Source organism: Glossina fuscipes, unplaced genomic scaffold (assembly GCF_014805625.2).
Source record: "Glossina fuscipes isolate IAEA_lab_2018 unplaced genomic scaffold, Yale_Gfus_2 27, whole genome shotgun sequence".
In the NCBI taxonomy this organism is placed as follows: domain Eukaryota; kingdom Metazoa; phylum Arthropoda; class Insecta; order Diptera; family Glossinidae; genus Glossina; species Glossina fuscipes.
This window is the reverse complement of record NW_023998422.1, coordinates 5,746,864-5,818,952: the sequence shown is the minus strand read 5'-3', so window position 1 is coordinate 5,818,952 and position 72,089 is coordinate 5,746,864. Positions and strand designations below refer to the sequence as shown.

At 34.5% G+C, this 72,089-nt stretch overlaps 4 protein-coding genes, 1 non-coding gene and 1 pseudogene across 7 annotated transcripts; 3 read left to right on the top strand and 3 right to left on the bottom strand.

Moving 5' to 3' along the window:
- Positions 1 to 37,644: 37,644 nt before the first annotated feature.
- Positions 37,645 to 38,629, bottom strand: LOC119635822 (annotated as a pseudogene).
- An 875-nt stretch (positions 38,630 to 39,504) lies between these two features.
- On the top strand, positions 39,505 to 44,836 carry LOC119636016 (integral membrane protein GPR180). Its single transcript, XM_038031088.1, has 6 exons — positions 39,505 to 40,387; positions 41,770 to 42,202; positions 42,271 to 42,414; positions 42,474 to 42,544; positions 43,346 to 43,635; positions 43,705 to 44,836. The coding sequence occupies exons 1-6, from the start codon at positions 39,882 to 39,884 to the stop codon at positions 43,980 to 43,982; spliced, it is 1,722 nt and encodes a 573-aa protein (XP_037887016.1). The 5' UTR covers positions 39,505 to 39,881; the 3' UTR covers positions 43,983 to 44,836.
- On the bottom strand, positions 40,981 to 41,054 carry Trnad-guc. Its single transcript has one exon. It is a non-coding gene; the product is annotated as a tRNA-Asp (tRNA).
- Positions 44,837 to 47,755: 2,919 nt separating the features above from the next.
- LOC119635740 (suppressor of cytokine signaling 4) lies at positions 47,756 to 50,152 on the top strand. Of its 2 annotated transcripts, XM_038030733.1 has the most exons (3): positions 47,756 to 47,869; positions 47,931 to 48,603; positions 48,671 to 50,152. In XM_038030733.1, exons 2-3 carry the CDS (start codon positions 48,002 to 48,004, stop codon positions 49,134 to 49,136), a joined length of 1,068 nt encoding a protein of 355 aa, XP_037886661.1. In that variant the 5' UTR covers positions 47,756 to 47,869; positions 47,931 to 48,001; the 3' UTR covers positions 49,137 to 50,152. The 2 variants fall into 2 exon arrangements, with proteins under 2 accessions (XP_037886661.1, XP_037886660.1); XM_038030732.1 differs by having other exon boundaries at positions 47,756 to 48,603.
- An 865-nt stretch (positions 50,153 to 51,017) lies between these two features.
- Positions 51,018 to 53,264, bottom strand: LOC119635812 (coilin). The gene is made up of 5 exons (XM_038030817.1): positions 52,854 to 53,264; positions 51,592 to 52,769; positions 51,385 to 51,512; positions 51,222 to 51,327; positions 51,018 to 51,166 (listed from the first exon to the last, which is right to left on the bottom strand). Exons 1-5 carry the CDS (start codon positions 53,072 to 53,074, stop codon positions 51,036 to 51,038), a joined length of 1,764 nt encoding a protein of 587 aa, XP_037886745.1. The 5' UTR covers positions 53,075 to 53,264; the 3' UTR covers positions 51,018 to 51,035.
- Positions 53,265 to 54,357: 1,093 nt separating this feature from the next.
- On the top strand, positions 54,358 to 63,260 carry LOC119636001 (tetratricopeptide repeat protein 37). 2 transcript variants are annotated; one of them, XM_038031068.1, is made up of 16 exons: positions 54,358 to 54,515; positions 54,583 to 54,794; positions 55,113 to 55,308; positions 55,370 to 55,965; positions 56,022 to 56,099; positions 56,158 to 56,467; positions 56,526 to 56,642; positions 58,615 to 58,797; positions 58,861 to 59,045; positions 59,924 to 60,106; positions 60,177 to 60,382; positions 60,439 to 60,838; positions 60,903 to 61,334; positions 62,219 to 62,393; positions 62,735 to 62,922; positions 63,105 to 63,260. In XM_038031068.1, exons 1-16 carry the CDS (start codon positions 54,426 to 54,428, stop codon positions 63,256 to 63,258), a joined length of 3,705 nt encoding a protein of 1,234 aa, XP_037886996.1. In that variant the 5' UTR covers positions 54,358 to 54,425; the 3' UTR covers positions 63,259 to 63,260. The 2 variants fall into 2 exon arrangements, with proteins under 2 accessions (XP_037886996.1, XP_037886997.1); XM_038031069.1 differs by lacking the exons at positions 62,219 to 62,393; positions 62,735 to 62,922; positions 63,105 to 63,260 and adding an exon at positions 61,439 to 61,725.
- The last annotated feature ends 8,829 nt before the right edge of the window (positions 63,261 to 72,089 follow it).

Genomic DNA, 72,089 nt, shown 5'->3' with positions numbered 1-72,089 from the left:
ACACTGCATACCATACCATGCCACAAAACTGCATCTGGAGGGCAAATGCAGAAAACCAAGTTTTTCAAGTGCAGATATCGATTGGATGAATTTTTATCAGAATCACTTTAAATGTAAAAAGTTTCTAAATATTGAATAACGAGATATTCATTTAATATCGAGTATACGTACTCTCAGCTGCCAGCGTTGGGACTAAATCGATTTACATGGCATTTGTAAATGGTTTTAATCCTTAGGTAAGCTATGCAAAGCATTTACATCCTTCATAATCATAACACATAATATATATTAAATTTATCACATATGTAATTAAATGACTTTTACTTGAAATTACAAACATTTTTTTTTCTCCTCATCAGGAATATTTTTCGCTTTGTTGAAAATTCATTTACATCACAATGGCTTTTCGTAAACATAATCATCAATTCGTATGTAAATTATGCGTTTTTTTTTCATGCTTAATAATATAAGAAGAAATTTTTCAAAGTGAAAGCATTATTTCGTAACGTAATGTAAAAAACCATAATTTTTTGTATTTCAATAACACAAGAGTGCGAGCTGAACTGAGTATACATATATATATATATATATATATGATTATATCTAAATGTAAATGTGTGTGTTTGATTGATGAATTTCTTTTCATTTTTAATTTGAAAAAAAGAAAATCATCATAAAAGAAGTACGCACTCAAAGAAAAGAGAGAAATATGTGATATGACAACAAAAAAAAAAAAAAACAACAAAATCCACATATTAAGTAGAATTCAAAAGCCTTAGGGGTGACTTTTATGTATTGTGTATAAATAATATAAAATGAAGAGAAAAAAAATGCTATTTTTTTGGGTAAATATATGTATGTATATATGCATATTATAAAGTATGAATATTATATATATGTATATATACATGCGTAAATGCATAAATATATGTGTGTGATGTGAGAAAAAAAATTCAAAAAGATTTTTTTTAATTTATGATTTTTTTTTTTTTCGTTTTTTCACGAGGTGAAAAGTTTTCATTATAATTCTCACAAAAGAGTGAAAATCATTGTAAAAGTGAGTGAAAGCTTTAAAAGCCTTAGGCCGAATTCATGATACCCATTCATATACATTTATCTGGTAATATTAGGCTACCAAATTATTATTAAATTTTCAATGCTTCTCTTAAGCTACTGCAGAGTGAAAGTAAAAAAATACATTATCTCACAGTTCTTTCGCTATCTGGGCAAGAGTGAATGGATTGGGAAATACCGAGGCGTGCGAATCGCGACTTCCAGATCATTGCTCACGTATTCAAATCTCATCGCTATATTATAGCAGACTATACTTGAACGCAGTTAAAGTGCAACAGAAAAGCTTCGCGTATCTAAAAGTTCCTTTTAAGCGGAATAGCCATAGTAGTCCCCTTTTTTTACGCTAAAATTTGAGGGAAAATCGTTCTCGGCAATTATTAACATACATATGTCCCTTCTACGTAAATTAATTCAAAGCTTGTTGAACGAACTTGTCAGTATTGTGGCCTTCAAAACAATACCGAAGCCTATAATTCTTCCAAAGAACGAGAGCTTTCTTATGCTTAATAATTGTAACTAGCATTTGACTGAAATTCTCGAAAGCGTTGTTGAATGCGGTTCACATTTACTGCAGAAAATGGTTTGATAAAAATTTTAAAAAAATCGTTCTAACGATATTTCAATCAATTTGACTGGCGAACACAATGACTAGCAATGAAACTAGCACCAAATCAATATTCGCGGACTCAATCCTCAGTCCGATAGAGTACACTTGGCCGAAGCTGCAGAGAGCGCACAGCCAGAAAACACTTTCCTATTGGACATGCAACCACCAGTCGCCGGCCTCTCCCTATCTCTTTCTCTTTTGTCAGTTCTTTCTGATCGTTATCGTATTACATGTATATTCGACATCCTCTGAGTATTGGATAATATTAAAAAATAATGAGTAAATGAAAAAAAGTAAAAAGTCGCATTTAAAAGTCAAACGCAGCAAGAATGATCAAGAAGTCAAGTGAGTGATTGACCAAGAACGCAAAGGATCGCCGAGGCACGTAGACATTATAAACGTTATCTTCGACGTATTTAGATATTAGATCTTAAATATTAGATATTAGTTGTTAGATATTAGATGTCAGATATTAGATGTAAAATATTACATATTAGATCTTAAATATTTTATAATAGATAATATATAGTAGATATTAGACATTAAGTTATAGATGTTAGATATTAGATACTCCATACTAGATATTAGATATTAAATGTCAAAAATTAGATCTTAAATATTAGATACTAGACTCCAGATATTAGATGTTAGATATTAGACTCTAGAGACTAAATATTAGACATTAGATATAGATTATTAGACTCTAGATATTAGATATTAGGCATTGTAATATATCAGATGTTAAATATTAGATATTAGACTCTAGATATTAGATATAAGATGTTAGATATTAGATTTTATATATTAGACGTAAGATATTAGATACTACAAATGCATTAGAGAAACTTTACTGCCTTTTTCTCTTTGGTAGTTCATAATAGATGTAAATATATGCTTATTATATAATTAATTTAAGAAAAATGTGGGTTAAGGTATAAAAAGATTTGTGTTTTTTTTTTTTTTAACTTTGCAAGAACTTCTTATATAATTCCTTTTTGTTCATTGTTAGAATTTCTAAACGTATTGTTCTTTTCTTAAGCAAAAGCAAATAATCTCTTTGATTACTGGCGCAAAGATGGCCTTAATATGAATAATAAATAATAAATAATGCCTGCTACCCATGCACTTATGTTCATTTATACCCGCACACATAATACTTATAGAACGAAATCCACAATTTCTGACTTGCACACACACACACACACATACACACAATACACTTTGTTTTATACTAACTGTAGTTTTTATAGAAACAGAACTGTTTCGTATTAAAGTTGATATATATATGTTGATGACGGGTGAAGGTAATGATGATTTTACAATTGATTTTAGAACGATTTACAATTTGAATTAATGTTCATCTTAATGTAAAATTCTGTTCAAATCCTAAAATCGAAAGCATACAAATGCCTTAAGTATGTTAAACAAATAATTCCCTTTGAGAATTGCCTTCAACCTCAAAACCACTTAAATGTCTCTCATGTCTCTCGTTCCTTTCGTGTTTTTCTTAGGTAAATGCTCTTTCTCTTGCATGCATCCTTGCATGCACCTACCTATATGTATATATCCAACTACATACTGTATCATATTTTGTTATTGTAACGAATATGTAGATATAGATAGGTATGTAGATATATGTAGGTGTATTTACGTACGATCAAGTACAATTGCAAACCAAATTCTAGACTGTTTGCGTAAGTGTATGCGTTCAGGTATATTATTAAATTATATTTACTTGATTCGATCTAGTATTTGTACAAATGCAAATTTATTTTATCAATGCCTAAGACAGAATGTATGTCATATGTATGTGGTGGTGCTCTACATATATCCTCACAAATATTATTATGATTGATTATATATATATATATATATATATACATAGATATATATATTGGTCCACATTAAAGAAATATAGGAAATAGAAAATTGTAAGTATTTACTTAGTCCAATAGTTGGTATGCCTGGAACAAGCAATAAATTCGTTTGCGTATCCTTTTATTCTTGCAAACTAAAGCATCATCCTGAACTCTATGAAAATGAATAACTAAAGAATAAAATCGTTTATATTTACTTATGTAACAAAACCAAATATCTTTCACTCATTAGAGGCCGTGTATTTGCATGTACTTTGCAAGTCATCATCAAATGCTTTTCCTATATTAAATCCACTATCCTTATAATATATAGAGATATACTTCATAGCGTCACAGTGTAATCCTTTTGGAGACTTCTATCGGTCTGTCGGTCTGCTGATATCAGAATTATGTTTTCGCAATTTTCTATTTGTACGGATTTTTTTAAAAATCTGTAAAATCGTTTTGTAACAACAACCAAGAAGATAATTTTCTTGTATATCCATCAGCGTTCTCTTAAAAAGACGGGTGCAGTGTACATGAAGGCATTGCAGATTACTTTTGCAGGATGGCGCATATCCCCTTTATATTGCAAGTCTCATCCAGGAAAAGCTTGCTTTAAAAGAATATTTTTACATGAATATTTTTCACAAAACTCCTGAAAAAAGCTTTTCTCCCTAAAAAACAAAACCGATCAGAACATATTTTTATACCCATCACCGAAGGATGGGAAGTGTCTTCACTTTGTCAAAACGTTTGCAAGGCCCAAAAGAGAGCTTCAGCGACCCCGCAAAATATACATACTCTTGATCAGCATCACAGTCTGTCCGTCCGTGCGTCTATGGGCACTGCTGTACTAACTGAACAGATGCTCTCTCTCTCTCATATTTTCTATATATGAGATGCTGACTATTAGCGTAAGTTTCCCAAAGACTTACGATCTCTATGATTGGTTGAGAATTTAAATCTAAGAGGTGAGGTAAGTTGGAGCTGATTTTGCTAATCAAAGCCGCCATTTATGACGATAGGATAAAAGCTTCTTCTATACGTGTTATACACAAGAAAGATATACATATCTGCATAGCTGGAACAACACCCATAAGTTATATACAAATTTGACATAACAGTACATTACATTGTTTTTCCCTTTCTATATTTATTTGCACTTCTAGTATCTCGATATTAAAAATGAATTCCATTCAACTTTGAAGTAAACAAACAAAAAATGTATATAAACGTTTCGACGAATGGTGGATGCCCAACAATGAAAAAATCTTAGTTCGATTTTTAGTAAAGCTTTTATTTAGGCTATTGATTGCAACATTTTTGCTTTTCTTTATTTGTTCAGTTTGCTGTTTTTAAATTCATTTCAGACTTAATCTCTTGGGGTCAATCTCTCTATACATCAGGTTTTAGCTTTTTATCATTTGGCTATCATTTGGATAAATGGCTAGATGAACAGGAACAGTTTAGTGGGTTACCTAAGGTAAGGTAAGGTAAGGTAATACTTCTTTGCTGCTTCGGATAGGATGTTTCTAAAAGCGTTGCGCGACATTGCGCTCGGGGAAACATTTGCTTACAATGATGTTGGAATTCAACTCAACATAAAACCCATGAGACATTCGTTTTGGCCATGACCAATATTTATTCACGTCTTATGGCTTTCGCAGTGTTCAGATTCTTAATTAAACTAAACTTAAGGCTTAAAATCCTTATCAGTTCTGCTTTCATCTTAAACCAAGGTTTATTTGTTTAAAAATAGAATATTTCCGAAGCAAGAGTTTAAGTGGAGTAGTTTATAGTAAATTTTGAAAAATTTTCTACTTTAGTAACAAAAAGTGAGGACACTGTGTGATGGGTTACGGCCCGCTATTAAATACCCTACGTCGCCCTACAGTTATTCATTTTTCAAAATAAAGACTTATATGGAAAGTGGACGAAAAGATGGTCCGATCCGAACTATTTTCAATAGCTTTCGTGCATGCGTCGAAGCTCGAAAGTGTACCAAATTGCATCAAAATACTTCAGTAGTTGCGACCTGCAGGTTGATTACAAAAAACAAGACAAACGGACAGACAAACTTAAATCGATGCAGAAAGTGATTTTGAATCGACCCAGATACTAAAGAACGGATTTATCTCAAATTCTTCCGCATATATCTTCACAAACCTGATAGGCCCTTGTACCACAAGGTTTTATAAAAACAGCGTACAAAATATGTTAATAGTATTCTGTGTTCCATTTCGAAGACTATCTACATTAAAAGGACATCAAACGTGAATCATGCAGTCAGTCATGACCTCCTTCAGATTTTTGATACCATTTCATTTTCTATAAGCAATTGCTAAAGTTGTCAATGCCACGACGAACCAATCATATCTGTTCATTATTTTTACTTCACTCCTTTCTGCCATATATTTCATTAACGAATGGAAAATGTTTCGCTATAGTCAATCTATTGTAGGTAGGAGGGAAAAATTTATTACGATTTTATGGTGCAAAATGAACATAATTTATATAAAAAATCTTTCCCTATGTGCGTGATATTCGTGCTAAAGGGGTGATACCGATTATGCTAAAAAATTGAAAATTGTTATACTTTTTAAAATGAAAAAATACTACGTTAAGCACATAAAACATAAATTTCTTTGTTGTGAAAAACGAGAATAGGGCGAAGCAAAATGGTTTTCTATTAAAACAAGAGCGAAATAATGGTAAAGAGGGCGGACAAAGCTTTGTAAGATGAGAAAAAGTAAATAAATGGTAACAAGAGAAATAAATTCTTCACAAAGTTTAGGGAGCTACTTCAACTAACTACACGCCCTAGAATTTGCGCAACGTAATCTCGACTATAAAAGGGTACGGTACGCCTAAACTTTTAACTGGCGACAACATTTTTCATTGCGTATGTAGATTATTAAAACGCGAATTCGTTCATGTCAACAAGAAATTCTTTTTTTCTATTCACAATGTTTTTACTAAGCAATATAAAGTCCATTAAATTTGATCGTTATAGATCAGGAAATAGGTGCTGATCCAGTTCAGCTAAATGTGCAAGCCCACTTTGTTCGTAACCATTACCTGAGCAGTTAGCTAATTGGATCGCAATCCGCTTAGATGGTTTTATAACACTGTATAAAAAGATCGAAGTAATATTAAAGGGAAGGAATATTTGGGAAAGAACAGATTCGCGGGATGGCAAGTGAAATAACAACTTTAAGGCAAAATTCGATATTATTCATTAACCTAATCCTGTTCAAGAGTAATACATGCATTCCAATGCCTCTCTAAAATTTTTATACCGCTCTTCAACCCTTCAAAATACGCTTCGGTTTTGGTGATCATTTCTTCGCTGGACCCGTAGCTTTTTACCTCGAGTATTTTTTTCAGATTCTGGTGCAGATGTGGTTGTTGGATTCCATGTGCAATTAATGCAGTTTTGATACTATAGTGGTCGATTTGTGCCACGGTGCGTCGCGTTACTGAAAGAGTACTTTTCCTATAATGTGACTTTGATCCTTTGTGTCTTTTTAAGATAGTCGTTGGATATTATACCATATGTAGCCTAAAAGACGGATGCCATAATCTTCACAACCGACTTTTGCGATTTTAATCGCTTTAGACAGTTTGCTCGACTGATCTGACGCTAGAATGTAGAGATGAACACATGTTTCACCCGTTGTCACGTATAGCATGAAAGAATATTTCACTTTTCGCCTAAGCAGCTCCAAGCAGTTGTTGCTTTTGATCAAAAACGAGTAAACATGGATGGAACCAAAATCAAACAGAAGCTTTCCATGAATAAATGTTTATGCCTGCTGGTGTCATGTCAGTTACGTCGTGCAGCTTCGCTTTTCTAAAACAATTTTGTACACCTTTTTTTTGATAGTTGCAGGAATCGAATTCGGACGACCAGAGTTTTCACAATCATCGTTATTTTTCAGCCGCGTTTAAAATCAGAAAACTACTTCCCTAATATTTTTGTTTTGGTGAAACAAAGTTCGAATAATACTTTTAGTGCTATTTCTTTTTTTTTGCTCAAACCGTGTTTTTCCCTACTAAGAAGCAATGCAAGGGAATTCAAGGTCAATATTTGAGGACTCTTATCTCAAGTGCAGCGTTCACTTTGGTAAACCGCCATCTCCTTTGTTCGTTCTACATTTCTTTGTGACCCTCACCGTGTTACACAAATAGGAACCACCTACTGGAAAAAAGCAGCATATTCTGTTTTGTTTCATTATTATATAAGAACAAAGGTAGCGTGTCTAAAATTATTATTATTATTATTATTCTAATTTTAGACTAATGAATTGAATTCTTAGACTAAAAAAAGAGACATTGAGCACTAGCAACACAGGCTATTGTCCAATACTTGGGTTTTCTCAGCTATTAGATTCCTGAAGACGTAATTTGGAGTATCTTCTTTCTTGTGCATAGACAGTGAGATGTCAAAAGAGCAGTCTTTCAAAATCCAGGGAGGTTTAACACCAACGTGTCTAAAATAATAGCGACAACTTTATGTAATCCCATAATCTTATTAAATGGTCTGTTTTTCTTGATCAGTGTCAAATCCCGAGTTAAGAATATCCGACTGTTCTTCTGTGTAGAGTCTATGATAAATATTCCCCGGAGCGTAAAAATCAAAATGTCTGCTCCAACCTCATTGAAAGTTCTTGCACAAATATTGGTAATGAAAATTGGCCACATCAGTGAAAGAGCTCGTTCCCAGTGCAACTTAATCTGAAAGCACTTCTAAATTTGGACATCTATTCTGTAGATAATGTTTCAATACTTTATGAAGACCAAAATTTCAAGTTCGCTTTGCTCTCACGCTTAAATTAAGTTATTTCTTCGTATTGTTAAACTGTCTTCATATACGAGTAACTAAGTACCACAAGCCCAGTGTTGTCTGTCATATATTTCTACGCAACAGAATGCAAAATAAGATGGTTATCACATTCGAAATACTTCCCTGAGTAGATGGACAACTTCAATCGCGTTCGAAGAGAAAGACAAAGGAGAAGAAGATTGGATTTCTTTTTTCTTTCTTTCTAATATGGTGCATAAGTAAAATTGTAACCCCAGCTAGATTAAATGACCGAGACATCAAATCAGTCAGCTTGGCATCTCACTATTAATTACTACAAAATGGGAAATGGACGGTCACTCTAATTGTATAGTCTTGGGATAGATTTATGTCTTCAATAGTAAGGATAGTACTAAAATAGGCGGATTTTACTGTGACGAGGTTGGAAAAAAATGTCGAAATGTTTGAGAGACATCAACGAAAAGGCATAGAACAAGTCTCCGCTATAGGACCAGAACGTCTGGAACAGACCGGCCACCGTGTTTATAAAATTTCTTCCTTAAAGAAAGATATATTCATCCTGAAAGTCTATAAAGATTATATAATATCGAGAGTTTATATCTTTCGATTTTTTATTTCTTTTTAAGATAGAAAAGGTGGATATAAAAGATACTGCCAAAGTCGTTTTATTTAATTAAAATAATTCCTTTGATAGATAATACGATGGAAGTCCATCTCGCAAAGGTAGTCGATTGCGGCAGGAAATTGTTTGCGTCAATAAGAGATTTCGTTTTGACACTATCTACACAGTTAAGTGCTTACAGAATGGATAGATTAGTGTACCGGACAAAGAAACATTACTTAGATAAAAAGCAGCACACCAGATGAGGTTGTTACGTGGAAAAGCAATTAAGGATAACATCTGCTTCGAGAAGAAGCCAAAAGCTTACGAGATAATACGTTCATTTCATCTCCATTCGACTCGTCGCAACAACACTTCCTTTTAACTAATGTTGAGCTTTACACATCAACTGAAGTCAATTAAGAAGGCACGTTTTATATCTATGAGTTGCTGAACCATAGCCAATACACTGAGTATTGCAGAAAGTGTTCGTTGAATTAAAACCACATCAAGTTATCTCTTACCCCTATGAAGCTTTGCTTTACATTTAGAGAGTACAATAGTAGCGAGCTTTATTCCTTAAAACCTAGAAATATATTTTGCCCTTGCCTTTGCGAATCTCCTGTTTTTACTTTATACTTATGTTTTGTTTTGTTTTATTGTTTTTTCTGCTTTAATTGCAGACACACAAATCAAAGTATAGAGAGAGACCAAACAAATATCACCGGCATAACAATTCATTTTATCATTGAATATCCGTAACAGAGAAACAGAATATCTGAATATGTGTACATATGTATATATATATATATATGTGATAGAGATACACATGTATCTTTATGCCTACACCTGATACGTTGATTAATTTAAAATTCTCTTTAAATGAATTTTTACACCATAAACCGTATGTGAAAGTAAGTCAACCAAAGGCACAAATATACAGGACGCCAGACAAAATATAACACTCTACTGAATGTCGGTCTATGCAAATATCCACAATCATATAAATACATACAAATACGAATATATATACATATGGGTGTAAACAAATAACTGTTTTCTATGTGAAATATATATATAAAGAAAAAATTAAGCAAAAGAAATTTTGTTCCTCTTTGAACGACTTTTTGATACTTGTAAGCTCAACTAAATTTCAAACATTTTTTTGGTTAATTGTGGGCGTGATATTTGACTAATTTTCAATCATCGATTCCTGCGATGGTTTTTGGCTAACATTTTTAGCAACTTACTCTACAACATAGATCGCATAAGCTATGAAGAAAATTATACCCCAATTATGTTTTTTTCCCGGTTTTTCTATTGCAAACGAGCTTCGATGGAAATCAGTTTTATTTTCAAATTTTCTAAGAAAAGTAGTAGAAGTTAAGCATAAATTTTCCCGTCTTAATCGAGTGTTGCAGCGGTTGCAATGAGATTAGTCGACGCTCCAACGGACAGACAAGCACGCAAGCAAGATGAAAAACATTGAGTGCTACGCAGATTAAGTGTCTCGACTATTTTGGGAATCGGGATGATATATGTGATATACCAGCTAACTAAATATGAAACCGGAATTCTCCCATAAATAGCCCTAACAGAACATAAATGTCTTACATTTCTTATTCTTTTGTTTTATAGCTCGAACATCTGGCAACAGTAAGCAGTCAAATGAAAAGCATTCAAAGACAGGAATTTTTCTTTGCCTGAACGATACAAAAAAAAGTTTGATTTGCATCACATTACAACTGGCTGTCTGTTTTGTGAGGTTTCCCAGATGTAAAAATTCATGGGTGCGTCCGAGCGTACCATCAATGCCGGTTACGAGACTGCAGATATTCTATGTTCGGTGGGACCAAAAGAGTATAGTTTGTTATTAGCTGGGAACGCCTAGTGAAACGGTTAACACCGAATGCTTGCAATACGAAGCATTCTACTGAAGCCGTTGGTTGGTCAATAAAAACGAGCGAAATACCAAAAAGCAACACAAAGCTATAAAGACTGCCATACAGCTAAACCGGTTCGCGCAGAGTTGGAAACACTCAAGCCCGTGAAGTAGCCACGAAACTCGTGTCCATCCGACTATCACTTCTTTGCATCGATAGAACACGCATTTGTTAACCAGGGTCTCACTTCTCCTATAAATATGTATGAAATTAGATCAAGGACTGTTCTGACTCATAAGAAGAGCAACCTTTTTGGGCGCGCAATTCACATAACATGAGACAAGTGGGAAAAGCAAACAGATAGCGACAGACAATATTTCCAATAAAATATTTTTTCCGCTTTCATAACGACATGATTGGTACACTCACGTTTCGGTGATGGCCATGACAAGTAAGGGAACTTGAATGGATAGCTTCCTTGAGGTTGCTATATTGCGCCTCATTATTGAGAGAAGTAAAAATTTGAAAATTCCAAACTTTGGATTAATTGGAAGAGGGCCGATAATTGTGTGTATAAATACCTGATCGATACACGTTGCAACGACTGCTTGTTTGGTCCTTGTGGAAAACATTGCAAAATTTTCGATTCCTTTTTTTACTCTGCTGCAACGTTTCAAATATTGTGATGGCCAATATTGATTTAAGCTATGAAAATCAACTGGAATGCCCCAAAGCATATATGAAGTTTGAATTTTCGCCATCCCCCTGCTCGATGATAGCATTAATGCACGGATATTTCGGTATACTTGCCATATGCTGTTGCCACGGTATGCTAATTAATTACCAAAGGCATGACAAACTTAACATATCATCGTCCTCGGGCATTGGGTATAAAAATCAACCGAAATGTTATACATGCGAGGTGCGACGAAGACAGCGGGACAGAAAGAGAGAGAGAGAGAAAGAGATAGAGATAGAGAGATATGGAGACAGAAGAGCACTCATATACGCTTGGAATTTGTGAATAAGGTTTTCATGCCACATCGACATAGACGTACAAAGAGTAACAAGTCCATTTGTACTGTTGTTGCAATAACAAATGTACATATGTAATTGTTGTTGTCTATTGTAACTACCGTATTGCTACTGTTCGTTTGTATCCCCAGAGTATTTGCTGCTCTACTGTTCTACGGTGTGCGTTCGTATTAAAGGTTTGTCTCTGAATTACTGTTTCTACCTTATGACTTAATTTGCCAAACGTGTGGAAAGTATATCGAATGTGTATTTGTATATGGGCGCATATATAAGCTGGCAGATCCATTAACACATTTGCATAAATATTCATATATGCATGCATGTCAGGCAACACACGATTGTGTGCGCTACCTTTGTCTGTTGTAACCAGTCGAAGATTTACATATTTTTTTTTATTTTTGTCTGTCTTTTTTGTTTTTTGGGTGAGGACCAGTCAGGGGACAATAGGGGCATAATAACACTTAAAAGCATATAAAAGAGGAATTTTTGCATAAAACTCAAAGACAAAAATTTTGTTTGCATAATTATCTTTCGAATAAGATATACATTTGTCGATGTGTAGATGTCTGTGCGCGTGCTTCTGTCCAATTGCAATAGAAGAGAGTTGTTTTGCTAATAACTTTTTTCTACTCATTTTTTTTTATTTTTATTTTCATTTATTAATTAATGGAAGTACGAGTGAATTTATAGAATATTTCCGCAAATTTACTTATTACTCATACGTCTCGATGAACAATTTAATTTTACTAAAATCTTTCACTGAGTGATTTTCTAAAACACTTCTTAACGGGTAATGTTTGTTGTTGTTATTGTTGTTTTTTTTTCTTAAGCATTTAACTTTTATTCTAAGAAGTCGTTGCATTTCCTTAGCTTTTTTCTACTTTTCGAAGTCACTTTGTTTTTTTCTAAATTACAAAAAAAAAAAAAAAGGTTAGAAGTTTTTGATAAAAAATATGGAACAAATTTTACTCTTAGATGGCATGCAACGATATGTTCAATCACCTTAAACACCAATGTTTTCGCAGATTTACAAAGAGATACTTTTACTTTCGCTTAAACATAACTGTTTAGCTGTGGCCTGGCGAAAGAGAGCCAACAAGAAGCGAAAGCCGCTTCCAAGAATTACATCTCAAAATCCTCAAATCAACTTTTTAAATAATCATTTGATATCCGCCTATCATTAGAGCATATGTCGGTAAACCTTTAGGCTATCAAATCGTAAAGTCATGACATCATTTAAGACCATAGATGCAGAGATCTCTAAATCTTGAAACTTTGAAACATACGCAGCCGCGCACACTTTCGATCAATTATATACGAAATATATATTTTTTAACAGCTTCTACAAATACCACTGCACCACACGTTGTTCCTGTTGAAGAAAAAATAAAAATAATGAAGTGCCAAACCAAAAATATTCGTCATATGTTAGTTGTTCACCATCCGCCCTTTGTTCGCCGTTCGGCATTTGTTAGCCATTGGGCATTTTCCAGCCATTGGGAATTTTCATATTATTTATCATTTCGGAGCAGCTTATCATCTCGAAGTTCTACGTATTTTTGCTGTTTCTTTGAAGGCTTGTAACCGATAGCCATAGACGAATTAAAATTGTTCGTTGTGTAACAATCTAAACGTGCGGTGAACGTAATGTTCAATTTTTCGAGACAACGATTTATTTAGAGCGTAAACTACTGGACGCAGTTAGAAGACCTATACCTGTCTATGCCTGTTTCGATTTGTTAAACTATTCTTAAAGCATCGATTTTGGGATTTTAATGTCAGATGACGCTGCCGCGTTACTGATTCAATTTCGATTTCGATATTTTCTCCCTGCCTGCACTGTCTTCTTTGTTTTGTTCTGCGCATAGTGGTAGCGCGCTGTCAACTAGTGGCTCCACGACATTTAACGTAAAACCATTCCGGAACCCCTTTCACGTTACTACGAGATGGACCCTTACGGATTGTTTGTTGTCACCACATCGTCCTACCTCTTCCGCCCTTGCACGACGTTAGGGGTTCGGACATTGCCTACGTTATGTAGTGTGGTTTCTACTTCCAAAGATCTGGAGCGCCTAGGACTCAAATATGTCCAAGCCAAGAACAGACGAAAACGGCGGACCACGCATTGTCGTCCGTGGTCTGGCACACATAGCATGTGTTATCCCCTCGTAGATTGAAACCACAGAAATAATTCGAGATATTTCCAAGGCCAATAAAAACTTGGGTGCAACTATCTGTCTATCCATCCGTCCATTTATCTATATTTTCGCCCACCTGTGTGTGTTCATCCGCCTATCTGTTTTCTGACTGCGCACTCTGCCCGGCGTCACATATGCAAAAAACTGAGACAAAAGGCTGAAACTTGACTTGTGCGATCTTTCTGCTACAACGCTCGCAATAAGCACAACTAAGTCTGACTAATATTTGTTTTCCGTTGTAAACGATCGCTCCCACGACTACACATTCCTCGCCCTTCAGATCGAAAGGCGGTGCATCTCTGCTTAACTTGCAGACCACGAAGCGAAATGGATTCGCAGCTATTAGCGATAACATGGTTCCACCCATCCCCAACCAGGACGAATAGAGCATTATATTACAAAGCCTTCGAGGTTATGGCAAAAGCACTCACGCTTAAGTCAATCAAGTTATAGTTCTCGTTATATTGGTATTGGTTACGATGGTAGTTGCCATAGTTTGTTCTATAGCGGTTTGTCGGTCTAAAACCTTGCAATAATTTCAAAGGTGAGTGTAATTGTGTAAGAGATTGTGGCTACCAATGATTCGCTCTGTTATCTAATTCTTGGCACAATTAAGCAATAATTTCATGTTGTAGTTAAAACTGAAGGCTTCATCATTACTATAGACGTGAATTATGCAATACTTTCGCGTGGAGCTTCATTAAAAAGCATACGATCAAGGTTTTTCTTGCGTTACCTACTTTTTTTAGGCCGAGATGTAAATACCATGTTCCGAATAGGAAGTAGAAAAAGCATCGCATCATCCATAATGCGAAAGCATCGATGTTCGCGTTCATTAAAAGAGAAAATTTTGTACAACATCCTTATCGGTTTGCAAAATGCAAAATTTTGTTTTGAATATCATAACACACAATACTACAAATTTTGCTACATATTGTTAGAGATCGTAAACATTTTCGTATATAAAAATAATTTCGTAGAGAGATTTTTAACGAAAGCATTTTTCCTACAACGTTGCATACCACTGCTGCGTGTTAAATTGCGGATGATATCAGTATAGGGCGGCTCTGCATCTCTATATATATATATACCCTTCTGTGCGATTGTGTGCTAAAGTAAAACATAGAAAATGTAATTTAAATTATGTTTATAGCTTTGTATCCTGACTTTTTTCCGTCTGTGTTTACTTTATATGCATGTGTTTGTGTATTTAAAAGTTTAGACTGATGTCGTGTCATGACATTTTATTAAGTTGAAATAGACGACTTTAAATAAATCCCTGTCTTGTATAAACGTGTAAGAGTAAGTCTACATATGTATACATACAGCAACTGGCAGCAGTCTTTTTTGATATGCTTTACCGTTTTTCCTCTTTTTTTTTTTTTTTTGTTTCTTCTACGCCTTAGATAAAAACTTCCTTTTGCTTTACTGCTGCTGCTGCTGCTGCTGGTGCTGGTGCTACTACTACTACTACTGCTCCAGCACAACTAAGTCACTAGTGTACTTGCTTAAGCGTTTACATTTGTGCTCATATACGTGTTCATATATAAGGCAAAGGAGTTTTTCCGGTTTGTCGGCCCGCATGAGGGTTCCTTCGTTCTTAAAGAGCACAATAACAGGGAGCAAAAGAAGAGTGTACTGCTTTCTTTCTCTTCTTTCTTAAGAAAATATTGTGTACAACATTTTATGTTGATTAATTGTTTCGTTTTAATTTAAAGTGCTTAAGCTTTCTTCTTTTTCTTTTTTCTTCCTTCAAACACTAAAGGCAAACACACATATATATACAAATTTACATCTACCATCCATCTGCTCCGCGTACTCCTTAAACATGCATATTAATGGAATTTATAATAGTTTGTGTGTAGTAGTGTGGCTGCGTGTCTTCGAATATCTTAACCTTTTTCTTTTCTGTTCATATTTAGCGAGAAACTTTAGAAATTACAAACACAGTATTGTAGAAGCCTTATATGGAAGAGTCTGCATTATTCACACATATACATGAATTATTGCTTTATTCATTTATGCTATCAATGAAGAACTCATTTATTATTCATAGTCAAATAGAAAACAAAATAAAGCGAATATAAGACCTTTTTAATGGAATTTTAAAATGGTCAAGCGTCGAAGAGCTATTGGAAAACAACTGACTTAGTAAAAGCCTATAATCGTTTAAAGTAAATGTATTTGAAGGAAATTAGAAGTCAACTTGTTTTTCAGGTGAGGAAATATAAGGTTTGAGCACATCAGCAAGAATGAATCCGGAAGTTTGGAAGGCTAAAGTTCTCTAAGCTCACCAATTTGTACTAATTACACCCTACATTACTTATGATGCAAGGATATATTAGGTTTGTAAGGATGTATGCAACACCCAGAATGACTTGAGGTTAACTCGTCTTTTATTATCCTGATCGATTGGGAAGCTGATTCTAGCCTTATCTGACGGTCTGTCTGTCCTTGTGTGAAACCCATAAGTCGCAATTTTGCGTATTACACATGTCCTCACCAACTTAATATACCCTGTGCCACAATTGCTGTGGGGTAAAAATATTGTGTACTGCTTCGTTTGACTTGCCAAGTGTCACAGGATAAACCTTGTCTTTAGTTCGCTTGTTAATACTTTTACGGCTAAAAATATCGTAAAAACAAACTTTGAGTTTCTTTGACGACAGTTCCTGTAATGCCGTAATTTACGTCTTCGCCCTAACAGTGTTGCTTCATTCGGCTGAGTGAATATCGTACCCAAGGATCAATATTTTTATAATTTTACTTTTCCATTTACGAGGAGACAGTATAATGTGCTGAGCTGAGCTGACGGCTTCATTCGAAAAAATTGGCTTTAACCTAAACGCATCTGCACAAATTATCATCCTCCAGCTTGTACAAGACAGTTTCTTAAAACCTTCTATGCTGAAAAAGCGCCATTTCCGGGAAAAATTTTACTGTCCATTTTCCATTTACTTATGCTTCTTAGTTCGAAGGATCGAGCTGCTAAATCCTTACAAACGACGCATAGTTTGATGCAGAGTAAACACATCATTAACGTGGACTATACAGCAGAATATTCATGGCAGTTCTAGTTTGGGGGACGGGAAGAGGGATTCAACTGGGCCTAATGTGTTACAGTTTGTTCCAATCAAATGAAATCATCACTAAACAGTGTTATCAACACTAACTGATATAATTGCGACCAAAAATAGCAAAGAGAAAAACTCGCTCAGGAAATGTTTGCAGCTCTAACCTGCAGTATCCTGTCGTCCCTGCTTTTGTCTCCAAACATTGTTACTTCCAATTTGTGTTTCAATGGACGATTTTTTGTTTGTCCACCCAGCGCTTCCATTCCATTGACTATACTCAAGTATGGATTATTTTAGCGATAGCTTCTAAAAAGACTAGTTGTTCTCTCAGTATGGAATTCACGACAAAAGTTGTGCCTAGCGACGGATAATATTTTCAGTAGTCGATAATAACGCCTCGGATGTCAAAAAAAAAAAAACTCCGGTTGTAACGGTAAACACTTGCTTCATATGACTTGTAGCATTTATAAGAAGTTGGAGTTCTTTCTCCACAGCATATCTTTTCTTACAACCTACGTCAAGTTTTAATAAAAATATATATCAATTTTCGGTTTTGTTTTCAGAGTTATGCCAATTTTTAAACAGTAAACATTGTTTCGAACGATTTGCGAGTTGTGTTAGCCCACTTCTATCAAAACTATGCGGAACCATTCTTTTCTCTTAATTCTTCATCGCTTGCAAACTTCTAATAGTAGATGGAGCGCAAAACGCTACTGTTGTCGGTTATTGGTCGACAATTATTCATTCAGTGTATTCATATTAAAATGTCGTATCGAACGACCCAACTGTGTTGTTAGTGTTGTTTAAATCAATTGTTCCCCTTTGCATTCGCAGACAGAGTGAACGAAAAATTCATTTCAAGACCACCAATCACCTAAAAAACGTCAATGTCTGTGCTGAACTGATTCACATCCAACAAAATCATACAAAACCTGAGTTTAATGGATATTGTTCTTGCATAATATGATAAGCAAAGATACTTATATTAAGGACTCTCTCTATTAAGGGTGAAAAGCAAAAGTCAAACAACAAACGACAGCATGTTGCAGGTATATTTCTTTTCTCCGATTGTTTCTTATATCTTAAGTAATAAGCACGACGACTGGATGCGAAAAGCTAAGACTTTTGCCCTACACTATGCAAAATTCCGCGCAAGTCCAAGCAAGTCCAGGTAAGTCATGTAATGACTTTCCAAAATAACGAGTGAATAGAAAAAATGGTCCAATCCAAAGGAATCAGTTTCAATAGCGTTCGTCAATGGGTCAAACCCTTTTAGTGCACCGAAGTTCATTAGAATATCTCGAAAATTGCGGCTTGTTGGAAATGTTGGAAGCTAGAAAATTAGACAGGTACACTTAAATCGAATCAGAAAGTGATTTCAAAGCGATCGGGCCAATAAAAGACTCACCTATCTGAAATCCTTCGGAGTGTTTCACACACCCGCACGGACTTAATACACTCTTGTCCCACGAGTGGTGGGACAAGGATATACATTTATCTACACGTACCTTATAACTCGAAAAAAGAAGGGAAATGTCTGAGACAGGGAAAGGAAAAAAGAGGGAAAGAATTCTCACTAAAGGCCACGGCTAATATCAGTGGAAATTCTTTTTAATTTCGATATCGTTATGTAGTATTATGGAGACGTAGAAAATGCTCTATGGGTACGAAGCTAATCACACTGGCAAAGAAATCGGCCTACCATCTAAGAGTAATTCAATTATCTCGTTCAACTTATATTTTATCAAACTTTTTCTTTTTTTTCCCTTTCTTTTCTATACTGTTTTTACACTTTGCACCCCTTACGGTAAGAGTACAGGCACTTACCGTGCATACGCTCAGAAGAACTTAAGAGAGGCTCACTTTTTATTCGATTCAATCGATTCAGAAGCATGTCTGTCTGGCTGTCCGTGCGATGTTTGTCCCTCTATTCTTGTGCGGAGGCCGTAGCCGTCTTGTTTTCTTGTTTTCACCCTGTAGGCCAGAATTTTTGTGATATTTCGATCCGATAAATCCGACACTTTGGCATATTTTGGTCTAGGCATGAATCGCTGAAACTTTGAAAATGGATTGCTTAAGAGGAGAGTCTCAAGATAATCTGCCACATGTTTTACTTGGAAAATGTTTTTTATTTTTAAATTTCGCGATAAAAGTCAGGGAAAAATAATATTTCGTCATAGCACATGAGTATGGGAAACTTGTAAGCAACGATCTATTTGTAAGCCTTCAAACAGTTTTCATGAAAAGTAGGTTTTCATAGGGCTACCAAGTCTGCTCACGTTTTAGACCCGCCTTTAGATCGCAGAAGGCGAATGCTGAGCATTTAAAGAGCCTTCTTGCCCTAGTAGAACATTTCAAGGCAAGGACGGTCGTTAGATGATAAATCGATTCACATCCGCAAGAGTCTCGTGTCCTGAATGTGTGGTTATTAGCAGAGAAAAAAATTGAAGTAAATCCGGGTTAGTTCGATCAACTGCCTACATAAGACTTTAAATGTTTTTGAACATACATATATGCACACGCCTTCCCATAACACTTTTGACACTACGTTCCACGAACCTGAAAAGCAACTAATCTTTGCATGCAAGCACACTACTTGACTTACAAGTACAAGTACTTTATTAACTATGTCTCTCTCTTCCATATATACGCATAAATGTTGCACAGACACTTCTTAAATAAACAGTGTGTTTTTGTCTAACGCAACATATTCAAAAGAGGTAAACTAAAGTCGTACAACAAAAAATTTAATCCTATCTTTTCAAAAATAAACAAACGAAAAACTGCAAGTGCATGCGAGGAATCTGGCAGAAATTCGATAATAAATTCTTTTATGAATTGTTTTTAAGCCGATTTTTCAAAATGACTTTCGCATACAGAATCTAAATCATGTGCACATTAGTGAATAGTCTGCTGCTCGAAGTTGAAGAACAATGATGCACTATCAACAGCGGCATATTCACTCACATCCATGCAAAGTAAATTTTTGTATTTTTCTTTTTTTTTTATTTAAGTTTTCCCTATTTGACATTTTCACGTATGCACATAAGCATAGAGAATTGTTTTTAATGTACATAAATATATATATGTATATATGCTGTTGGCATTTGTATTTAATGCGCTAGTGAACAGTAAACGGATACCGATGGTTTGTTATCGTTGCGAGACAACAATAATTGTCGCATTTTAATTTGTGTTTTTATTTTTAATACTCTTTTAATTTTTTAAAAGCATTTTCCATCGAATCAATAATTAACACTTCATTTGATATCCTATTAATACTTAAATGGAAGAAAACAAATTCATGGCTTTTAAATCGCAAAAACTATTAAGCAAAAGTCATTTTCAATACAATTTCTATATAAAGGTTTAACTTATATTTTGTAAGCATATACGAGGAGAATGAAAACTCGCTTGAGTTTCAATAGTTGATAAATTGATTGATTTGTATAAGTAAGCAAATCTTGTTAAATCAATCAATTATTTATTTATTAATAAATAAATTCGATATAAATAAATTGTAGATTGTTAATAAGAAGTAAAACTCTAAGAAATTGGCTGCAGTTCCTTTTCCGTAGAGCATAACGTACACATTGTATATGTGAATAGATAAAAATTCGGACGAATCTCTTGCGATCTTTGCGTAAAATCGCTTAAACACGCGTAAGCTTTATTACTCTTGCTTCAGCGACGGCCTAAACCACTTGTGGAGCAAGGGTAAATTAAGTTGGTGTGTATGTCTGCAACGCCCTTCAAGATTTGCGAATCATTTCTGAATCAATCTAACCTTATACGTTCTTCTGTCCCTTGCGTTTTCTCTTGTTCAACGGCCAATCCACAAGTTTTGATATGTTTTGATGAGCTTTGCTACGCAGATGTGCTTTAGCTCAAGAATGAACCTCATTGAGAACGGTTCGGATCAGACCTTCTCTACTACTTGCCGTAAAATGCCTTTGTATGAATACCTGTAGGGCCAGCTCTGGTTAACTATAGTGTTTTGACTTGCATTTTAACCACGAAATGTTGCTTAGCAGATTTCGAAGGAAAGTCCTCATCAAGATTGCCGTAGACGGAAAAATATCGAGGGCGTCATTTCAAAGCTGCAAAGTTTGAAAGTTTTTTCAAAGTGACTGAGTCGCGTAAGGTACCGTAATGGTAAAGTGCTATGAGATTACGGCAACGTCAAGCACTAGTTCCATCGGTATATAGAAAATATTTCATTCCAATTTACGCGTGAAAATGGTTTATTCTCGTTGAATCTCACGTCATTTGACAGAATCTTAAAAAGGTGCCTCTGAGAATAAGCCCTTGGCGGAGCGGTTTAATCATAATCGCCTTTTGTCTTTCTACCCATGCAACCATCAATCAGGTCCTTCGACAGGACAACAAAACTGCATAAGTTGATGTACTGCAGCTGTACCCTTAAGTCGTTTCATTTCATTTCGCAGAGGAATTTTATCGTGATTGGCGTTTTGTCTGTCCGGCAGTCTGCCCATCCGCCTGTCAGCCGAAGCCTTTCTTCCATCTCTTCTTAGCCATATACTGTACAGTCTACGCTTGAAGAAAGATGCCCAAGTCTATGTGATTGATTAAACTGCGCTTAAGAATAATAGCTTTTTTCGTCAATTTCACCGTTTGTATGTATTTTTAAAAGATCCAATTAAATTTTATTGATTACTGCGAGACAAAAAACAGGAGAAAGCTCTTTAAATATTATCTTCTCTTGTTCATAAACACACACACACACACACTGCTGATAAGTATGAAGGAAATTAACATTTATGGTCAATTGTCCGTAGTACTGCACTACTAAGTAAGTAAATTTATATGTACTTTATGGTTAAAAGATTTCTACCAAAGCCGCTTCATTACCATTATTTAATTAACTTGCTATGAGTTAAAAAACGAAAAAAAAAAAAGAACAGAAAAAAACAAGGCAAATATTGTAAAGATGAAGCAAATTTACATAAAAGAATTTAACTACAATATTTACTTGAAATAAATACGAAAAAATTTTTATAAAGCCTTTGTCGGTTGCATCTGCGTATACGTATACGTATATGCATGTATATGTGCACATTTAAACACCAATACGTGTAATGAAACGTTGTTACATTGTTATTAACATTTTAATCCACGGCACTTACAGGATATTAATACTGCCGTTTAATAAAGACACTTTGAGCGCACATATGCAAACTGCAGACAAATGCATACTTAAATGAACGCAGACACATATGCATACACGTACACACATACCTCATATGTGAATGTTCACTTTGTAAATATTACAAAAAAAATAAAAAAAAATAAAAAAATAATATTTCAAAATAAAAAATGAAGAGCACAAAGTAAAGTGAAAAGTTTGTGAAAAGATGAAAAAACCATCATGAAAAAGTTTATTTGTGAAAGTATTTGTATAAAATAAATTTTAACATAAAAGCAAATTGAGATACTGAAGGTATGCACGCATTTAAGTATGAGTGTTTGTGTGTGCATGTGTACGCAAATTGATAAACCACCAATTGTGGCGGTGAAATTGCTTCATAAAAAGAGCGCATATTGCCATATGTTCTGCATGGGTTTCGCGAACTTTCTTTTCACATTCACGTATCCACTAAGGGAATACAAGTTCATTATATAACTTGTAAGGTTCAAAGATAAGTTCGAATAAGTGGCCATTCTATCGTCATCTATTCGCTGAAAACTTTCACGAATTGAAATGGAGTAAAAAATCTTATCAATTGCTTTGCCAGCAAGTCGTGCAAGATGTACAAAGTGTCCCGAAAATTCGAATGATATATAACGCGGAGTACTCGGCAAATCTCAGCAACTATGAAGAGCTTAACTTAAAAACATATAAAAATCATCCTGCTATTATTTATATGACCGCTTTTTCAAATAAGTCTTTATTTGGGAAGTAGTCCGACCCGAACCATTTTTTTGCTCTCTGGCCAAAATACAGCGGGGTACCAAACTTTATTAGAATATTTTAAAAATTGCGGGCTGAGGTTGAACTCAAGAAAACAAGACGGACAGATAGGTGGACAGACGGACAGACGAACAGAAAAATAGAATCACTTTCTTAATCGATCGGTAAAATAAAAATCATCCACACAAACTTAATATAGCCTTGCACTAAAAATGGCATAGGGTATAATTAAGGTACACTGGATCAGTTAATGATCTTAATCGCTTCCTGGCCACCGTTCAACATAAAATGTCACAGCCGTTCGTGAGAGTTATGCTGAGTGTCTAGGCATCAATTTCTCACCGTGATTAAGAATTAGATAGTTCAACGTTCCGGTCGTATTCTCCCGAAAAATTTGCATCTTCAAGGCTTGCTTTATCCAAAGTTCAATTGACTCCAGAGCCGCGGCTTAGTGACCACGCACAGCGATTAGAATTTACTGAGGGTATTATGTAGCAAGAACAATAATTCGTTTTTCGAACTGAACTACAGGACTTATTTCCTAGCAAAGTCTTACAGGTTACTTATCCGATATGCCTTTCCTTGCATAAACTCGTACTCTCAACTTTACGTCCCAAAAAAATTCTTACAAGCTACGCCACTTAATAGATTGAAGCTCATTGATTTGCTTATCCTTGAAAAAAGGCTTAAAATGTTGGGTGTAATCTTTGACTTTAGACTAATAAAAGGAGAGGTTTTTTCGCCGGCTTTATTAGAACTTATTAATAATCACATCTCCCGCACGGTCTCAAGGCACTTTGTCCTCTTGCAGCTACCGCAATACTAAACCAGGCATGAGTTGTTCAATCCGTTTCGTGTAATGTGTAAAAGTTCAAGGACCATTACCGTTTACTTGACCTGTCCGTTTAATCTGCTAATGAGATCAAAAGTCTTATATTGCATAACGAAGTGCTAAACATTTTCGGCTCTTATATAATACTGAATCAAAATATTCCTATCTATTTGATTTCATTTCTCATTTGTCACTATTAATAGTGTACAAATAAGCACATATTCAACCATCGATATATTATCTTGTATCTTAATTTATGGCTTCGTTGAACCCCGATGTATAATAAAAATACTCTCTGTACTACATTTTAAGGTATTTTGTGGCTTACATTCGGCTAATGACTGGTTTGGTAGCGGAATTTAATTAATTAAGTAAATAAATCAATAATCATTGCATTGAAGTCCACAAATCCAATAAGTTTTCAAAATGGACCGCTCCCCACAATAGAAGGACGTAAGAACGGTATTAACGTTGAATGAAACCCAGAATTTTTTAATACTTTGCTATGCAAAACGTTTTCTTGCGATGCTAGTTTGTTATCGGAATATTTTCAGAATAATGCCACCAGTATTAACTTTCATGCTGACATTTTTGTATTAATCACTTCACTGTACCTTATAACGGTGAAAGGTGAAACATCATGGATACGGGTTTGCCCTTAACATTTTGAAAATGTACATTCCTACAAAGTCATGTCACGTAGGATATATTATAATCTGTAGCAAATACATGACCTGAAATATGACTCCTTAATCCAATGAGTGCTCAAGATTCGGCCAATAGGAGAATAAAAATTTCTTTTAAATATTTGCTTCCCACGGTTTCTATCATTGTGTATGTGAAAGTATTCAACCAATTTAAATAAATTTAACTTCCTTTAGCGATGGTATGAAATAAGCGCATCAACGCTGTTCTTTCATTGCCGCGCAACTAACCTTAAAACTATCACGATCTACACTCCGTAAACTATGCGAACAGAAATGATTGGAAATCTACTAATGCCGTCTTAGTAAAGTTAAAGTGCATTTAGTTTTAAACGTCGTTTTATTCACGAGGACATAGCGGGTACAGATAGAAAACAAATCGATGTAGCATGAATGCATTTTCGAAGTACTACGTCTTCTCTTTGTAAAATTACTCGAGCAACTATGTTACCAAAGTAATATGGCGACATGTCATCAGTGTTGGAAATCAAGGAATTTATTTACCGTAAATTTGGCAGTCACAGCAACACCCTCCCTGAAAGCCAAAATTAGGGACAATAAAGTCGACGGCTAGGTGAACAATTGACTGCGGAGCGAGTTCCAGTCGATTATTAGGTTTCGAGAAATTTTTTTAGAAACGATTAGCGCTATTTTTAAGCTTTATGATATAGTATTGATAATCATGTCTAGATACAAAAACCCTGGTTTTTTTCACAAAATTTAAACGTGTCGGAAAGCTAGAACCAGACATTTGCAGGAACCCATATTTTCTCCGTTCAATTAGAACGAAACTGTTAGTGAAGCCATTAGTCGATGTTGAAAATAAATCTTGATTGCACTGCAGTGAAACACGAGTGTAATTGAAAGCTCATTGAACGCATGTTGAACGCGTGGAGGAAATTACGCAAGAAACATTGCGGAAAAGAATCGTCTTATCTTTAAGAATCAGATACGTGGCAACGCCTCTCTCTCTCTCTCTCTCTCTCTCTCTCTCTCTCTCTCTCTCTCTCCCTTTCCCTCTCCCTCTCCCTCTCCCTCTCTCTCTCTCTCTCCCTCTCTCTCTGCCTCTCTCTCTCTATCAAGAAAAGAGATGGAATCAAGGGTTTCGCTTGTGAATAACAGCACCGAAGACAAAGAATAAAGGCATTTGCGTGCCTTCATATGGCTGGTGAGGAAACACGAGATCATTATGATAACTCAAATGTAAGAAGGAAGCAGAAGAAGATAGTTTCTCTCAAGGGAAGAACGGAAAAAACCACATCCACGTAGGACCAATGACTGAAAAAACAGAAGCGATTGTTTAAAGGCAAAAACAATTTTGCTCCTTATTATGCCATATCTTTCAAGGATAAGTTTCAAGCTATGACCTGCAATACGCTCCTCCCACCTGCAACCAATCAAAGATTCGAGACCGGTCTGAATAGCGCTTTCTCTCTTACAGTGATACCAAATAAATTGGTTCTCAACAGAGTTTCTTTGCCACAGAACTGATAAATTTACGGACACGATAACAAATGGAGATTAGGGTTAGACCAAAGGGCAGACAATACTATGAATAAAAAGTGTTTGATAGCATTTTGTTTTAATCAAAAATTTTAATTTTAGCAAAAAAAATTGCTTAAGACTTAATTATTGACCCATTAAATGTTGCATATCAAGGATACGCCCCAAGAGGAATATAAGTTGCCAAATTATCTTCCATTGCGTACTCTCTCTCCTATACTTTTTTTGCCTTAATCTCTCGCTGTGTCTCTATGTTAAATATCCGCTATTATCGACAGTCTAGAGCTTTTTCTTTGTACATGCTTGGCAACGTGCATGTTTACTATCGGACTCATTTAAATGTAAATTAAAATAAAATTGTAATTCAGCTTGAGTTGCTCTCGAGTCCAGTGGCTATTTTCGTATAACGTGGAAGCATACATATAAATATTGAACATATGTGTGCTTATGTGCATTTCAATGTACAGGCTACCGCACTGAAAATCCTTTGATATTTCATTATAAGAGCTCCAGTTTTTTCGGCTTTTAATATATGCGCATGTAGACGTGGTCAACATTTATAGACTTAAATTTACACTCGCATACGCGCATATATATAAACGTAGAAGTTTTGTATGAAGTAGCTTCATTCATGACGTTTGACTTTCAATGCAATTAAGTTCACTTTTACGATTAAGTTACTGATAACTGTGTTGCACATGCACCAAACATCCAGAGAGCAAACAACGAAAGTAAAGAAAACATGAATATCAACATGAATACATTTATACGAACAATATCAATACGAAAGCTTTTGTTGCGGGGAACCATATGTGTAATAATGTTCATGCATATATGTATATAGGCGGATAACCATAATTTTAAAAAAAAATTTTCATATGGAAAATTGTTGGCTTTCAATAGCAAATAGTTTAAAGAAAAGCCTGAGCAAACTTTAATAGAACGTTTCGGGAAAGTTTAAAAAAAACAAAAAAAAAAAACAAGTAAAAGTATTGCACTAAATACCCTACACTACCCTATAGTTATACATGTGACGGCTTTTCCAAATTTAGCTAAGTACGAAGAGTGGTCGGAAAAGTAGTCGGATTCGAACCAGTCCCAATAGCATTCGTTGTTGGGTCAAACACGTCACTCCATCATTCAGAATAATAAAATGCGGGTCCACAACAGGTCTTTCTGTGCATTGCACATATATTCGCCCTTTCTCGATATCCGCTTTTCATTCCCCCAAATGGTGTAAAGCCGTTTGCGTTAGAAAATGTATATAGGCTGGAGAACTTTATGTGCATGCAGTTCATATTTGGTCATTAAGTCATTCAGAATAAAGACGTGAAACAATTCTTGATCAATGAATGTGTTAAGCTGGAAAACTGATTTAATTATTGCTTAGTTTACTTCATGATCGAAAGCATTTTTTTATTATTTAGGATAAGTTGACTGGAACTTTCCTCACGCTGGAGATCAATTAAAAATATTGCTCTCGTTATAGACGATGTTAGAAATAAGCTATTAGTTTTAAATCCACCCCTTCGTCAATATCGTTCAATTATCCACGACCCTAGCAGAGGCCCGAACCAAGTGTGAAGATAGCTCACATTTTACTAAAGACAAAAGTGTGAGCTAACTTCACGTCAGTATTATGTGAGCTTCAGATATTTTAACGCACTCACTGTTCCTCACTCGCAAGGATTTGGCCACTCTATCCTTTGAATTAATCGGGAAAAGAAAAGGTTCCCGCAAGTCTTCCACACGCAAAACCACATCTTTTCAAAGCTCCTTGTGTGTGATAATTTGTACAAGTGCACATAGCATTCCTTAACGCGAAATTCGGAGTTTTACTCCACACTCTACATTACTCTACATTACAATCTCTCTTACCGAACCCAATATATACATACATACACATATGTGTACACATACATGCTTAACATTGTAATATGCTATTTATTGATATATATATATATATATATATATGGAGGTTAGGCATATCATTATGGTTAGACGTCCCTTAAACGTTAAGCATTATACTTAAGCTTGCAATTTGCTTTTTACTGATGTAGATTTTCTTTGTAACATCGTATGATTTTCTTTTACACCTTCCGATCTATTAATCAAAAGCAAATTGAATGAATTTGAAAACGACGCATTCATGTTTTTTATATTTATCATTATATAATAATGTTTTTCAATTGCACGCATGCTTCTTAAAAACATCCATTTTTTATACCCATCAGCAAAGAATAACGCATATGTATATTCATTGCGTCAAAACGTTTGTAACGAGCAGAACTGAGCTGCATACGCTACGCAAAGTATATATATTCTCTAACTATATCACACTCTGAATCGATTTAAGAAGGTCCGTCTGTCTGTCTGTGTGATTTCTGTTGTAAAGATTATCCTGGGGGCACATAAATTGAAAATCCTTGCACGCAGGTTGCTATTAAATATGGATCGAATCGGTCGGACGATACGCCGTCAGTATCATGTAATCTGTTTCCCTAGTTTTTTACTCATTGATCATAAACTATAACAGATAAATCTATTGTAATAAAGTTGATAGGGTATGATGTGGTATGAAGTGTTTAGTTTATCTGTTTAGGCCCTAAGCTGCTCGGCTGCAGTACGCCAAGTCTATACATCTTTATAATGCCAAAGTGTCTCGGCATAAGACGGTCACTAATCTTAATGGTTCAGGCAGATTGAATGCCTAGTGCTATTAGCGAGTAAAACGCTTGGTTGAGTTGCTTTATGAGAACTGGTTTTCTTTATTTTCTTAGGCACTATTTTTGTACTTAATTTTTACACTAAATTATTCTTATCTTATTCTAAACAGGATTGTAATTATTTACTAAATTATCCTTATCACTCACTAGATTATTCTTATCTAAACAGAATTATCACTGTTTACATGCGAAGTGAAGTGTGACATTTTATTTTTATTTTATCAAAAGGATTATGCTGAAGTCGCATAATTTTGTCACACTTCAAGTGAATGCATACGATAGTATGCGATCACACTACACTATAATAATTTGGTCATATATTCTATGAACGACGATATAGCACTTGCACGAAAATGAAAAAAATCGTCCACGCCTACCCAATTAAAATTTCATTTTTTTCAAAACCTTTACAATGCGCAGACGCAAGGAGCCCATAAAGTATATAAATTCCTGGCCATTTTCAAATTTGGAATGCACCGAACGTTCATCTGTTCACTCGTCCGTCTACGAATTTGCGTAGTGTCTGTGGTAAAAGTTCTTCCATTCGCAAAAAGGTAGCGTCGACAAGCTTGCAAAAGAGTTTGAAAACGACCGAAACTTTTCAAAGAACACGCCTACATCACCCATACCTCTATATAACAAAAACTGTAAACACCTTTGCTCTCCCCGTTTTTTGCTTGTTGCTCATAAACTGCAACACATGCATGAGATAAATTTCGGCTCTTAGTCTAACATTCGAAAAAATCAAACGCGCCCACTCAGGGCATGCGAATTTGGTTCTCCTACTTTTCTGTAGGATCAGGATCATAGGTACAAAGGATATGGTCACGACCGAAAATAATGTTCTTACTTATTACACCTTAACGCTACCATATATAAATCAAATTATTTTTTCGAGCTGAAAATGCTTTAATAGGAGAATTTTCACATATCAAGTTGCTTTTCACTTTCAGTTTTAATTTTTAGAAGCATAAGTGCTTTTTCAACTTTTTCTTTTTTTTTGGATTTTTATTTTATACTAAAATCTACATAAGTACATTTAACCGTAAATGCTTATATAATCGCGTAGATATATGTGCGAGTATGTAATAGCGTATATATATATATATATATATATATGTTTATAATGGTTTTGTTTGCCGGAATATTGTGGTTGGCAGTTTTATCTCTTTGGCTCTATACAGTATTATATCACTTAGTCATCGCACCTGGTAACGATTTACAAAAAAATGAAACCGCTCGCACAACACCAGGGATCGCAATAAATTGCTTTGAAATACTGCACAAACAATACCACCAATATTGATTGCATCTCTATGCGTGCATGTGGTCGCCATAAACGCATCAATGGAGTTTTAAAATATTATATATATATATATATATATATATATATATATATATATTCTTTTTTAATATACACAGTATTACATACATACATTACATTGCCATGCTTTATTAAAAATTTGAACAGTAATCACGTCCTATGAGTGGATTAAGACCAGACAACCATTGGTTGTCTCCTAAAGTTAAATAAAAAAAAAAAAAACCTTATAATCTCTCAATAATAAGTTTTTGATTTATTTTCCTTTTTAAATCATCGCGCATTGTACTCGAAAAATAAAAAATAAACATTACATAATTAGGGAGATTATTTTTTCATCTTTTTTTTTTTTCAGTCAGCACACAGTGTGACGTGATAAGCCTTGTCTATAGCAGCAAGCGTTAAACATATTTTGCTGATAATTGATAATTTTTTATTTTTTTCATTTCTCTCTCGCTCTCTCTTTCTCTCTCTCTATCTCTCTCTCTCTCTCTCTCTCTCTTTTTGTTTTATTATTAACGAAATTAATTAATAATGTAATTGGCATATATTGGACACGCTTATGCACAGAGTTTTTATGCTCCGATACGCCTTAAATACGTAACGATGTAAATAATACGAAAAACATAAAAAAATTAAAAATTCAGTTTTTAAATTAAAATAAAATTGCAAAAAGGAAAACGAAAAACGAACAAACTATTGCAACTTCTTATTTCTTACGTCCGGAAATATGATATGCATCTCTTCCATTTAAATTTTAATTACGTAATAAATCGAATAATAAATAATATTTGATACAGGCAGTTAAGTAGCTAACTCGGTAGATGGGTCTCCACTCACCATAAGTCCCCGGAACGAAGGTGTTTTTACTCTCTCTAACGAGAGACAACTGTGGCTTGCGTGGCGCACATTTTATTGAACTGTCATCCGTGAACTCTAAAATGGAGTGAAAAGATGCATACTCGTCCTGTGATGCTTTGAGAATTTAAATAAGACAATCGTGCCAAGACGTCCGTGCTAAGCTGCAGTGTGTTGGCTGAAGCTCTAATTAGGAATTTATTTGCGAAATTCCCTTCAGGAGATGCGCCTTCCGGCCTTGACGACAACTTACTAAGGGCAATATTGATGCAAAGAAACAAAAGTTACAGCAGGAAGTTTCAATACATCATAATTAAATATTTGTCACCAGCTAGAGGGATGAGGAAAAGCCGTCAACTTGAAGAAAATAAAAGTTGTTTTCGACTCGACCGAGAAGAATGAAAATACATGCAAAGAAAATGTTTAGTTTCTTCAAACTGCAATCGATATCAAAAAACGCAGCAATCCCCGTGCTATGTTACGTCAGCTTTACCGCTAATTTCTAAATGCTTCGATTTGGAATTTCTTTCTTAAAATGAGGTACAATTTTCACCAAACATTTTACTATAAACACAGGTTTTTCGCCAAATAGTTTTTAGCGCACTTTAGGCAGAGCATGCATTTTTTATAAATAGCAAGTAATGGTAAATTATTAGGTTGGCGTGGAATTTTAGTCGGATTAGATTGGCATGCCACTCAGGGCACGATGATGATCAGAAAGTTTTATAGGAGAGGGCAGCGAAGAAAGGGAGTTATGTTTGTAAACGTTCGACTTAAAAATGAAGACATCAGATACGACGGGAAAGATCACCAGTAGTAGATTGTTCCAAAGGCGAGTTGTATGGTTAGAGAAAGACAAGTCTCGGTAGTGTTGCGTACGGTATGCAGGTACCTCCAGGACGATTGGGTGGAAACGCTGAGAAAGTTGTGTAGATCTTTCAAAGCAATTAGTTAATGGAGAAGTCTTTTCTAGCTCTGTAGAATCCTGGCCTTGGATATATCCGTACGTAAGCGCAACACAGCTAAAATTCCGCCGGTCCTCAAGGGTATCGAGAACATTGGACACACTTTCTCTGCCCACGAACAGTTGAGCACGGTCGAAAGCATGCAAGCAAACTTTGAGGTCTTCCATCCACAGATGGCACTCATTAGTATTAGTGGAGGTGAAAGACTTAGAAAAGGTGAGGCACAACAATACTTTCAAGTGAAGTGAATTAATTCAATAACAAATCCATTGAACTTGGATGAATTTTTTCTAAAACATTTTCAAGTGCTTTCAGATGCTCAGAGAAATAATCTCACATATCCAAATGCTTAACTAAACGAGGCCTTGATTTATGCTTCACATCTAATTCACTTCGTTTATTTTATATGTATTGGAAAAATTTGTTAAATCGTCGTCATAACATAACAACAAATTATGCGAATAGTATCGGAAACCATAACGAATTGTAATTGGAGTACTTGTCAATATAAATACAAAAAGCATTACTTAACCTAAAAGTTGTGATGTTAGATTTCTCTCCCCACCGCCATCAATTACCACATCAATACAAAAGCAAACAAGTAAGCAGAAACTAGCCGCACACATGCAGATGGCATTATATGCGCAATACATGTGAGAACGTATTTGAAACGTATTCCCTCTGAACACTAAAGAAAATGTTATTAAATATTTATGATTAAATGAAATGTCAACATCAGCATTTTCTCCATGCATACACGCGTACGTACATATATAATTTTTGTGTGTGTGTTTACGTGTGTATCTAGTTTAACCAATCAATACTAACAATATTGACAATAAATATTTGTAAACTAAAAGGACTCCATTGTGGTGGTATTGTATAACAGAAAAGAGACGGAGACCATACGAGGTTAACAATTTATTGTATTTCAATTTTCTAAAGGCATACTAAACTTATCCGCGTCTTTGTGAACTGTACTCATCAAAAGAACACCATCAAGAGACATGCCTGCATTCTAGATTAATATCAAATCCAACGCATAGCTTAAAAAGTAAGAAGCGCGATTATCCAGTAGAAAAACTCGGATTCTAATTCTATCATGATAGGCCTTACTTCAATTACGATTGGCATGTGACTGAATTTACAATCAAGCTTCGGTAAGCACACCGATTGGGCATATTCCACACCTCTTCGGGTTTATGGACAGGCCCTATGCTTCCTCTCCGTCTCGCAACTCTCTCTGACCTTCACCGTGTCTAATATAGGCATAGGAAGTGTAGCCATGCTCAATAGCAATAGGGCTGTCGGTGACTCATTCCTCATGTCTGTCAGAACTTCACCATGTTTAATATAGGCATAGGGAGTATAGCCGTGCCCTCCCTTCGAGCTCTCATCCCTACTTGACCTTTCCCCTCTTTCACATACGTACACGTTCACATACGTTAACATATGGTCACACCCTACCATCCCTCTGTCACGTTCACCCTATTTGACATACGTATAGGGGATATACCCCTAGTGATGGGTAATACTAAAAAGGAGAAAATACATGTCAAAATATCTACCGCTGCGTGTATTCGTTTAGCGCGCTTCTTTTCATATCGGGATAACCCATATAACAATTTTGGCTACACATCTGCGCACTCTTATGTCCAACGATTCTTTCGCTAAGCTTTTCAAGCGCTTGAAGAAACTCAGTAAACTTTCTTTTATTTATTTCACGTGAAGGGTATCGCGCGCTTCTGTACGAACATAATTTTTCACTTGATTTCTCTCTACAAATTGTTATAATTTGGCGTAATATGGCTGGAAGAATGTATTTATTGCATAAATTCATTAAAATATAAAACAAAGTTAACCCTTAGGCTTTAAGGACTGACGGCATATAATATGAAGTACTTTACACGCACATACACACACGGACTTATATCAATTCACCAAAAAAGTCAAGGAAAATTTTAAGAATTCATATAGATTTTAAGCTGTACCCTACCCTTTCTCCCGTCCAGCTTACTTCTGCAGTACACACAGTATCCTTCTTAATTAATTACAAAAGAAGAACATAAACCGACAAGTATTTACATACATTTAAATAAATAAATAGATGCAAAATTCTTCTTCCAGTTCGCAGGATTTTTGGCAGAGCGACGCACACATATATATGTGTACATATGAGTGTCTTATTGTTAAGTACACATCATTATGATAATATACTGGAAAACGTACCCACTTACTCATACGTATAATATGCGTCTATATCCACTCATTTAATGTTCTTCCACTTCTTTCCTCTCCTCTCCTTTTTTTTTTTTTTTTTGTAATGCAGTCTGTCTTTCTATTTTCCATATGAAAAAGAATGCAACAACGTTTAATATTCATTTGTATACACATATATATACGAGTGTTTAACAACATATCCTCGCATGCATTCCCGTTGTTGCTTGGCGTTTGTCATTATCGTGCACACGAACACAGGGACACACGCGCTCGAACAACATTTAACATATTTTATATGTCATAGCGATCCCTTAAAACCTCATTTAAAGGCTTTAGATTTTGCCAGCTCTATATTGGGGGCGGATATCTCCTCCCCGGCTAAACGTTGTTTGTTGTATTCTCTAAATAATTTATGGAAAAGCATCGTTGCCTTTTCAAGTGGATATTCGTTGTTGTTGCTGTTGCTTTTTTCAAATATATATGCACATACATGTACAAAATGTGCACGTGGCACAGCGGCAATACAAGTGATAATTTACTTTATGAAGGAGTCACAGTCACAGTTAAATGCAAGAAAAAATAAAATTTGATGCATGCGTATAATTTTGCAAGTGACATTACGAGCTTTTTTCTTCCGTTTTTTTTTTTTTTTGGTATTAATTAAAAAAAACACTTCCTGATGATCCAAAACGAAATAAGACTGGTTCGAGGTAAAAGTCAAGAGTTTAAATAAATGATTTAAATCAAGGATTCGTTCCGAGATGAATCCTTGGTCTCTCTTTGCAATTACGATTGATTCAATATCCTGAAAAAGAGGGGATATATCCCTATCCACCCGGTAAAAATCAGTTACAACTACATATTTCATTTCTTTTCTGCTTATAATATTTCCCTGTTTAAAAAGTCAAGCGAAACCACAACGCGATGCCCATCGAAATCACTAGAAATTTCTTACCCCCTAAATACACATTGATTATAAAACCAACTTTGTAGTGTATTCAAGTTCTTATTATTTCATGCCTAATTAATAATTATCAAGTCCAATAGGCAACTAAATCTGAACAAAGATTGACCACCAATTACCCCCAATCGTGTGAAGATTGGTATTTTTCCTCTTTGGGAAAAATATTCGTTTATGTTGACAGGATACTACTCAACGGCTTCTCCAGGCATTCTTACCTTCGATATTTATATTTTCTTGTTTCCTATTTATTTCGCACAGAACGGATGATCTTCTATCGAAATATCCCTAATTCGTCATCTATAGTCCATAGTCCAAGCACATGGGCACCGATTTTCTTACAGTCAGTGGCGTGTTACCTTGCCGACGGTTCAATTCAGAAGGGAGAGGTTATGTTCTCTTCCCCTGGTTGATATCTCGGTCCGAATATGATTGGCGTTACTATTCATTTAACTGATCACATTCGTAGTAGGTTAGGTGATATAATTCCCATGCTAAGAAGACAATTCTCCGCCGTTTTCCTACAGTAGCTAAGCAAACTTTCGCTTTGTCAACTTCAGAGTACGAAAATTTCATCCTTTTAAATATTAATTAATTTACATAAAGACATGTTTTGTTAAAAAAATTCTCGAAAAAATGTAGTTTAAATATATTTTAACTTATTATTATTATTATAATTTTAGACTAATGAAACAAATTCTTAGACTTAAAAAAAGACACCGAGTACTAGCAAGAAAGGCTATCGGCTCTAAATATTTTCACTTAAATCCCTCAGAGACTTCGTTTAAGAGGATTCTGCTAAAGACATAGTAGAGCTCTATAAAAATTATTTGGTGTGTGTCCTTGCTAGTTATATTTGAATATAATTTCGCATCATTATGATTATAATGAATGGAAGGACAACATTCTAACATATGGGGAAAGCGGTATAAATCAAGCCATAAGCAAAGTTTAACGGGATCAAATATTCTATAGCCATCTGGTCGTTAGCAATAATCCGTCACTAATTAATATGCGTCTACCAAGGCGTAAGCGCGTTTGGTTATTCTTTTGGCGGTGGATGGAAATTACTTCCTTATATGCAAGTTTTCAATCTTATCGCTATACCTTAGAAATGCTTGTTTGTGTGTCTTTGCAAAATTTGCTTATTCTGGAATAATTATATTTCGTTTATAATTGTGCTGAGCCGTTACTTCGATAACCTTCATACAATAATACATTTTCATATAGCGTTACAAGCGGAGAGCAAAATTGCAGTGCATTGTTGAACGGGTCATAAAAGTAAGGAAACAGTAGGTGGTAATTGTGCTGAGTTTATTTTACTTCACATTACAGTACTTTCTCCATATAAACAGCTTCAATCGATATGATTCTAAACTTTATATATTAGAGTACCTTACCCCCACAATATATCCACAATGCCATTGGAAACGGTGTAATTTCATTATGTAAAGATGATCTGATATTTTTCACTAGAGTACGCTCGATAATTTAAGGCATTCTTGATGACTATTTCCTCAGTGGGTAATTAATCTGTTACACCAAACTGAATAATGCAACCATACTAAATGTGAAGCGGTTATTTTATGAAGGGAAAGGTGAAAACCATCGCATCGATACTTCGCATTGTTTTATTATTTTCATCAATAATAATCACTGATCAAGATAGCTGCAAGCACCTATTATTTTTTTCAGCACAAAACTGACTGTAACCCATTAGATGTGATAGAAGAAAAGAAAATCATCTATCCCAGCTCATCGTAAAACAACTTCGAACCCAATCAATGCAGTTCTTCACAAGCGAAAATATATAATTTACCATGTTCAGCTAGTGCCTCGTATAATTCGAGGTATTTGCATTTATATAACTTTTTGATCTCTAAATATCGCCGACCGTAAATACCGCAGATCATAAACATCCCAGACCATATATATCCCCGACCATGAATATCCTGTTTGCAAAACAAAAGCTAGACATAACGGGTCTAATTTGTGTCGCTCTTCATTACCCATCAGCACTGCCCTTCGAATTAATTCAGAGAAATTGCACCTTGGATTTACCCAAACCTTAGTAGGAGTTGTAACTGTTTAGAACCTGCCTTCGTATACAAAAAATTGAATTTATTGTTACTTCTTTCTCTTCTTCTTCTTCTCCTTATGCAATTCAGCAAATTAACAACACATAATTCTCTGTGCTCGGTTACAAATAAGCTAAGCCAAGTTGACAACAATGTAACGGAAATGAAACGGATCCCTAAAGGACCTGACACAATCTGGCGTTATTTCTCTTTTCGGGTTGGGACGTTAACTTTAGCGACTTTACAAACTTAATGGTAATTGACAAATCATATGGGTTGGCATGTATACACACAAATAAAACGAAAACAAAAGAAGGCACAAGAAAAGAGAGAAAGACGATTTATTATAAATTTAGAAACTATTTATTTAATTTATGTTTACTTTACACTAATGTTCTGGTTCTTTTTTTGTATCATTTAATACACAAAATATAATCATTTAATCATTTAATACACAAAAATATATCTAACCTATGATCAAGAAACGAGATTTTTCTCTTTCAAGTTACTTTTATATTAACCTCTTTATTATTATTTTTTATAAATTTCTTGTTTATGTTTACATCGATCGCTTTATTTTTGTTGTAAAAACATATGTTTTTGTTTACTGTACAACAATATGGTAGCAATACCGGCATCCCGTTCCAATATGAAGAAGTACAAACCAATGCCAAGAGCGATTATACTCATCAAGAATGACGATATTAATAGGGGAATTCGGCGACCAACAAGATCCATAAGATAAATTGCAATAAAAGTAGCAATGGACTGCACAATCCCGACCAATAGCATTGAATTTTGCGTAGACATTCCTCCCTTAGATTTGTCAAATATGTCCATAGTGTAAAACATAATTGCGCTGATGCCGCCAAACTGCTGAAATAGCATTAACAAAATTGTATAAAATAAAGCTAGACTTGTAGGAGGCTGTCGAATTGATTTAGACAAAACATGGATTTTCCTTCGATTGTTGAATAAATATTACAATTTCTACAAAATCATGTTTAAGGTCATAGTCTTTACCGCGCAGGCAAAGACATGTGCGCTTTTTCTATCTTATCTTTCATCATTAAGTAAACGGGCGATTCGGGCAAAGCGATAAAAAGTAATGATGAAACGCAAGGAACAATTGCACATGCGACAATTGTATTAAATATCGATAGATAAAATTCCGAGTACAACTGCCATTTGAAAGAAAGCTCCCAAGTAACCACGCAGAACAGTCTCCGCTAGTTCCGTAGTATAGATGGGTGTGATTACGGAAAATGCTTAGATTGTGGAAACATTTTCTGCAATGGCTAGACATATCCATCCAATTATGACGAACGGTAAGCATAGCAACTATAGTGAAAAACCACATTGCAGTAAAACATTACAGTACAGTACAAACAACAGGGATTTTTTCAATTCCCTGTCATTTATAGTGTTAAGGAGTTTTATGATGAAAATAGATTTAAGATAATGATTTTATAAATAAACGCTCTTTTTATTCAAAATATTTTTACTTGTTCTCAATTTTTCACTCGATTAATATTTTTGATTTTCTTTTCTTTCATTTTTTTCGCAATTATTCAATTCCTACAACTGCTTTGTGCATTAAATTAATTTTATAACGGAGAAAAAGACATTAAGCATATAAGCACGGTTTTCCACCCTTGAGGCATCGTGGTAGGCGCCATCAATAAATGGTTAAAGTTCCTATTGAAAGGCAAAGCACAGAGTCGCTTATAATAAATAAATGGTTAAATGCCCAACGTAACAACTTAAATGTTAACGCCACTCAGCTATGTTAAATGCCCAACTTTACCGACAAAAGGGATTCAATTCTGTTAAATAACAGACCAAAGGGATTGTTAATGCAAAGCACAAAGCCGTCGGCAAAACAAAGGAAAACTTTTTCGATGTGTTAGGAGTGGTGTATATGAAAATTTAACTAAAATTTTCTTTATATTTCAAAAACACCACTGTGGCAATTGCGTTATTCTGCTCAACTATACATATATAGAGTTGGATTTCATTATTTCCATTCTTTTTTTTTGTAAATTCAAGTCAATAAAAGTTCATCTAAAAACTTTGCTATGCAAAGGTTTACTTGTGTGTGCCTCTTTTTATTATGGCGTTTTATGAAATGTCCCCGTAAATGATTGATGGGAATATATTGAAAATATCTGGCAATTCTGTTTCTAGACGGTACATCGTAATTTACGTTTGTTTAACGAGAAAATCTGTGATATCGTAAACGTAAATATTAACACTAACACTAAATTCAAGTATGCGGAAGGAAAATATTTAATTGTTTATATTTATTTAAAAAGAGATAGTATTAAGAAGACTGTAAACAGCACTTAAGAAGGGGAAATTCTATATCAAAGAAAGATAGAGAAGAAAAAGTGCACAAATGTTCGCCAAAAAGAAAAGAAACAAAAAATTCGGCTGAGATTCTCTGGGTAAAAGGACAAGAAAAACCACAAAAAAAAAAAATACACTCTGTGAGTGGAGTTGAATTTGTGGAGTGAGAGAGACAGAGTGTAAAGAAAAAAAAAGTGAAAGCAAAAGTATTGTTCGAGGAACGCCAAAAACGCTAAAGGTTGGAGAAAAAATTCTTTAAAATATTTCAAAACCAATATGCAAGTGAAAGGGAGTGGCCTTTTGAGGCTGCTCCTGGACTGTATATCTTTACTATTATGTTCCGGTTTATCGACTTCGTCTGCCACTCATCTGCGTGGCTCCTTTGATACGCAAGATTTCTTCAAATTTCTCATTAAATTTGGTTTTCAAAAAGCTGAATCGCACCGTCCGCGGGATTCATTCGGTTACATTTATGGCAATATCACTGCCTATCAAGCATTTCCTCAGCCAATCACTTTGGCAGTGTTGGACAAATCTACATTTGTGGATTTCTATAGTAATCGCAGTGCCAGCATTTTCGATCGTGAGATGGCATGCAGGCGTATGTTCCAACGTATCCAGGTATTGGCTTATGACGTTGATTGCAATAGTCACGGTAAGAGAGATTTCCTTCGGCGCATACCCTGTCCTCATGGGCATTTGTGTGAGGATGAAGATGCTCCCGGTAACGTGGTGCCAGGCAATCAGTTTACCTATGTCATCAGTGAGGTATCGCAGCCCAGGTAAACTAAACACGTTTGTTGACGTACTTTCTTTTATATTCCTTCCTATTTTTTATACGCGTTTTTCTTTTCAATGGCATTATAAAAAGAAATTGGCAGCTTTTCTCGGATGAGGTCTTTAGGTCGCAGCTTGTCTTGTTATGTTTATGGCGGCTATTTTTATGTTTGCATACTCTCTCATCAAAGACTATGCTTGTCGTTATCGAGATAAAGAAAGCAATCAACAAATCTTATTCGATTAGATAAGCAATTTATTGCTTTTTTCATGGTGAGAGCCGTAGGGTTTTTTTACTTATATACGCGTTTCACTTATAATAATTTATGACACTACCGTTTGTAACACTTAATTGACCTTATCAATAACAATTGCTTTTTCGTTTTCAGAAGAAAAACAAGAAATTTAGAAGCTTTTCTCAGAGATCAAAAAAAAAAAGATTTGATAACTATTCTGCTCTTAGTAAATCTACGTTCTTTACCGTTCTATTACTTCTGAAAGTTTCTTTGTGGCAAGGACTTTTTTTTTTTGTATAAGCCTAGCAATATTACACTCCATACAAATATACAAAAGAAAATTTTTTTTAAAAATGTTCCTTTTCCCCGACGGGGAATCGAACCCCCGGTCTCCCGCGTGACAGACGGGGATACTAAACCACTATACTATCGAGGACTCCACAAGGATGTCTTTTTCTTTGTAATATATTTCGTATTCATTTTCTGTGAGGAGAAAAACCTTTAGAAAAATTTAAAAATTCTTCTCTCGAAAGGATTCTAAAGTTGAAACTGTCTTCTTCAGCGTGAATTTTACAGCGTTATTATTCTACATAGAGTCTATTTTACATGGCCAGGCGTGGATCAATCGTTTAAGAGACTATTGTACGTGTTACTCCATAGCGGAGTATTTCTACGGTTAGTGCAGTATGTAATACATCACTCAATAAGTTCATAGGGGAATATATTGATGTCGCCACTCTCACTTTAGGGACGTTACTTTTTCATTTCTTTCAAAACAATGGAACAATCTGATCTTAGTCGGCGGCGTCACCAGACCATATGCAATTTGCAAACTAGTGATCGAAATGTCGCGGAAATTCGATACAATAGTCATGCTCTGCTATCCTACCAATCTATTGACTGATGTATTTTATGCTTTCAATAAGTGTTTTTAATAATAATTTACCCGATTTACGACAAGCATGAACAATCTGTAGATAAGGTATTCTAGTTAGAGTCGAACTGAGTCATCTGTTACGTTCAGTTCTTAGCTTACTAATCGTATTCTCCCCGTATTTCTCCCATCTACTCAGTCTGTAATCTTACTTCTAATTTCTTTTTTATCTCAAGTATTTCTAACTTTCATTTCCCCTTCACTCGTTATCTTACAGATTCTGGTATGTAGCCATGGTGGCTTGCTATCGCAATCGTTCCACGTGCCAATGGCATGCTTATGATACTTTAACTGCTCCGGCCGCCTTCCTTAATAACACCATTCACGAACTACATTACGATATTCATGTGGTTAACGGTCATCCCAATAATTCGGCTGCTCATCCTTTAACCTACGAGTTCTCTTTTGATCAACAAAATCTTTTGGAAATGTATTTAATATTTTTGCTAGTCTATATGGTACTACTGCCAATGCAAATTTATGCGGTGCGTTTGCAAAAGCATCCTGTTACCAGGCTCTTCACCCTCAGCTTACTAAGCGAATTTGTAAGTTTGGCTCTTATAACGGCTCATTTAATCAAATTTGCCGTTAACGGTGTAGGTTTGCCGAATATGCAAACGTCTGGTGATATATTGGACATATTTAGTAGGGTAAGTGAAAGTCAGAAGTTGAAATGTCTTTCCTAAGAAATTAAGGAAAATTTCTTTTTTACCTTCAGACCACTTTTATGTTGATTTTATTGCTTTTGGCAAAAGGCTGGGCTGTAACCCGTCAGCAAATTAGTCGCACCGGTTGGATTATATTAATGAGCATTTGGGTGCCATATTGTGCTTTCCACGTGTTCCTGTACTATTGGAATAGAGTGAGTTTGAAAGACTTTTTCAGAAAATTAAATGTTTCTAAATTCGTAAATTATTTTAGACTGAAGTGGATATTGTGTCTGATGTTGATGAATATCAAACTTGGCCAGGCTGGATCGTTTTGATATTACGGTAAATGTAATTTTTGGAAAAATGCCCGAATGTCGAAGATATTTATTTGTTTAAATGTGCCGCTCAAAGGACATTGTTTTTAATAACTGCATTTTTTTTTGGAAGTCTGGTGGCTTTTTGTACCGCTGCGTTTATGAAAAGAAAAGACCCAAAACTATCCGCGTAATCAGTGAACTCGTGTCAACATCTCCCGAATTGTCAAGTAATCTTATGAGCGCAAAAATATCATGTGATTCGGAATCGACCCAAACTTGTCTGTCCATCTGTCCGTCTTGTTTTCTTAGGTTCAATTTACAAAACGCAATTTTTCAAATATTTTAGTATAATTTGGCACATTGCCATTTCTTTGTTCAAGGACGAACGCTATTGTTCCACATAGCCTGATTTTGAAAAATTGTTGTATGAATAAATTGCGTCACTAAAATTGTGGAGAATAATAAATAAATAAATTCCTACGCTAAAGAATTTCTTTAACTACGTATGTACTAAGTCCGTTTAACATTAATGACGGTTTCATACCTCGTGCTTTATAGGTATGGTTTTAAGTTTCAATTTATCGGAAAATCTTTAAATTTCCTCTAACGCACCCTAAACATTAAAAAAAAAAACGGTGCGAAATTTTTAAAAAGTAATCCTTCTGTAAATCACTTTTCGTCTCCCAAAAATTGGGAATTCGGTCAACAAAACACCTCTCCCTTCAAAAAATTGTAATAACCCTCCTTTCAATTTAAAGTAGTCTTAATAATAATCTGAATTCACTTTTTGAAATTTTTCGACATCTCTGTTTTTTCCCCTTTTTAGCACCACATTCATGTTGTGGTTTCTATATGAGCTACGCAATACTATGAAGTACGAACATTCTTCGAAGAAATTAGATTTTCTTTTGCACTTAGGTGCTTCGAGTCTGGTATGGTTCATCTACTTACCAATTGTAGCAATAGTGGCTTTACAAGTTAGCCCCATGTGGAGGTATAAACTATTATTAGGAATAACCAATTCAGCCGATTGTTTAGCTTATTGTGTAATGACTGGTTTACTATGGCCGAATCGATCGGGCCAATATTTACTCCTAACAGGCACTAAATATGCGGGTAAGCCCGAAACAAATATTTCAAAATTTCATAGATTAAATTAATCTCTTCTGTTTTGTTTTTCTCAAGGAATGGACGAACTGGATGAATTTAATGAAGCACCTCATATAGTGCGTGAACGAGAACGTAGGCAAAATTCTTTAGATAATGGAATAGTAGAAGTAATAACATCTCATCATTCTAATAATAATCATTCGATAGCTATTAGAACTAATGCTACTGGTAATGCCCTAAGTGATGAAATTGTTAATCCAGCTAATGAAGGTTCTACCAATTTACTACACAATGAAGAATTAGAAGCCGATTTATTAACAGATCTTAATAAAAATAGTCATATTGTGGCATGAATGCAAAGTTTGAGATATATATATATATATATACATACATATATTTATATATATATATGTAAAGATTTTTAAACGTCACTGTAACGATACTTTTCTCCAAACACAGGCGCAATTAATCAACTAGTGCTTATGAAAATGGTTTTTATTGTATTAATTAAAAAAAAAAAAAACAAAAACAAAAAAAAATATAAAGTTATATTTTAAAAAAATTTAGCTTTAGTTTGACCAGAATCTCTGGCTAATAAAGCTGGAGATTAAGTAAGGAAACGTGATAATTATTATTATTATTATTGTAAATTTTAAGAGTTTTGAGTAATTTTCTCAAGTGTTTTTCAAAACCTCCATTTCATTATAATCCTTTAATGATCGCCCTCTTCCAGCTCCTTCACATTTTTAAGCACACAACATTGCAGTCAGTCAATCCATTCTTGTTAGTGTACAAAAGCATAAGCAACAAAAAGAAGGAAAAAAACTTATTTTAAAAAACCCCTTAGAGCAGCATACATACTGAATACTGAATGTATTTGTTTTTGTATCCTTAGGATATGCGACTTATTTTAAATCGTGTATAGTTATATAGTTTAATTTTTTCGTTTCTTTTTTTTTTTCTTTTTTTTTAATTATAAAATATAATAACATAGGTAAGTTTTTACACACAACGCGTATTGTTTGCCATTTTTGTGATCAAAAAAACAACTACAAATGCAAAAAAAAAAAAAAGTAAACAAAGTTTTAAATGATTTTTTTTAATAATAAAAACGTAGATTTTAAGAACATATTGCAAATTTAGAAACAAACAAACGAAAACGAAAAAAAACTAATTTTTTATAAACTTTTTATTTTCATACTTATGCAACAATTTTTTAATTAATTTTTAGTGATTTATATATATATGAAGAAATAAATATATATGTATAAAATTTAGTTATATTTCCTATATTATAGGTTTTAATATTTAAGGAAATTGAAAGCAGAAATAAAAAACGAGAGTATAACGAGCAAATCTTAACCAAGTGTTTTTCTTTTTTTTTATGCCCATCGTCCAGAAGGAAGCTTCAGAAAGGGCTTGACCACCGTCCAAATCTAAGCCAATTAAAGCATGTCCGTCTCTCTGTCCGTCTGAGATATATATTTCCCTGATCGCGAAAAGTAAGCTATCAGCTTCAAAATTGGCAGAAACATTGGAAATTTTAGCACGAAGACTGGAAGGCTGGAAATGAAAATTTAAAGAAAAAGAGCAACAAAGCCAAGAGAACAAAACGCATAAAATGCTTAAGTAAACGAAAACGGAAATGTAACGAAGCAAGTGTTCATGTTTACTATACTAAGACAGTGGTATTGAAATTCATTCAAATCGCACAACATAATCTGAAAATGTTTACAAAACTTGCAAAGAAACTGCGCTCAAGTCTTATCAAGTCTACATGATATTGATCAGTATCAAATTCTGAACAACGACAACATGTGCTTAGAAATTTAAGAGAAGGAGAACATTGAACATATTTTCCATATTGCGTTTACTTGTAAGCTTAGACTTTTTGTTTTTACTCTTAACGGAATATGAAATGCAGATTTTGCTTATTAAAAAAAAAAAAAGCAACAACAACAAAAAGTAACTAAACATTACGAGATTATGCATTGCGGGATGATGCAAATGTTCCTTATAACTGGAGTGAGCTAACTATTAATTGTGAAATAGATATGTATGTAGATTTCCCGCCAATTTGTATTTGCGAAATTTCGTTTTACATTTTTTTAATCTTTTTTTTTCTTGTTTGAACTTGATTTCACATTTTTGCATTATCTTCTTTTCTTTGCCTAAACACAACAAGAAATGCTTCATAAGCACAATTAACAGGAACACACACACGCATACACATACACACCAACGAAAAAGAAAAAAAATTCATATTTTCAACCTTTAAAAATTATCACAATTTATTTCAAATTTTCTTTCAATTATTTGTAAAATTGTTATTTTTTTTGTTCAATTTCTTACGTACAGGAATTTTCTATACGCACATTTTTTTTGTATTGTTAATGTTTCGCCAAGAACTATTATAACAATCACATCTTTGTTTTTAATTTCCCTAAGGGCAACATTTACTTTGCACTCGGCCGAAAACAAAGAGTAACTAAACATCGATCAATGAAGAGAATTAATAAAGCATATGTGACTTTCTCATAACGGAAATAAAGTATAAAGTATATCAGTGAGTTAGTTGCATGCAATTACACATATGTAAAAGAGAAGATCGATTTTTTTTTCTGTTAAATTTTCTGTCAGTGTTCTGTTAAAGATAAGAATATACCGGTGGACTTAATAAAGGCGAAACTTAAAATCAAAATATCCTAACCAACACTTTATCTTGGTTAAGCTTAATCAGTGTAAATTTAATTATGAGCTGTTCAATCCGCTCAGAGTTGTTTGCAAGAACCTAAATGACGTCTACCACTTATTCCCGTTATCGGACTCTTTAAAGTCCATTAAAGCAACATTGCTTAATACGCGCGATTTACCTATGCCGTAGCTTTTATCCTTAAAAAGTCGTTACGTTTCGAAAATGAATTATTGTCAATTTATTATCGGTTGCCAGGCTTACGCATGTTTGCGATGGCTTAGGAGTTCATTTGCAATTTGGTCCTGTACCGGTTGTAAGTGTGGCCCTATGCTGATAGTGTACATGCTTTTTTTTCTTTTTCTTTTTTTTTCTTCTTATTTGTTTTATTATACTTATACTCAATTTTATTATTAATTAATATAAGTTTTGCATTAAGAGCCAATTGAACTCGACTGTTATTTGTTTAGTTGAGTTTCTAGTATAAGTGGAATAAATAAAATAAATAAATAAATAAATAAACACGTGGTATTTAATAAACCATTTATACCAAACCTTATTTTAAAACGTATTTAGATAAGTTTTATTTAATGCACATTTATTTATTTAATTTAAGACTAGTGAAAGCATTCATTGGGACGCGATGCATCATTAAATACCCTACTTCACTTCGCTTAATGCAGCTATTTATATAAGGCGTTGGAAGTATTCGAAAAATTGGCGCGATCCGAGCCATTTTCAATAGCTTTCATCACTGGGTATACCAAACTTCATGGAAATACCTCGACATGTATGGCGAACACAAGACAAGCTTAAAATTTCCTACTAAACTGATCTATTTATGCACTTATCACATGTCCGTGTATATCAATTGATTGAACCAAATTTTAGCTCGGAAACATACATACGGATAATAATAGTATTGAGCACACAATCTGAACCGAAATGAAATGCGAATTTAGTAAACGCTTAAAAATATGGACAGTGCTTAGAGATTAAAAATTAAATTAAATTATTACCGCAATGTGGTTACTATGTTAAATATCTGCTACTTCTAAATAAAAATTTGAATTGTTTGGCATTATAGACATACTTTTACGCTCTACATCACTTATGATAAAAGGATATGTCAAGTTTGTGTGGATCTATGCAAAACCCAGGAGGACGTGAGATAGGCTCAATTTAATTAAATAAGATGTACTCTCCACTTGTTGTTCTACTACTATGGAAACTTTCTCGTAAATACAACGAATTTTCATAAGTAACCTCAGTTTGAAAGGTTTTATTGCAGTGTTGTGAAATGTTAAACTTTTTTTAACGTTTGTAAAACTTTATTACAATAAGTGTTTTACGATGTTTGCTTCGAATTAATTATCAAAGCAATTTTTCGTACTATGGCAGCATTGCAAGCATTAAAACAAAATTAACCAAAACAGAAGAAAATTTTCTCAATTCATAAGTAATCTCTCGTCTATAATTATTTGCATTTTCTGTGATTTGATAATGTTCCAAACAAATTAATAACCAATACATAAATATCCACTTCATGTAAAGTATTAATGACTAATTTAAGTAGGTAACTAAATAACGCGAAAATTCCTTAAAATAGTGAAATTACAATAGAGAGGAAAAGAGAGAGAGAGAGACATAGTTAAGTAAGATTACAAGAAGAAAACAATAATGAACAACGAAAACAATGTTGTTCACGATGCAAATGCCTCAACAGAAGAAACCTCACCTACCAGCGCAACCAAAGAAAAGAAATTAAGTTGGTTTCATTCCTTGACACGTCGCAAAAAAATCGCATCACCCTCTTCAACTAACAGCAGCAGCACTGCCAGTAATGATACAATGAATAATAACAATGAACCTGCTGGTAGGATGTCGGCGGGAATAAGTAGAGAAGAGGGATTAAATGCAAGCTCAAGTAAAGGACGTAAAAGGAAAGAAGACAAAAATGTATTTCAACGTTTTCGTAAGAAAATGGGTCTACGTTTTCATTCGTTACGTCGTCGTCACGCCGATGAAAATGGAGAGATTTATGATATTATTGCCAATGGCACAATAGATGCCTCCTCCGAATTTCTTACCCATTCGCCAATGCATGAATCCTTGTCCTTCAATTTCATACGAAGTAACAGTCAAGCAGCCAATTTACTGCATGAAGAGCCCGAGATGATACCTTTTACACAAGACTTTAAACGTTTTATAGTAAAAAAATGGCTAGAACGTGAGGAAGGACCTAATCGCGTTATGTACAAAGCCAGCAACGAAATGTTAAGGTATGTTCGCACCTTCGAAATAAAGAAATTTAATCCACATATATGTATATATATATAAATTTTATAGTCAAGTATGGTACTGGGGTGAGATTTCAAGGCAAGATGCTCAAAAACAATTAACCGATAAACCGACAGGTTCGTTTCTCGTACGTGATTCCGAAAGTATTGGCTGTCAGTTCACGTTATCATTTCGTATAATCAATGTAACATTACACTATCGGCTGGAGTATCGCGATGATTATTGGCATTTTGAAGAACTGGAATACGAGTCCATAGTCGAGATGATTGAAGATATTCTGTATCGCTGTACGAATGATAATTTTGTATGTTTTGTTAAAGTGCCGAATGAAATGCAACCACCATTTCCCGTTATACTTAAATATCCTCTCAGCCGATATTTGAACATGCCCAAGCTGCAGGATTTATGCCGTAGGGTAATACAGCGCACTAACACTGCTGAGGAAATAGCTCGTTTACCTCTACCGCCTACGTTGAAAGAATATTTGGCTGAGAAAAGAGAATTGCTCTTTTAGAAGCGAAAACCTTGCACTCTATACAAAAACCCCAAAACCAAAGATTTTCAAAGCGAGATTTAACCTCTCACTGTGCAATAACAACGTCTGCACTCCAATATTTTTTTTTCTTGTATTTGTTTTATAAAGCATTCAACTGCTTTTTCACATTTTAGCTGAGGCCTTTATGCATTTATATGCGTATGTATGTATGTATTATCTCTTAATTGAAGGCTTCTTCCAAAAAGTTTATCATTGTGTCTTCCTTAAAACGAACAATATAAGCATTACCTAACAACAATATTAGAGTTACTTTTCGGTATTCCTAGAAAATAGAAAATATTTTGTTTTATACGTTATATGTGATACTGATGATGATCAATTTATCCACAAACGTAACAATACGCACACTTATAGAAACATATTTGAAATATTCAAAAAATACATATAATATATATAAATATATATATATATATATATATTTTTAATATAATGCAAAAACTATTACATTTTCCTGTTCGAACTTTGTTTTGTTTGTTTCGTTGTGTGAATTCGCAGCAAGCAAGTCAGTAGATCCTTTAGAATTTTTATAAGACCGTCAAAGAATAGTTATAGTTTTCTTCTATGCTTTATCCAGATTGTTGAAGAAAAAATCATTGGTGTTTTGATCAAAAAGTATCGGGAACCAAAATCATTTAAACATCTCACAAAGTGAAATAGTCAGTAAGCCTGTCTTTCTTCTCTGCATTTGTCGCATTAATGTCTGCGCTGAATATCAACTGCAAGAAGAACAAGAACAAGAATAGTTTCTTGGGCAGCAGAAAGAATTCCGAAATATATACTAGATTGGGTATGTTTGACCTCGATGTTAATGGCCAACAAATCAAAAGTGAATCTGGAACAATGCGTTGATAAACCACCTCCAATTAGTTGTAGATATCATGGACATTAAATATTGCGGGTAGATTTAACACATTGATGATCCCTACTTCAATCTATGCGTTTACAGGCGTTAAAAAACATCCTACAGTTCCCGAAACTTTTTCTTCATATATATAGAAGATTTTTCCTTCAATTTTTTATATTTTTTGAATTAGTTGATTTTTTAGTTATAAAACTGTAAAATATAAGTAAATAAATTATTTTAAAAGTTGAAAGCAAAAGTTATTTAATAAAATCAATTTTAGTAATTTCACTCAAGTTCTTAAGCTTATCATCTTTGAAATAAAACTATTAAAGTATGAAACAACGCAGAAGAGCTTAAGGCAGCTGCACAGATGCATGCAATGGATGCCAAATGCCAGATGAGGTGCACCTATCACCTATAGTTATTCAATATAAGTCGCTATATGGGGAAGTGGATCGATCCAAGCCATTTTCAACAGTATTCGTCAGTGCACCAAGCTTCATAAAAAAAAGGTATTCGGTCGATTCATTATCACTTTTTGAATCGATCGGTATGATTTGCATACATTCGCACAAGCTAAATACAGCCTTGTATCACAAGTGGCATAGGATCTAATAACTTATAATATACAAAAATCGTTTTCGATAATCACCGTATTACTCAAATACTCTGTCTCTCCGTCCTTTGCTATTTACCATGGAAATATTTTAGTATAAACGCCTATTTATTGTGATGCCGAAAACGAATCCCCGAATAAATGTTTGATTTGAAAAACTTTTTTTATTCCTATCGTTAAAGCAAAAAAAATGTGATCAATTTTTACAAAGGCTATTAAAGGTATAACCCTTTGTAATTTATGGCTTTTAAAGAAATACAAGAAACCCTAACGGATATCACTGCTTTTAAAAGCATTTACACGTAAAGGACAAACATTGCAGATTACCATTTTTTAAATGGTTTTCTCTTCAAATATGAATCATATATTATAAATGTATTTTTTAATTTTACAAAGTTCAAGACTCGGAGTAAATTTTGACATCTTCTAAATCACATAGCTTGGCTTGCAAGCGATAAGAGTTAGATTGAATATTATCGGAAATCCAATGATATTTCGACGGTACATGACGAAGTTCGGAGAGTCCATCTGAAAAATGAACTATATAAATGTGTGTGCAAGCATTAGTCTGTGTAAGTATTACCAACTACTAGGATTTTAATGGATTTCAAACGTTGATTGATGTATTCACATTTCCCAGCCATATAATTTGTTTTAGACCGTTTTTGCCCCTTACCGACGTAAGGAACCTGAAAGAAACACGAACAATTATGCATATATATATGCATGTACATAGACATACAGACCTTGAACACTATTATATCATCCGGTTTGGGTAAATCATATAACCTTACGCAAAATGGTAAAATTTTCGCAACATTTGTATCATTGTAGGCAGATGCCGGTAATAAGAGACTTTGCTTGCTGGTATTTTCTGATTATGAAAATTTTATTAGAAAGAAGAAGGAATGTTAAATTTTATAAAGAAAAAAACAAATTAATTTTTTATTCACCATCGTTGGTTTCGTTGAGATCAATAATTTCGGAAATTTCTTCAATATCAGACTCGCCGGAATCATTGCAATTGATTTTAATACTTTCAGCTAACGAAGTTGTTCCCATCTCTTCATCAAAGTCAGCGCTGAGATCAATACAGTCTACAGTGGAGTTGTCTGACAAAGCTGTTGCCGTACCAGCCTTCTTAACCCTGACAATATGTTCAACAGTCTGATCCTCTTTTTTGTCGTCTGATGAACAAGTTTTCAGGGTAATCTTGATTCCGATAGTTTCATTGTTTTCATTGGAAATCCCTCCCATATTCTCATCAGCAGATTCCTGTTGAATTTCTTTGCTAGTTTTCTCCTCACTATTACTTTCAATTTCTTCATAACCAGTTGCCTCAGTAAGTCTTTCAGATGCATTTTTTGTTACAGTTTCTGTCTCTTGACATATTTTGGGTGATTTTTCCAAGTCCTGAGCTACACTTTTAATCGGCCCTTTTGTTAAACTGTTCGGTTCCAGTGCGATATTCTCTTTGATTTCGATAATGCTTTTAGGTTTCTCAACAATCGCCCAAGGCAAGGAGAAAACACGTGCTTTTTCTAAAATATCGCGGGTTCCATTTAAAGGACACCGAAATACAACTTTTTTGCCTTGCTTGCAAACTTTGGCAGTCTCGGCGGTTGTAGATACTGCTGCATCCGTATCCAGAAAGTGAATGTGTTTAGCTTCGGCAGAGTCCTCCAATTTAAGACCCGTTTTGGGGAAAGGGGTTGAATTTGTTATTTTTGAAGATCGAGTGAAATCAGTTTCTTTTTCTATTTGATTTGCCTGACCTTGTGGAGAATCTTTGGCAAGACTTTTGGTTTTTTTTTTATTTGCTGTACGATCCCTGTTTCCGTCATTAGTTTCTGCTACAGTTTCACTAGTGCTGGATATTTCACTAGATTTATTAACTTTTTGCCTCTTAATTGCCACGCCTAGATCAAAGTGATCATTTCGGCCGTTATTACTTTTAGATTCGGTCATCGTGGAGCTGTTGGAGGCGTTTTCCAATACATCAAGTTTGCGTTTTTTCTTCACTTCTTTTGCTGGAAGCTCGGGTGGCACCACCGTCGCCTCATCCTGATGACGTTTTTCTTTTTTATTTTTGCTTTTCCTTTTCTCCAGACACTCTTTGGGAACAAACGCTCTGGTCAAAAAGAAAGGAAAACAAAAAAAAATAGGGTTAAACTATTATTTTATGTTTATTTATAATGAGTCGAAAACTACTTACTTCAAACTCGAACACAATTTAACGATTTCAATTGACTCTTTGGGATGCAAAAAGCAATCATCGCTGGTTGTGAAACGTACTAAATCCACATCGAAAAGTGTTCGCACGCGATTTTGTAAGTCCTCCACAAACTTCCATGCAGATTCGACCATTATAAATATTAATTTCCTTTCATCGTCGAAAAATGGTGACAAGTCAATTTTTACTCCAAATCTTTGCATTTTCTTATGATACGAGTAAACCTCGTTTACAGGTACAAAAAAAATTATAATCCCAAAGATATTTGTTAATCCTTTTTTTTTATTTTTTTTTGAGTCAAGCGAAGTTTTCAAAATTTTTACATTCACAAACACACAATAAATTTTTAAATGCCGGCAAACAGAGCAAATAGCTCTCGATAACAGCTAACTGCTCTATGCTTGCTTATCAAACAGATATCGCAACGACAGCTACGGGATAAGCACGTAGGAAAAATTTAGCTCTCATTTTTGTTTCAAAATATTTAGCAAAAGCCGAAAGTTAAATTTTGAATACGCGATGGCTCTTAAAGCTTGCGCGTTTCAAGGGGAGGAAAACGCATTTCAAATTCCGTGATAATATGAAACGCCGGCGATATATAATGGAAAAAAAAAGATTGTTTTTATTTCGTCGTGCTGAAGCGAAAAAGAGTTGATGAAAACACATAATCGTAAGCATAATAACTTAGTTGAAAGTTAGCAATGGATGCTGAAGAAGTCTTCTCCCCCAATCTGCTGTTGTGGACAAACTCTTACTATAAAGCACATTCTCTGCGACTGCCTCAACTTTTCCTTGGCTAGAAGTATTGCATTTGGAACGATTAACCCTTTGAACATTCTACAATCAGCTTAAGAACAGAATATCAATTCAATATATTACTTTATTAATACTACTAAGCTTATTATCTAATATCCATTTATTTAAATTAGAGCCGATAGCCTGTGTTGCTAGTGCTCAATGTCTCTTTTTTTAGTCTAAGAATTCAATTCATTAGTCTGAAATTAAAATAATAATAATAGCTTTTGTCTTCGTCATTGGCTTCTTAGTAAAAGCAGTTGAAAACCAAATTGAAAGTTAAATTTTGCATACGCGATGAAACCCAAGGCTACCGCGTCGCAAGAGGAGGAAAACGTATTCTCAATCCAGTAAGCTTATCTCTCTTTCGTTATGCTGAAGTGAAACAGAGTTAATGAAAGTACATAATTAGGGGCGTAAACGTAAAGTCGATTGTTAGCTTTCGCCTTGGTTACTTCCCAAAAGCAACTGAAACCAAAATTGAAATTAAAAGTTTCCATATCTGATAAATCACAAGCTTAGAGCGAGCAAAACGCATTTCAAACCTAGTGACAAAAGAAAACGACACCCTCGAAAAACATCGATAAGTTTTCCACATTTTCGTCTCTAGCTTATCGCTCATCCCGTGGTGATTTTTTCGAACACCTTCTCTAATTTATGTGATCAGCTGTTGTTGTTATCTGCTTTGTTATTTATGTGCAAAGTAAACAATTATTTAGATATTTTCAAATAGGAAATATTGTCAGATTTAGAAAAAAAATGTCTGCTAAAGAACAAAAAGCTTTGCTTAAGGAAATACGCGAACTAATAAAAAATGATAAATACCGAGAGGCCATCAGCAAATGTGAGGTACGCCAGGAAATGAAGTGGATTTTTAAAAACTTTCATTTAGTTCACTTTGCCAAATTATTTTTAGCTGGTCTTGAAGTACGAACCCAATAATTATATGGGACTTTTATTGTTGGGTGCCGCTTATCAGAATGTCGACAAACAAGAAGCTGCCAATTACCTACGTAAAGCTGTTCAATATTCGCCAACAACGCCGACTGTTGCTTTACAAGGTCTGGCCAACTGTGCGCCCACCGATGAATTACCTAAAATTTTGGAGCAATTAATTGATTTGGTACCGTAAGTATTATGAGGCCAATAGACGAATTAAATGGTTCTTGGGATATCTTTAATTAAGGGAATCATTTGCTAACGATTGTCTGTTGCACTTCGCACCTCAGCTGGACTTTTGTTACACCATGCAACACTTATGCATAAGAGTTTATTAAGTTCATGCGGATGTCCGTCCACAATCATCTATACCATTGTAGGGTACAACAAAATTTTTGACAGTAATTTGAAAGGAAAATATTCGTATTTAGAATTCTCTCTCTGATCTAGCAAATTAATGAACTTGACTGATAACTTTCTACGTTTTGGACAATTTTTGTTTTGCAGGGAAAAACAAAGCGATTATATCGAGAAACTGTACAGCACATCCACTAAGCCGAAAATGGCTTTGGAATGCTTTGAAATAATCAGCGAAAAATTGGAGAAAAACCACAATGAAGCTTTGCGGGATGTGCTCTTGAAGTATTTAGGACGTATATGGATTGAAAATGATTTGTCTCCAGCTTTGTTAAATGAAAATTTGGTATACGATAAAGATAACTATGCGAGATATTTATTTATTTAATTGTTTTTTCCCCGTTCAGTACAAATCTGCTTTGGAGGCTGTAATTTCAGACCCTAGTCTCCAGATACACTTCCCAGCATATAAATGTTATTTAAAGCTGCTGTTTAAACAAAATGAATTAACAGCTTGCCTTAGTCATGCCTGCAAGGTGATCGACCTGTATCCGAAAGATATTTATGCTTATGGATGGATTTGTAAAATTTATTGTGACAATTATGAAAAGAATCAATTTATAGCTTTTGATGGCCTAACGCAATCAGTTGATTTTTATGCCTCGAAACTATTGGAGCTGAACGAAAATTCTTATTTAGGTTTAGTAGTAAAAGCAATTGACTCTTATAATACGCAACAATATGTTACTTCACGTCAACTTTTATCTCACGCATTGAAAGAAGAACCAAATTATATGGTAGCCGTTAAGCTGTTGGCCCGCACTGAAACTCATTTAGAAGCTTATGATTTAGCGGAAGAATTATGGCAACGTTTAGGGAAAGAATTTCGCGAAGAGTACGCCTTATGTCTCTCGCACGCGCAAGAGGAAAGTAAATTGCAAGAAGCTTTGAATTTGTTAAACGAAGAAAATCTTTCACCGAAAGCTTTACAAGCCACAGCCAGGTACGTATTGTGTTGTTTGAAAATTGTCATCTCGAATTAAACTGCTCTTATTGTAGGTGTTATTATAAATTGGGGGATTTAACTAAGCTAAAATCCCTATCCATGGATGATTTAACAAAGGCTGAGTTTCTTCTGTAAGTGTGCTTAGTATGCCCTTCTTCAACATGCATCTCACTGCGCAAAAATTTCCAGATCACCAAAACAGGCCATAGATTATTTGAATGGTTCGACAATTGATTTGGAGAGTTTCTCATCGCTACTGTTATTGGGAAAACTGTATTATAAAATTGGGAATTTTTCTCAAGCTTTAAATAATATTCTAAAAGCTACGCGTCTACGACCTTACAGCTCTGAATGCTTTTTTTATTTAGGTAAAATTTATTTTGCTCTAAACGATATCGTGCGTTCGCGTAAATGTTTTGAAAAATGTATTACCTTAAATCCTCTGAATGATTTGGCAGTAGATAATTTATCTGCCATTTATCAACAAATCGATGAAGAGGTAAAATGTTTTATGCTTTTAAAAATGCAATTCCTAAAATTATTGCTTTCATCCACAGGATTTAAATGTGGCTTTGTTGACGAATACCTTAAAATATCTGAACAATTCCCAACGGGCTAAACATTTGCATTATAAATTAGGTTTACATTACTTAAGTGTTAACAACTTCGATGAGGTAACTATTAATTATAATTTTATATTCTTTTTTATTGCCTACACCGTTGGTGGTACAAAGGCAAATTAAGCTAATGAGGATGTGTGCATTGAGATAAACCCATGCTTTTTCATTGCACCGACCGATTTGGAATAACCTTCTCGATCGATTTAGGCTTGTCTTGCTTTTTTGCGTTCATTTTCATAAAATCCGGCATACTGTCGCGCTTTGGTCCAAAAGCATTTGGACGCTATTGAAAATGGTTCGGATGGGACTACTTTTTCTACTGCCTATCATGCAACACCTTTTTCTTAAAAAACCGTAATATGAGTAACGGTAGAGTGATGCACGGTATTCAATATAACCGTGGTCCGCTACAGTGCTTTTATTCGCTTTTCTTACCGTAAAGGATTTATCACATTATTTATGTTTACAAAGGCTTTTAAGGCTTAAAAAGTCTATGCACTCTTCATCAGACTGATTAAGAAAATTGATTTAGCCTTGTCTGCCTTTATGTCCACTCATTGAAATCAGAATTGTTACTTCAACATGTTGCTTAAACAAAAAAAAAAAAAAAAAAACTGCTTCAAATATGTTCGCAGCCCGCGATCGGTAAGTTAAGTTGGTCTATTTATCCGGCTGAAATTGTGAAAAAATGTTATGAGGAGTTTTCGTGGAACATTCGTATCTTAGAGTGATTACGCTTGAGTAAAACAACTGAAAACCTTGTAATTGGACAAGGCTTATCCACTGAATACTCCGCAGCACATGGGCTAATACCTTTCGTTTATTTTCGTGATAAGACAGTAAGAATTGTTCATTATTGTCGTTTAAACATATATTTTTCATGAAAGCCCCCACACTGTAGGGTGTCCAAAACATTAACTAATAAGATTCAAATTTAGAAAATTTGATTTACTATTTAAAGATTTTCTTTTTTACTTTTTTTCGTCATGAAAGACTACAAGTTACACATTGTCTTCTTACGAGAAACCCTACGTATAATAGGATCTAAATTATTCTTACGGTTAATTTTTATGCCAAATTGCTAATATGGAACAATTTTCATTGTAAAACATAAAAAACCAGTTATTTTTGTCATTTAAAGACTTATTTTTCATGAAAATCCTTATATAGGTATACAGACTTGTTGGGTCTAAATTCGTAGATGTTAATTTTTATGTCAAATTATGTCAATTATGGACTAATTTTCTCCAGCAAATATTCAAAATTACATTTTCTTCCCATAGGAAAGTTCAGTTTCCGTAGCGCCGGTTTTAAACCGTTTGACCCGCCTGATACGAACTTTCACATTTTTTTTGTCGACGAATTTTGAGAATTGGAATTTTTTTCATATAACGATTTTTCAGAATAAGATAGATATAGACAGATATTAGTAAGACAGACGGACAGACAGACAGAGAGACAAGCTGAGATCAATTCACTAAATGATTATCAAGCAATCGACATAATAAAAGGTGAATCCATCTCAAGTCTTTTTGCGTATTACAAACATCCGCACAATATCCTCTGCTGTAATTGGTGTAGAGTATCATTGGTGTAGAGTATGATTGATTACTTACATATGGTGCAAGCTTAAGAATTAATATGAATAGATCCAATAGATCCGAAAATTGAGAGTGATTCAGCGATTTATTCAAACGTTCCGGTCGAAAGGACATTGATAGTTCCGTTAAACTATGATGGGACGCTTTCTTATAGCCTAAAAGTCCTTGAAACAATTTTGGTACAGTTTTAGTACTTTAACGTTATGAGTAGAATAAGGGATTAAGGAAGAGCTCCTGGCTTGCGTAATAAGTGCTTTTTTAATTTTATGGAGTAAATTCGTTTAATCGGAGAATGACTTTAATCTGGTCTCACGATATATTTGCAGAATTATCGATTCTTTGCTTTTGAGAATTAACACTTTAACCGAAAGCCTAATTTTAGTTAAACAAGGACTTTGTAATCTTATAACTCGATATTATTCTAGGCTATACAATCCTTTCGCACGGCCATTAAACAGGACGTGTCTTGCATGATTTATTGGGAATCTTTAGGCGATGCCTACGCGGAAAGGGGTTCTTATAATTCGGCGATAAGAGTTTTTCAAAAAATTTTGGAAATGCAACCAGACAATCTTTACGCCCAACTTCAAGTGGCTTTAATGAAAGTGGTAAGCGGTGTGAATAAATATAAATTTTTATATAATTATGAATTCTAAACGTTAATCCGTTAGACTACGCGCATGTATTCAGAATCTATAGAAAATTTCGATCGTTTACTTAAAAGTAATAACGATTATCTGCCTGCTTTAAAAGGAGCTGCTGAAGCCCATTTGGGTTTGGCTAATTACTTAAAAAGCGAATACCGTTATGGTAGAGCTAAACATCATTTACAAACTGCCGTAAATATGCTACAAAGGTAGGCAAGCATGAAAAGTGTTAATATGTATTATACCCATCACCGAAGTGTGACGTTCCCCAGTGGGAAGCTTTTGAGAGCCCACGAAGCACATATACTGTTGTCCAGTATCACAGCAGGTTCATCTGTCCGTCTGTCCGTCTATGTACTGTCTGTTGCTAACATTGTGGCCGCAAAAATGAAGCTATCGACTCCAAATTTGGCAGAAACATTGGAAGTTCTTAGGCGCGGGTCGATATTGCAAATGTGCCAAATCGGTCGAATTAGACGTCTAGTGCAGCACATAAAAGGAAAACACCATTGTTTTCCTTTCCTACTTACAAACTGCAGCAGTTAAGCCTATACAAACTTGGACCCTAACTTAATGGGCGTTGCTATAGTACCTTTACAAAACAAGTCCGCTTTTATGGAGTGTCATAATTTAGTTTAGCACAGAAACCTCATATAGTGTAGAAATTCATTCCAGTTTCTGACTACCCTACACGCGGAATGCACTTAACAATGTCCGTATGTCCAACTTTGTAGTACCTACAATGAACATTCTCCTGTTTGCAAAAATGAAGATATAGCTTAGAAACTTGCTATAGAAACTTGCAAAAGAATACGAAAATGGACACTCCTGCAACACCCACACGCTTTTATGCTTTGTTTGTTACTAATATATACTTAAGTACAACATATACACCATATAAATTTCCCCCCTTTTATTCGGAAAATATAGAAAATCGACCACGCCCAACCAATATTATAGAGTACAAGAACGTAGTTGTTTTCCTGTTTTTAGTCTTTTTCCAGAGTAAAGGTGGTGGGTATGAAAGATTCGGTCTCAGCTGAACTTGTTTTATTATCTTATAAATAATTTTGTTAAATATTTCCAGATGTTTCTTGAATAGTGAAAACCTTAATATGGTTTGGCTTTGGCGTTTAACGGCAAACGCTTTCGTTTTAACTGCTCAGATGTCAGAATCTATGGCAAACTTAGATGTCAATGGTCTTTTAGCTAAACGTGAAAGCGAAATTGTTTTCTTAACACGCAAGGATTTATTTAAATTAGCCGCTAGGTAAGATAAATCGGTTAATATGTGTCTACAAGAACAAGAAAGATTTATTTTTATTATTTTATTATTTAAGATTTTACACATGTGCTTTAACAATTAAATCAAACACGTATTTATGGTACGAATTGGCTTTGTGTTACTATTACATGGCCGATTACATAAACGAAGAAGCTGAAAATCATTTAGATATGGCTACGAAAGCATGTCAAATGGCGATTAAAGAACAAAGCAATCGTTGGCAAAATTGGAACTTATTGGGTGTTATAAATATGCATCAAAGTGAGAAATGATTTGAAATTATTTATAGTTGAAATCTAAAACTAGAAATTTTAAAGTTAAAGAAAATTATCCAATGGCTCAGCATTGTTTCATACAAGCGCTTAATTTAGATCGTAAATCTTACACTACATGGACTAACTTGGGAGTTTTATACTTGAGATTACATGAGATCAAATTGGCTAATCAAGCCTTCCAACGAGCCCAGCAATCCTCTCCGATTTATCCGAACGCTTGGATAGGCCAGGCTATGATTGCGGAGACCATCAACGAAGAAGAAGAAGCTTTAGATTTATTCAGACACTGTCAACAATTTGAATTTCATAGTGAGTCTGCTCTGGGCTACGCTCACTGGGTTTGCAATATGCTTTGCGATCCAGGCAAATGTGAGTTACCGCATTACAAACATGCCATTAACAATATGCATGCTGATGTAATGGCCCTGGATGCGATTAATTGGTACTTCTTTAACACATCCTAAGCGAAGTGTATATAATGTTTGAATTAATCTTTTCTCGTAAAGGTACGTGATTAATGAAGAAAAAGAGACCAGTGTGTCGGCACTTTCACTTCAAGGATTTTTAAGTGAACGTCAAAAACTATATCGGCCCGCTGTCAAAGCGTATACGGCAGCTGCATCCAAGGCCACAATAGGCACGGAACGTGATTTAATTTTTACTAACCTGGGTTTTGCGCATTTGAAATTGAACGAACCTACCGAGGCTATAAATGCGTTTAATAAGGTTTCACAAGCTTCCTTTAAACCCATTATAGGCTTAGCTTTAGCGTATTTTAAAGCAGGCCAACATCAAGAGGCTTATTCCGTCTACAATTCGGTGCTTAAAAGTGTAGTTGGCGCAGAAGATGATAAAGCAGCTCGCATTTTAGTAGCTATGGCTTCAATGGTTTATGCCTTCCAAGGTGAAGCAGATACGAAAACTATTTTATATCAATGGTAAGTAGAACGAATAAGAAAATTATATTCGATCGTGATCGATTCTTTTATACTCGTCACCGTTATAATATTGAGTGGGCGCAGCTGATTTTTTCAATTTTCAGAATAAAAGTTGGGAAATTTATATGGTGTACTAGTAGTATTTTGTGAGTGCAAAGCCAAAAACACGGAAAGCGAAGGTGCTCGCAGTTTTTGTTGCATAGGCATGTAGGCGTTGCAGGCAAGCCCTTTGACGTGCTTGGATTATTTTTATTATATTCTTTTGTAGATTTGTTAGCGATGTCTTAATTTTTGCGAAGAGACGAATATTTACCACAGATAGCACATAGATTGACCGACGTACAGACGGAAACGGTTCCGAATTGCATTCAGAATTTGAAGTTATCTGAGTTTTTATAGGCTTTACGCGGTGTTTGAAGCTTGCTTCTGCGAGCTATAAAGGTATTAAGAAAAAATTAAATTTTGATGCATTATGACATTTTTTTGCATATACTACAGCGTCGCCCATAGAATATACGCTTTAAGTCTTCTAGATGTATCTGCTGTATGAGTAATGAGCAAAAAATGAATTTTTTCTGCCTATTGAGAAGCAGGAATGTTCTTAGTTGACATAGTACAGTAGACGTGTTCTTCGACTGATTTGATTCAGTTTCAATATCATCCTACGCTCAAGAACTTCCAATGTTTTTGGTAAATTTGAAGTGCTTAGCATCTTTTTTGCGGCCAGAGAAACGACATGTAAATGACATTACACAGGCGGGCAGACGGACATGGCTAATTCGATGCAGAATTTGCAAGCCCTCATTCCTTGGTGGCGGGTATAGTAAGGTCTATGCTTTAGATAATTTTGTAATTTTTCTTTCATTTTCTTCTCTCCGTCATAGCATACTTTTAAAGAATTCTCCCGTACAAGCATTGTACTCGGCTTGTGCTTTGGGAATTTTGCATCAGGATACGCAATTAACGGAGACCATCTTAAATGAGCTAAGAAAATATGAGAATTCGATAGAGCACATAGCTCATGTTGCATATTTAAGGGCTCAATACTATCTATCGATTGTAAGCCATTTTCATATAAGAGATTTTTTATATTAACGAACGAAGGAGGAGATGTTTTACTTATTTTCAAATTTGATCTGCGATGGGAACAGACATAATGTGTTTACCTTTCGACTTGTCCGTCCATTTGGCTCATAAATTCATCCGAGAGAGTTTTGAACGCGATCGATTCACGAGAATTTGTTTGATTTTCAAAGAAATGAAAAAAAGTTCAAAAACATTCATCCATAAGTAAAACAAATCGCTCCTTTGCTAGTTTATATCCGAATACCGATTTGTCAGTTGCTTTGTCCCTTATATATGAATTTTCATATTTTTCTTTTTATTTTTTCTTCTTTTAGCAAAAACCACGTAATGCTCTTATCTCTTTGATGACACGTGTACACATCTTTCCGCAGTGTGCTGCTCTACGTAAAGTTCTGGCCAACTTTCTATTAGACAACTACGGACATAAACGTCAATATCATGCAGCCACTAGTCAAATAGCTTTAAGTGCTATTAGTTTAGTGCATGGCAGTAAAACTAACAAGTTTGTATTTACCATGTTTTTACATATGCATATCTGTTTGCACAAACACAAACACAAACACCAACGCATTCTTAGTATATTCCCTATCAGTGGCATTTATTTAAACTATCTATACATATACATATATACATAAACATATGCGTGCGGGCGTGTTTAAAGTTTGAACTTTTGTCTCTTTTAAGAAATGATTGCATCGAGGATTCTCAAACTTTACTAATCGCCAGTCGTGCTCTCCAGCCGGTCGATAAGCAGAATTCTTTGAAACTAATACAACGTGCCGTACACTTGTATCCAAATAATCCGAACGCTTGGAATTCTCTCTTGCAAGTGCATTAAGTTCAGCCAACAGGAAAGAATATGATTTTATATAAACATACATATATATATATATATATATATCTATGTATTTATTCCAATTTTTTATAATAAATGGTTTTACTTTAATTAGAAAGTTGTTTAATGTTTGTTTTCTTGTTTGTTTCTTAAAAGTATTGAGTGGTGGTTTTCTTCAACTTTTATATGCTGAAGCTGAAGCTGAAAAACCGCAAGAATAAATTAAACAATAGATTCAATTTAATAACAGATTCATTCTTAATTGCCCATTGATATTAAATGAAACTGAACTTATCTCCAACCACGATAGCTTCATACACATAATGAAGAGAACAATTTCAAATTCCATTCTTATGCTTACTGCCGGAAGAAAGGGGTATACTAGATATGTCCTCGAATTGATAACATCCAGCACTGTAATACAGCATATTGGTCAGCATAAGCTTCTGAGATTATATCTGCTAATGTCTATCCATAGCCATAAGGGTTACTGCTGACGATCACGAATGAAGCTTTAACATAGACGTAAAGAAATAACTATGTGAGTATTACGGGGCACGCATTAAAGCTGCGATTGCACACTCATACTAGTTAAAGTATTGTCCATCGCATGTGTATACCGACTTGTTAATCGTGCTTCTTAACTACTTAACTAAGCCCCCAGCCTTACTTGAGATATGGTCGATGGTTTCTTTTGCATTACACGTATGGATTTCTTCTTTTATTACATATATATTTTTGATCTATCTAAGGAAATAATCAATAAATATTATGTCCAGATGAGAAAGAAAACAGAGGTTATTGTGACTAATGGGGACAATATAACAATATAGGTATGACGTTTAAATAAATAACAAGTAAGAGCCCTATAGAGAATAAGACAAAGAGATAAAATTAGAGCGATGCGAACAATTCTGAATTGAAAAGAGTAGGCTTACTTTGAGTGCTTCTGCACAATTGGTGTAGGGCATTGGGCAAAAGAAACTATATGGACTTGGAAAATTCATTAACACTATTTACAAAACAAAATTATATTAATTTCTGGATAGAAGATCCGGTTATGATGTCTTATCAATTATTTTATTTCATTGGATGCATGCAGAGGAGATATTGTAGAGGGATTTATGTGATTTGAGGAAATGCGTTGAATTCGATTCTTGATGAATGGAAAATCCAAGTTATCGTGAATAGTTTTGTTGCTAACGAACTAAGGGGCATTAACAATAAGACGGAGGATTTTAGTTTGATATTTCTGAAGTGTTCCATTATCAGAGTCGCTGGCAGGATTCAACAGTTGTATGCTGCATGTCGAAGCAGGTTTGAGGTTATTCTTGTCTATACAATGCAATGCATTTATTTCCAAGACAAAGAGTAAAAAATAGTGTGCTTCGCTTGGAAAGCTTTTACACCAACACTGATGTGATGTTACGATAAATAGTCAGAGATACTTATTAGAGACTTCAAGCAGAGCATTTTTTCTTGTATAAGATTTTGATTCAATTCAACCATCCCTTATAGGCTATAGACTGACATTGAAGCTCTTACGGTGACGATAATTAAGATAAGAAGGCCGAAACTTAGTGTGCATGTTGTTGATTGTTGTTGGTGGTGAATTTAGTATTTCGCCAAGATATTTGCTATGAATAGAGAGAGGATCGACCAATTCATGCCCTTGTAATCCATATTAAAAATCCTGCGCTTGTTAAAGTCGCGAGTATCTAACGTTCGCTCTAATATGCATATGCATGTTTTCCATGTTTAAACGATAATAATTGAATTAACAGGTATTATAGAGATTCTCATCAAGCCGGATAAAATTTTCTCTTTTGTTAATGCTTATGTTTAGAATTATTGAAGTGGAATAAATTTCTCAGATTGGAGTGCAATGGCCGCTTAAACCACAATCAATGAATGAGTGCATTCTCTCTCTGTCTCTCTCTCTCTCTCTCTCTCTCTCTCTCTCTCTCTGTGTGTGTGTGTGTGTGTATGTATTTGTTACTTATTTCAATGCAAATTGATATCAAAAGTTCTAACTAACGGAGACGGAAATGACAACTGAAACATTGCAAATGTCTAACGAAGTTAGAAATAAAATGAGTGTCAAGTGTTAATTTATGAAAACCATTCGATTTTATCAGGTATGTCTGTTTTTGTATTTACAAGTAATTTAAATGAAATGCCTAGAGTTTCATATGCCCCGTAGGAGGTATATTTATTTTGCTAAATATATGTAACGCATAAATGTACTGTGAAGTAAATATACTCTTGATCGTCTGAGACATCTACCTTCTGTCTTGTACTTGTCATCTGACCCTCTCTTCAAATTATGCCGCAATGCTAAATCCGAAAATGAGTTTGAAAGGTCAATGAAATCATCCACAGTTAAGTCCAGTTGTCTACAAATGATCTAAATTCCAGGTTCGAGTCGATTCTAAGACATCTTGTGGTTCAAACTTTGCATAGCTTCTAGTTTTGAGCTTTAAGTTGATTCTAAAATATTTCTTTAACAACATTTTTCTAGCGAGTTCGAATATCCGCTAATTTGGCAAACATGGCATTTACCTGACACCACTTACTTACTCACTTACTTATATATATAGCTGTGTGTATTGTGCAGAAGGACTTGTAAGAGACTTACCTTTTATTATATCCATTGATTTCTAAATCGATCCAAGTTTGTCTGTCCATCCGTCCGTCATGTATTTGTATGAAAACCTATATGCCGCTATATTTGAGATACATTGACGAAATTTGGTACACTGTTGTGTCTTGGCCCAAGGACACACGGTGTTAAAAATGGTTCCATTCGGAACGCTTTTTTGACTGCTTCTTATATAACGCCTTATAATGAACGTTATATGCATATCAGTAGATGGTGTAGAATGTTTAATGGTGAGTCATGGCCTATTAGAGTGTTTTTATTATTAGAATTAATATATCAAGCGAATGGTTGTGGTCGAATTTCTTTCTCCTTCAGTCACAGATCGCGTAGAAATTTTCAGTGGGCTTTAGAAAACCCGGTCTAAGTTGACTACAAATTGCTTTTCGTTTCTCCTGGTTTTAGTAAATTGCTTTTGTTGCCATTATTCGATGAATTCCTCACAGTTACTCCAATTACCTTATAGTGATTATGGGGTTATTACAGAACACTCGAAAATTTGAAATCTTTCTCTTGACATTCTACATTTAGCAAGCATTCTTAGATTAGATTCTACTATGTTATGTGGAACGGGTTAATTATATATATTCCTTTACGAAATGTGTGCCATTATTTTACATGTGCAATGCTGCTTCATTATAATGTACACCGCTTGTGGCACAAGGTTTTATTAAGTTTTAGCGGACATACACAACACCCAGAAGGACTTAAGATAGATCCGCCGCTTTTTACACCGATCGAGTCAGAATCAGTTTCTAAATCGGTTTCTTCAAAATCACTTTCTGGATCAATTTGGGCTTGTTTGTCCGTCTGTCCGTGTTCTTTTTCTATGTTCAACCTACAGGCCAGGTTAAGTTTAGTGGGCTGATGTGTTTTGGTCCAAGGGTGAATGTTGCCATAGATGGTTTGGATCGAACCATTTTTTCGATCCATATAACGCGTGTGTATTAAGTGAACTCGCGTAGCGTTTTGTTTTTTTATTTACATCAAAACCCTTTAATAGGATGCTTACGCTTGCATAGCGCGTTTCTATGAATTTTTCCTTAAAAAATATTTGAAGTATGATTATGTGCTCTTTACCTTGCAGATACGCGTGAGCGATGAACCAAATACAACAACAAAGAAGCGCTAGGTATAAAATGATTCGTCGTAAACCGAACAAAAATTGGTTATTGTTTTATTTTTTTCAAAGTTTTAACACCTTTTGTTTGTCAATCTTATTTTCTTAACTCTTGGTAAAGTTTTCAATTAAACATACATGTATATGCACATAGAGAAATATGTGTGTTGCAGGTGTATAATAATATCTGCCGTAATAGAATGTGCTTTTAAAGTCTGATATCATACGCATATGCATATGTATATGGCGTTTATCTCTATTTCCATCTCATAAATATTGATGTATACATGTGTTCATACGCATAAACCTATATATGTGTAAATAGGGACACATTTGCAAATGCTATTGACTTTTAAAATAAATATATAGTAAAGTTTGAAAGCACAGACGAAGGCGATGAATAATAGAAGAAGAAAAAAAAAAAAAAATGAAAGCTTTATATATGTTTTCTATGTGTCAAATGTCTGTCTGACAGTATTCTGCATATGTGTATTATTTCCCGCCAGTACACATATATTTCTAATGTGATATCTGCGCATTATATATACATATATAGAACATATATTATTGTGATCAAAAAATAAAGTAAATTTATTTATATCGGCTTTCAATTATTCCCCGTTGAGCATAATCGTCTTTATGGCGTCATTGTCTCCAATTCTCCAAAGAGTCAGAGAGACGCCTTTTTGGGCATGGCCTTCAATACTTTCGTCGATCGGGCGTCTATCTCCTCAAGGCGCCTTTTTTAAACGGTTCGATGGGATCCAAATAAAATGCCCACAGCATCGTTAGGTCTCCCTTTTTATGACAACTCACTACGTAAATGTTCCCTGCGCGGATGAAGATGATGCGGTGATGATGATGAAAAGAAGTCGGGAAAGGGTAGTCGCACCCTATATTTTCGAGCACTAAATGTTTGAATTCCTTGATAGCGCTTTCGTCGGTCCAAGGTCACTATTCCTCCTAAACTCGTACTCGCTTTTTCTTTAATATTTTTTTAGGCATTTTCTTTTTTGCTACGTAGCCTCACCACCAAAGACCCTGTTCACCATCCACCATGTGTCTGCGGCAGATTCTTTGATCCGCAAACAAAATTTAATGCAAATACTTTGCTGGACAACATCGGACATAGCAAAATTCGCTTGTGTACCTTCACAAAAACATTTGTAACGCTGCAGACTTCAAACTCTACATACACGGCAAAGACGGTGCTGCGAATCCACAAAAACAAGTAAACATACAAACAGCAGGCCACGGCCCATGATGGGATACCCTACACCCACTCACAGTGGTTCATATAGTGGCTATTCATAATAAGACGTTATATGGGAAGTGGTCGAAAAAGTGGGCGATCTGAATCATTTTCGATAGCGTGCGTCCTCGGAACAGAACGCCTCAGTGCACCAGATTTCATGGAAATATCTAAAAATTTGCGGCATTTAGGTTAAACACAAGAACGCAAGACGGACACATAGACGGACAAAGAAAACGGACGAATGAAATCACTATTTGAATCGATCGGTATAATAAAATGTGGAAATGTGTATTAAGTTCGTCCATGCGCACTTAATATAAATTTAAATAAAAAATTCATTTTACTTTTTGATCATATTAGTGTACATATAAAGAGGAAATTACTTATCGGTTTTGTAATATACATATTATCACAATATATATATATATATATATATGTCTATATATGTTTATAACAAAATGACATTCAAAATTACCAAACATTTACACAGCAATTGAATGCTTAAATGTCGGTTGCTATTAAATGCCAATTCAGTTTGAAAGCATTTTTATTTTACGGTAAAATGTGTGACAATAAAATACCCGGTAAAGGAACATCTGTCAGATCTGATATGTAATTATCTTGGTTAACCCTTTATTGTCTGATTTTTGGTTTTCGTTGCTACAAAAAAAAAAAAAACGAAAATAGAATAACAGATAAACGAAACTGATTAAAGTCTACTTGCAAAAATTAAAAAAAAAAAAAAAAACAAATTATGAAAAATTATTTCAATAAAATTTTAAAGTAATGATTAAAAAAAAGCTTTTACTGTCGGATTAAGTTTGCCTACACTTTTTCGACAAAGGGAGCAACAGCTATGATATGAAAGCGTGAAATAATTTTTTTTTGCAACTTGAATAAGTTAGTAGTGTTTTTCGGGAATTTTCACGTCTGGTACTAAACCGTTACCTTTGTGTTGAATTGAAATTTTCGAATAGCCATAAGACAAACGTGACGTATAATTAATGGTGACGATAATGTCGTTCGCGACATCTAGAGAGATCAATTGTTTCGTTAGTTGTTTCTCTTTCCATTTCTCCAATGAAAGCAACACTGTACAATGCTGCATTTAATGCAGCATTTGTTATTTATTTTTTCTTTTCTCATTACAATGTATATTGCCCTGATTTAAGTAAAATCTTTTTAAGATTAAAGACTTGTAGTCTGACAGTTTAGAAGATCATCGATCAGAGGCAACAGCAAAGCTTAATCAACAATTTTCAATTCAAAATGAATATTTTTTTGGGCTAGAAGTTCTAAGAAGCGAACTTAAGTGTAAGTACCAAGTTAAGCATATTACAAAGTATGCTCGTAGCACTGGCACTGTGGTGGCTTACAATATTACTAGAATAGAACAATCAAATATGAGCCAATACAGAGAATAAACTGAGTTTTTAGCGTGAAATCTTTCGCTGACATGTTCGACGTTACTTCTGTGGCATGAAAATATGCAATGCAAAGTTCTCATGAAGCCTGGAATCTTACCCTAAGAAATCTTTAGTAAAAAATGCCCGCTTGATCGAGCGACCAAGGCGTCAAGATGAGTTCCATTCCTAGAGTGTAAGCCAAATCTAATCTTTTTTTCCCTTAAACATTAGAGTCAATCGTAAATGAATATTGACTCGCTTCGATGATTATTTTCCTTATTGCAACTTACGTAAAATGTCTGTAAAGCATTTTAATGTAATCTCCTCTTAAGAAGTTATTCGTTTGTAGAAAGAAAATTTCATGAAAATTTAATCTAAGCCTTAAAAGAGTTTTCCAATTGTTTTCCCTTAAAAATTAATCAACAACAGCAAGAACTGTAGAGAAGATATCAGCATTTTTTGTTTTCTTTTTTTCTTTTTTTTTTTTTTTTTGCCATATTTTCAATTTGGAAAAATTCTCATTTATTCGCAAATTAAATTGTCTGTGCTTCTAAGCTGAATCTAGAGTCAAATGATGATAAGGCTTTTCAACATATGTCTATAAATGCATGTATATGCAAATAAAGGAAAAGCTTGAAGGCACTTGCAGCGAAGAGGAGACGAAGAGAATTTTTACTTTAAACGGCGGATATATTTTTCTAACCATTTTTTTTTTTTTTTTGCTCTACGACAACAAATATTATATGTAGTGGAGCACTTCGTGCTGTGTACGTGACTGTTTGTTAAGCATACAAAGTGGAAATGAAGGAAAATCTCTATAAAAGCAACAAGATGTTAGTAGAAAATTGTTAACTATAACATATTTTTGTAGTCCCTTCGTTTCTTTTAGTTATATAAAATGTTATCAACATTACAACAATGACAGGCAATGCTATGAAACGGAAAGACAAGGTGTTGTTTCAATATTACGTTTAAATATTGTCTAGATTGGATGCATATGCACGTATGCATGGATGTATGCATGTATGGATGCATGTGCACATATGCATAAAGAAAATGCTTTAGTTTAATGCTATCTTTATTACTAACAAATAAATATGTAGATAAATTCAAGAAAATGCAACAATTTGTTATCGAAATCAATACATAGTGTAAGAATGCATTCATTGAATGGATGAACATATGCCAAACATAAGCACTTACCTAGTGGTGGATGTCCTCTCAGAAATTCTTTTGAATAAAATTTATGGTTCTTTCGGACAAAGAAAAAAACTAAGCAAATATATTATAGTGGGCCAGAGTCGACTATTAAATGCCCTACACCACTTTGCTTAATGCAGTTATTCATGCCACGATTTTTCAAAGTAAAGCGTTATATGGGAAGTGCTGTCGTCATTGTTGGTACCGAGTTTTAGGAATGTATTTAAAAAATTGCGTAGGTTGAGTACAAAACGGACAGACGGAAAGACGAACTTTAAAGTTGAGTCGATCGACGTGTATGCGCATAAACTTCATGTGCCTTTGCATCACAGGAGGTGTAGGGTGTAAAAAGAAAACCCGAAAAACTCTTCCGAATCAGATGGACTGACGCGACAGACAACCTTACGACCATTATAATAAAAGATTGTTAGGGCTATCAAAAGTTGTTTTGTTTGTTGTACACAAGCGCACAAACCTTACATTATATCTTGTTACACGAGTGGCGTAGGGTATTAAGAAAAAGGCCAAGTTGTCTCAATAGTAGATAAAATATTTGTCGAATTATGTTCTTTTATCAATTCCTTTACAGTTTAATTAACTTTAACAAAAGATATTTTAAATATTTGGAAAATTGCATATAAATCAAGTAGTTTTAATCTATTATATACATAACGGTCCTTAGAATGTGCATAAGATTACATTAGTTTTATGAAATAGAATATTTATTTGAAATACTTTCAAACTTTAAATAAATTTTCGAAAAACCAACATCCTTACGCTCGGATATTTAATGTATTTATTATACTTTTGCACATTACAATGTGCATCAGTTTTCTTACTCCTTATGTAGCATTCGCGAATAGTTATCAGAATAACATTAAGTTTGCAATTCTAAGAATTGAGCATATTTAGCTGTTTTTTCTCGGCCACGGCCCATGTGCGAAACTCTCACAAAACACATTAACGCTTTCGGTTTAACCCTAGGACTACCTTTTATCCTTCTTATGCATTCATTTTCAAGCCTCAAAAAAGCAGTTATGTAGTATTAGGCATGTAATACTCGGGAATTTGTTGTGGCTTTCATTTAACGACCTATAATCAAATTTTGTTGACCTAATCTAGGTTTTGAGATGTGGATGGCATATCAAGAAAGGGCAGGTTGATCTTTTGGTAGATCTTTGCTGGAAATGCCAC

What these genes read in the sequence shown, in the direction of transcription:
- LOC119635740 (XM_038030733.1), top strand. Translation starts at nt 48,002, where the DNA reads ATGAACAACGAAAACAATGTTGTTCACGATGCAAATGCCTCAACAGAA. An exon ending in GCCAGCAACGAAATGTTAAG is followed by an intron (nt 48,604 to 48,670) that starts GTATGTTCGCAC and finishes TAAATTTTATAG; the next exon opens with TCAAGTATGGTACTGGGGTG.
- LOC119636001 (XM_038031068.1), top strand. Translation starts at nt 54,426, where the DNA reads ATGTCTGCTAAAGAACAAAAAGCTTTGCTTAAGGAAATACGCGAACTA. An exon ending in AGGCCATCAGCAAATGTGAG is followed by an intron (nt 54,516 to 54,582) that starts GTACGCCAGGAA and finishes AATTATTTTTAG; the next exon opens with CTGGTCTTGAAGTACGAACC. An exon ending in ACAAAGGCTGAGTTTCTTCT is followed by an intron (nt 56,100 to 56,157) that starts GTAAGTGTGCTT and finishes AAAAATTTCCAG; the next exon opens with ATCACCAAAACAGGCCATAG.
- LOC119636016 (XM_038031088.1), top strand. Translation starts at nt 39,882, where the DNA reads ATGCAAGTGAAAGGGAGTGGCCTTTTGAGGCTGCTCCTGGACTGTATA. An exon ending in TGGATCGTTTTGATATTACG is followed by an intron (nt 42,545 to 43,345) that starts GTAAATGTAATT and finishes TCCCCTTTTTAG; the next exon opens with CACCACATTCATGTTGTGGT. An exon ending in AACAGGCACTAAATATGCGG is followed by an intron (nt 43,636 to 43,704) that starts GTAAGCCCGAAA and finishes GTTTTTCTCAAG; the next exon opens with GAATGGACGAACTGGATGAA.
- LOC119635812 (XM_038030817.1), bottom strand. Translation starts at nt 53,074, where the DNA reads ATGCAAAGATTTGGAGTAAAAATTGACTTGTCACCATTTTTCGACGAT. An exon ending in AAATTGTGTTCGAGTTTGAA is followed by an intron (nt 52,770 to 52,853) that starts GTAAGTAGTTTT and finishes CTTTTTGACCAG; the next exon opens with AGCGTTTGTTCCCAAAGAGT. An exon ending in CATTAAAATCCTAGTAGTTG is followed by an intron (nt 51,167 to 51,221) that starts GTAATACTTACA and finishes TTCATTTTTCAG; the next exon opens with ATGGACTCTCCGAACTTCGT.